The sequence below is a fragment of the Quercus robur genome, chromosome 4, assembly GCF_932294415.1.
Source record: "Quercus robur chromosome 4, dhQueRobu3.1, whole genome shotgun sequence".
Classification (NCBI taxonomy): domain Eukaryota; kingdom Viridiplantae; phylum Streptophyta; class Magnoliopsida; order Fagales; family Fagaceae; genus Quercus; species Quercus robur.
The window spans coordinates 21,479,395-21,551,483 of NC_065537.1; the positions used below are offsets into that span (position 1 = coordinate 21,479,395).

Genomic DNA, 72,089 nt, shown 5'->3' on the forward strand with positions numbered 1-72,089 from the left:
ATATTTTCATCTTTTTTAGCAATAGGTTCAGCAATCAAACACTTGGCATGCATCTTAAGAGATTCATTTTTAGATTTAAGATCATCAACAAGTTTGTTAGACAAAATAAGTTTAGCATCCAAGTCCATATTCAAACATTTAAACTCTTTCAACTTTTCAAGATAATTTTCAGCAAGCTTCTTATATTTTTCAACCAATTTATTAGATTCATTTAGCTTAGCAATCAAATCATCATTTTCACAATGAAACTTGCTCAAATTCTTATGAAACTTCTTAGCCTCTTTCTTCAAGAGTTTGATGTTAGGAATATCAACAACACCCATAGATTCATGTAACACGTCATCACAATCATGTGGATAAACATTCATAGAGGCATTTTCACAAACATATGACATGTTACAATCAACAATATCCCCAATTAAAAATGTGTTAAAAAATAAGAGCCTATTTAGACCCCCAATTAAAAATTACGGCTAGATAGCTTTTACTCTAACTTATATAAGTGCGAAAACAAGAGTAAATGAAGCGCAATCAACCGATACTACTCTAGTGCATAAACATGAACAACAAAAAATAAAAGTAAAGCACAAGTGTAAGGGAAGAGAGATGCAAACACAAGATAACACGGTGATGTGTTATCGAATAGGAAATCGAAGAACTCGGCGAAAAACCTCTCTGTCTCCCTCCAAGTGGTAAATCGATCCACTAGACAATAAGTTGGGATACACAAATAGCAAGAGACCCTCCAAGCCTAATATACCCAATGTACCTAAGCCCTCCAAACTCCTACTCCAACAAGGCTTCTCGAAACCGTGTCTTGTCTAGCTTTTCGGATCCCGCAATATGCCTGATTACATATGCCAAACCTCATCGGTTTCTTTTGGCAAATCCCCAAAGCTTCCCAAGCTCCAAAACACTTTCTACACTTTGAATAGGTGTGGGTTATGTTTGTGTACAAATCTCCTCTCTAGGTATGACAATGGGCGAGGGAATGAGAAGAAGCTAGAATGATTTCTCTCTAAGGATGAGTAACTCTCTCTCTAAAAGATGGGTGTGTGTGTTATTAAAAACATATCTAGGGTTTTTCTCTCTGAATTGCCTCTTTTACATTTGTGGGTAATGAGGATATATATAGTATGGATGAAGGGTAAGAAAGTCACACTTCAAGAACATCACTGCACAAAGAATGGAGATAGAAAATTGATTAAATATAAAAGGATGATGTAAAAACAATGGATATTTAAGTTGATGTGAAATCTCCATGACTTCACTACCTCCCCTTGCTATCAAAGTTAATTCAATTTTCATGTGAGTATCTTTACTTAATTCTAATTCCAATTTTTTTTTTTTTAATGTTAGAAATTAATATTGTTTGTAATTATTGAATTCAGAGTTTCTTTGTGTCTATATATTTATGTGTGTGTTATTGTGAATTTTGCTTTCAATTTTTTTTTTTTAATTTTATAAATTTTGGTAGTTTTAATTTGTAAATTTGGGATGATTGCTTGGGGTTAAAGTAAAAATATTAGGTCCATTTTAATCATAATTCATGCAATAGTAGGGTGTTAGATGTTGATATTAATTTTATGATTATTTACATTAATTAACATAAACATCTTAGCATGTTTAGTGTTGATATTAATTTGACACTTTGAGATGCAAGCACTTCATTATAATCTATATATATATATATATATATATATATATAAAATTGAAACTTTTGAAGCTCCCACAATTTTCCACATCAGAATTAATTAAATTTAAAAAAGGCAAACCTGATACCCACAAACCCTACGTTGAATCCTCTCTCTCTCTCTCTCTCCCCAAAACCCAACTCTGAATTTCAATCCCAAACACCATCTTCTCCTCCTCTCTCTTCTCTAAAACCTTCCCTAAAACCTTCTCTTCTCACTTCCCATGGAAACCAAATTTAATCATCAATCTGTATCTCCTATATTCCTCCCCAATGCAAACCCTATACCTAAGGCAGCCAACATGCTAGGCCTATGTAGGAGTTTCCTTGGTCTCCACTCTCAACCTCTTTTCTCCATGGACGGATTCAGCCACAGAGCCGATTAGGTTAAATAATTCCCCCTCTATCATGCTCTTTCCTATTTGATTGATCTGCTTCTTAAGAAATTCTTTCTCTACGATTTTCTCTAAATCTTATTTTTTGAATTTCGGTTTTAGGTAATGATGATGATGCCAATTACTCAAACCCAACGCCAACTGAATCCTAGCAGAGGTGTGGTTGCCTTTTCGGTTGTCACTGTTGGCATCACCAGGTCTATCTCTATCTCTCTTTTTCTAATTTTAGATTGTTTAATAAATAATGGAAACCCGTAGTTCTAATAGTTCTTCATTTCATGAGAAGAGAAAAGAAGCCAACCCCATCATCCTCAAAGTGTTTGACAAAATGCCTGGCTTGGAGGCATGGCTTATAAAGATAGCTTTTGACCTTAACATAGTCCAAGTTTGTTTTGGATTGTGTTTATCAGTGAATAACTAATGGACTAAGAAAGCTTAGTTATAATCTATAATCAATTCAATTTAGTAGATTCTTTTTTAATTATCAAATATAAAATTGTTTGCTTATTGTCTTCCTTGATTTTGTACTCAACCATATATCATGGTTTAGATTGATTTTATTAGGTATGCATTTATTTGTTTAATTGATTGAAAAAAAAAAAAAAAAAGTCTTTGTTTCTCCATAATTTATAAGATCCTTCTATAGTGGTGGCTATTTCAAGAGATGCTTTAAGTTCAAATCAAAATGTGTCAAATTACCTAGCCAAAGCATCTGACAACTATAATTATGAAAAACAATAACTCAGCCCTAAAAAAATGTTTGAATTTTGGCAGTGTTTAAATTTTCAATGTAGATTTAACAATGTTTCTTTCTCATTGTAATTTGTGATATATGTTAATGATGATTTTAGGGTCCTCCAACTCATGAAAGTATGCAAGATTTATGTTTCTTTCTCATTGTGTTTCTTCCAACCCAAATGGATACAAGAAGAGAGAAGTTTTGATGCTAAGGTTGACAGTCATAAGTGGAGAGATTCCTAATCCAATTAAGTTTCCAATATATATTCTCTTTGGATCTGCTGATTTTTCATACTTTACATTGTTTTTGGGCAGTACTGGTAACTGGTAAGTTCAAAATGCTCATTTTCTTTTTTAGTAGCTTTAATCTTGTGCTTTCTCTGTCATATGTCTCTTCTGTTGTTGACCATTTAGCAAGGCCATTTATAAGTGAAATGAACCTTCTATGTATTCTTGCATTGCCATCACTATGTTAGTTCTATTTTTTTTAGTGTATTACATCAATGTTGGTGTGTATCATATTTCTATGTTTCTTATTTTACTCATTGATTGTTTAGTGAAATATGATACTGAAACATTGAGCATGTGTGTGAATTTAATTAGTAATGTATATATGAAAAGTTAATTGTGTAATTTTCTTTTAGTGTTATTAGTGTGTGGTTGATGCATTGCTGTCTATATAAAAGGTTTTAATTCTGCATTGTTTTGGTTTGTGACTTTTAATATCTCCCCCAAATTCCGATACTTCCTACCCATGGACCTCTACATTTTTCAAGTATGTTGGCAAATACAGAACCCTATATTATAAATAGTGTTTTTTTATAGATTATTTGTTACAATCGCAATTCATGGCTTAAAATTTGTATAGTTTGATAGGTGATTTTACTAATAGGCTTTGGCTTTAGGATTTATTTTATTTTATTTATGTCAAGTTCTATAAAAGGTGCACTGTGATTTGTTCCTATGATTTAATTTGTTGTATTGGTTGGTATGTGATTTTACTAATAGGTTTTGGCTTTGGGATTTTTGTTTCTAACATGCATTCAAATCTAAATAAATTAGGTTTCGTATGTCAAGTGCTATAAAAGGAGTAATGTGGGTTTGAAGGTTTTGTCTTGGTTATCTTTGTGTTTGTTCTCTATGTGTAAAATTTGGTCTATGGATCCAATTTGTTAAAAAATTTTCTTCTTCAAAACATTATTTTTCTGCACTATTTTTCTACATAAAATCTGCACTATTTTACATCTAAAATCTGCATTTTTTTTTACAACCAAAATTTGCACTGCACTGTTTCATAAAAATCTGCACTGCACTGCATTGCACTATTTCATAAAATCTGCATTGTTTTGAATAACTTTCTGCATTGTTTTTAAATAACTTTTTGTATTAAGTACTTTTTAGCACTTATGATATAACCAATTTTCTGTTTCGTATGTCAAGTTCTATAAAAGGAGCAATGTGGGTTTGAGGGTTTTGTCTTGGTTATCTTTGTGTTTGTTCTCTATGTGTTTGTTTAAATTTCTCAGCAAATATGTAGAACATATTGAATGTGTGTGTGTGTGTGTGTGTGTGCCTTGGATGATCTTAATTTGAATTCCTTTGACATTGTTTCCTTCATATTCAGAATCAATAATGATTAGATTACTAGGACTCTCCTCTATGTGTTGGACTAAACTTTTTACTTTAGCTCCCAAATTTAGTAGCAACCCTCAATTGTATTTCGTATGAAGGGAGGTATTACCTATGTGATTGATAGGAAATGTTTAGCCATTCCTAACTGTGACTTGGATGATTTTTATGTTCTAAATGCTTTTGTTGTACTTTTTTCTCTGCATTTGTAGTTCTTTTCCGACTGCAGTTGGTTTATTTAATTTGTTCTATTCTATTAATGTTTCTTCAATGTTGGCTGAAAATTGGATTTTATTGTTTTGTAGATAGGTATTTGGCAATTTTTTATCTGGGTTATTTGGAACTCTGGATCCTTATCTGTGTAAGACTCTTAATACGACAGCAAGATGAGAAAAGCCAGGTATTTACCAGTCTTCTCCATTATTCTGTATTGTTTCTTACATATTTATTGGTAATATGTTTCTAGAAAGAATTTGAAATTGGAATGTGATTTCATATTTTAGTTTCTTTGTTATCTTAAACTTGGTTTTATGTTTGGTTTAATTAGCAAAATTACAAATTTGATATTTCACTTCTATATGCTATAATAGATTTCTCAACCTATTCTATTGACAGGCTTACATCAGTGGTATTTCAAATGAATGTGACAATAAGATGGTGATTCTACAAAGTTTCAAAAAGTTGATGTTGAAAGCAATGTACAACTTACACCAACATCTGTAATCAAGGAAAATAAAAGGAGTTATTCAGTGGCTACTGTGAAGCAATAAAGGAAGAAAATACAAATAATACTTTAAAGTTGGCTTTCAATTTATTTCAAATATTAATTAAGTAGTTCCTTAAATTTGTGTTTCATATATTTATTGGATAATTGAGGATGTTAAGGATTGGAATCTTAATTTTAATTTTAATTTAAGTTTGATTTATATTTTTCATTATGTAATTTAATGTTTTATATCAAGGATAGAAAATTCTGAGGCTGGAATCTTAATAGACAATCAAAGAGGAAGACACAAATAATTGTTAACATCTACATACATAATAGCTTTCCCGTGCATCGCACGGGTTAGCGACTAGTTAAATATAAATGTTATTATGCTGGTATGTTATAATTATTATTTGTTGTTCCTCACCCTCCTTCACCTTAATTGTTTCTCTTCAATTATTAATTAGTGTTTCTTAATAAAATTATTCATGTTATAAGTTTATGACCAAAACTATGCAAAGCCCGGCCTAATTACTACTAAAAGCTTTTAAAAATTTAAAACTTACCATAATCTTCAAAATATTTTTACTATTTTATTTGTTATTAAATTTAATTATATTATCAAAAATTTATATTTTTAAAAATTTATATATAATTCTTTTATTAAACCATGCATCGCATGGGCATAATACTAGTGTGTGTATATATATTTCAGTCATAACAACATTGTTATATATATTAATGAGAAAAAAGCATTACAACAACACTAATATATAATATATACTCAATAAGACAATAATTAACAACGTAATATATTATATAGCATTATAAAAGGTTAATATACCGAAATGTAAAAATATTGACAAGCTAGGTTTTTTTTTTTTTTTTTTTTTTTTTTTTTTTTTTTTTTTTTAAGGATAAACCGCATAACAAAGTAAGCAAAGTTGAAATAGCTTAGCAAAAAATGGATACCCAGGGGCGTTTGGTACGTGATTTTAAGCAACACTTTTCAATTTTTAAATTATATTACACGTATTTTTACACATTTTTTTCACCCACATGTATCTTCAAAAAAATACAAACAACATTACCAAATGGCCCCCCAAATTTTTGAGGTGAAGTACAGCGATATTGATGTATTTACAACGTAAACTAGTAAATAGTAAACGTCTTTAGTTTTTTTTTTTTGGTGTTTCTAAAAGCATTGGTAACAGCTTGTCTGAAAATTTTCCATATTTTAGGATAATGATCTACTTTTTCTGTCTTACGCAATCGTTTTTCTTTTTTAAATTCACATTAGATTTTTTTTTTTAAATTTTAAATCCTATTTTATTCAGATATTATTTATTTTTAATTATTTCTCTTACTTTTCAAAACATTCACTTTACTTTATTATATTTACCAAGACACAAAAAAGAATAAACAAATATTTAGATAGTGAATAGTGCTTCCTAAAGATAATGAGCAACTGTAACTAAAACTCATCTTGAAAGGAAAATGGGTAAGCTGATGTAGGCAGGTTTTTGGATGTTTTTTGGTTTTGGTTACCCATATTCACCCTTACCTTATTTTAGGTAATTACCACCAATACTGTAAACCAAAATACAAGTCTTTACTAGTAACAAGCTAAACAGAGAGATTGGCGGTGCGAAAGGGGTATGTACAGTTACATATACATAAGTTTTGGGTTTTTGTTTTTACACTTTTTTTTTTTTTAAATGTTGATATGCTGTGATTTTGAATTTGTTAAAGGAGAATTTTGTTTTCTTAGTATTTGGAGGGCCAAGGGCTGAGGAACGGGCCATCTAATTAGGGATGGCAATGGGGCGAGGCGAGGCCGAAGGATGGAATCTTCGTCCCCACCCCGCATGGTTGTTGCCCTTCCCTATCTCCGCCCTACCCCGGGGTGCTAGGAAAACTACCTTGCCCCATCCCCAGCCCCTTGGGCCCCCGTAGGGACCCACCCCACCCCGCACCGAATACAACTTTATATATATAAATAAAATTTTTGCTACAATAATATAAATCACAACAAAATAGAATTTTTTAAAATCCAAGCATTTAAATAAACCAAGTACTTAAATAGTCTAATACATAACAACATAATTCAAACTCCAAATAAACATTGTCTTATAACAAATAAAAATTGACTAGTTCTTAAGAATAATTTTCTCTTTCTCCCAATGTAGTGACACCACTTTCTTCTTCATCATTAGAATCATCAAGGATGTTTTGGAATGTATTAGCTTCAATCCCATCTACATTAGATGAAAGGCCTAAAAAAAGTAAAACAAATTCAATCAAACAGTTGAAAAATACAATGAAGAATGCAGCAACATAAATCATTGAATAGATAAACTAGTAAATTTGATTACCTTTAATTTCAGCCCATAACCAATTCTAAGCACACATCAATGCCTCCATGGTATTTACATGAAGTTTACTGTGATGTGGACTTAGCAACCTACCACTTATGCTAAATGCTAACTCTAAAGCAACAGTTGACACTGGAATGGCTAGGATATCTCATACAATACGTTGCAAAGTAGGACACTTAGGCCCATTAGATTTCCACCATGCCAAAATATCAAAAATCTAAAGTTCTTGGCATTAGATCATCCTCAAGGTAACGTTCTAACTCCAATTTAATATTTCCACCCTTTTTTTTTACTAAGATATCTTTCAAAGTCCATAAGGGAGTCATCAACTTGTGGATCCTCACCTACACAAGTGCCACAAGTACCTTCCCTACCCATTCTCCCTAAAGTATAGTCACGAATCATTTCATAACAAGTATCTCTAACCCTTTGAATTTCATTTTTAGCTTCGTCACCATAAATAAGAGGAAAATAATATTTCAACAATTCAATCTTATATCTTGGGTCTAAAATGGTTGCCACAACCATAACACCATGAATCACATTCCAATAATAGTCAAATTTTTCTAACATTTTAAATGCCATACTCTTAATCATATCACTTGGACTTGTGAACCAAGAATTCAAAGTTACTTTTATTTCACACACCTTAGGAAAAAAAAAAGATTAGCTATAGGATATAAGGTACTTGAGAATAGCTCTATAACCTTGTAAAACAATGCCAGTCTCTCACATATACTACTTGCCATCTCCCATTCTTCCTCTTTTGGAATGCACTTATAAGATGACTTCCACTGGCTTAATCAAAAAAAGACATCTCGATACTCTATAGCAATAGAAAGCATAAGATAAGTAGAGTTCCATTGAGTCTTACAATCAAGGGCTAGTTCTTTGATACATTCAACATGTAATTGTCGAGCCGTATCAGTAAACCATTGCCTTCTTTTTGTTGATCCAGTCCAAAATCCCACTCTCAGAAACCTTCTCAATGCATGATCCAATAAAATTCAAATCATCCTGATCAATCAAATTAAGAACATGTGTTGCATAAACCAATGTATTATGTTGAAGCTTGTCTAGTATAATATTTTTAATTACATCATTGGTTCTGCAATTGTCCACTATCACAGTAAATAACTTCCTATCAATGTTCCATTCCAACAAGGTTTGTAGAAGGACATCAGAAAGCACTTCCTTTGTATGTGGAGATGGCACATAAATAAACCTAAAATGATAAATTTAAATTATTATAACTAACGGTGAAATAAGTTCATACAATATTTGAAAAGAATTTAAATAAAAAAATGAATATACTTTAAAAAATGTACCTCATAACTTGGCTTTGTAATCTCCAGAAATCATTAATGAAGTGTGCCGTTACAACCATAAACCCTCGCTTTTTGTTTTGTGAAGTCCACATATCAGTGGTAATAGCAATTCTACTCTGATTCTTTTCAATTTCATGCATTGATTTCTCCCTTTCATGATCATAGATTCTCATAATGTCCTTCTTGATTGTGTTCCTACAAACCATCCTAAACAATGGTTGTAGAGAAGTTGAATATCTTCTAAAGCCAATGTGATTGACTATAGAAAGGGGATACTCATGCAAGATGATCATACAAGCGAGTTCTTTTCTTGATTCATCTTGATCAAAATGATAAGCATTCACACTAGCTACTGAGTCCATGTTATCTTGATCCCTCACCAAAAATTTTTGTTTCATATCACTAATGTCCTTAAAATTTTTCCTAGGACATATTTTTAAGTGGTCATGCAAATGTGTAGTGCCATTTCTAAACCCCCCCTACAAGCAATCTTGTACAATAGTTGCACTCAGCCTTGTCTTTCCCATTAACTTTCCTTTTCTTAAAATAATTCCACACAACTGATTTAAACCTCCCTTGTTCCTCAGTTATCTCATTGTTAGGTTGGGCTTGGGCATCTTCTGTCTTATCCAACGGAGTTGAACAAGGAATTATATTATCTTCATCTACCATCATTGGAGATTGATGGCTGCCAATGGGTGTGACAGTGGATTGGAGCTACCTTTTTTTTTCATTTGAAATCATTCCTAAAAAAATTGTTTATGATGTTAATTTATTAACTTAGCAATCATAAAAAAAGAAAAAAAAGAAAAAAAAAAGTAATTTACATACACCAAAACCTAAGCCAGAAGTCTCCAACACAAACAATGTAGAATGTAAAAGAAAAAAAGTATATCACTTGTGAAAAAATTCAAGTAAATTAACTGTGTGTGATCCTTTCACACATTTCAAGGAAAAATAATGTGAATAGAAAGATATAGATATAAGTATTTACCCACATTAACAAGATAAAATCTTTAAGATTATCAATCAAATAATTTTAAAAAACTGTGACTCTATCACATGGTAAAGAAAAAAATAAGTTGGATATAAAAATACAAATATAACCCAATATACATAATGAAATCCCAGTGTGGGGACAAATATATCAAAAACTTTCGAGAGACAAATATATTATAGTCATTTGATTGAAAAATATGAAACAATGTGCAAAAAAAAAAATTGAAACATTCGAAATATGATAAGAAACAAACCTATTGGAAGCACCAAGAGACCAGTACCTTTTTTCCTTCCAACTGTGCTTCTTCAATACCTATAAACAAAAATTCCAATTTTAGATAGAAAAAATAAAAATAAAAATAAAAACCAAAATTTAAATTGAAAAAAACTAATTTAAGAAACACTAAAACAAAAGGGAAGATAGTGAGTGAGATGAACCTACAAAGAAACGTTGCAGTGGAGTCTGGCTAATTGGCTTATGGCAGTATTTGAAACTTGAAAAACACGTATAGAGAAGGGAGAAGGGTCAAAGAGTGGCAATAGATATTAGAATAAAAAATATTTTATCCCACGTCTTGCGTTCCACTTTAATTATTAGTGATTTAGGGTTTACTAAATTTACAATTATAGTCCTAATTAGTGCAGGGCAGGGCGGGGCGGGGTGGGGATAAAAATACTAAACCCATCCTCGCCCTGCCCTGGGGTGCAGGACAAAATATTGCCCCATCCTCGCCCCACCACCTTTGCGGGGCAGGGAAAACCTGCGCGGAGCGGGGCGGGACAAAATTACCATCCCTGCATCTGATAGCTTTTTTTTTTTTTTTTTAATTTAGTTTTTTGGATTTATTATATAAATATATATATATATATATATATATATATAATGTAAATTTTATTTTGAGAAACATATATTGTAAATTAAACTATTTTAAATATAGAATAAAATGTAATGTTGAAAACCCACACCAATATGAATCAACAAACACCATGAGTAACATTTACAAAATTTGCAAGTCATTGAAGCATAAGATTCAAAAACATAATGACAATTTCAAATTCATGCACATGAGTTTGAACCATACCTTACAAACTTTTTTTTCATGATATTGACAAAAAATTTAAAAAATAATAATAATAATCATCGGAAACATTTGAAAAAACATAAATATTACACCATTTTAAGTAAGAAACTACCCTTAACTAGGGTTTTACAAAGAAGATTTAACTCATTCAACACCCACCCTATAAAACATTTAGCCTTCTTAGATTTATTCTTTATTTCTCTATAATAATTGAAGAGAAGAGAAATAAAATGTAATAGAAAGACAAAATATGTATTGCATGGAATATACTAAAAACCTATAAAATAAAAACAAAACTAAACAAAAAATAGAAGAAGAAGAAGAAAGAGCTCACAATAACAATAACTCTATATAAACAAATTTGAAAGTTTAACTAACCCCTAGAGAACATTTTAAACTACATGAAATCTATCTTTATGCACAAAACCTAATCAACTTGATCCATTAATAGATATGAGATGCATCAACATGAGAATATTTATTTTATAATATATAAAAATTAAATAAATAAATAAATAACTGAACACAAAAACCTGCGAAGTTGATAGATAGAATGGGTAGAAGAAGTGACCAGAGTTGGGATGGTGAATGTAACTACAACATGGAAAATATAGAATATATAAATTTAAGGGAGTTTCAATGGATATAGAATTTCAAATTGCAATGAAATTGGATTTCTAATCAACCTAGAAATTGTAAGAAAAGAAGAATTATTGCTAATAGTGGAGAGAAAATTTTGATGAGAAAAAGAAATAAAAGTTCGTGGTGAATCAACAAATACAATGACTAAAATGTGGGTTGTAGGTTTAAAAAACTTCTCACTTTAATTGTCTGCAAGAGAGAGAGACACACACAGAGGCCATTAAAAATGATGCAAGATCTATTCGAATTAAGCCTGACATTTTGCCCTAATCCAATAGTTAACTAACCCAAAAGGAACAACATAATAGGACATTTAGATAAAAATTTACTTGCCCCCCCCCCCCCCCTCTTTGAATGATAGAATTTGGACTCCTAACCTCTAAAATTTAGACTTTATTGGTCATTTCTAATTGGCTCTTCAAATTTTTGAAGTAGTAAAAAAAATTTGTTAATTTACATTTCATTTTTTATTAAACCGTACACCAAATTATTTTTTATTTAACTGTGTATCGTACGTGCATAATATTAGCATTAAGTAACTTATGCTCACTTCACATTGATAATATTTAGATGACATGATGCATATAAAGTGTTAGGGTCATATATTCTATGTAATTGGCTAATCTTTTGACAAAACGCACTTTACTTGTAATTAGGTAGATCTAAGTTGGGTTTAATGTGTTAAGAAGTACGTTGCTCAAACATATCTAGTGGCATCTTTAAAGTCATGAAGATTGATCCAAGAAACAAGTGAAGAAAAACTGATTCATTAAGTCTTAACAGAAGCTCAACAAATACTGCTATCGAAGTTAAATGAAGAAGCTCAACACAAGCTCAATCTATCGAGAATTACAATTTCAAAATTCTAAATCTGAAACTCGGCCTGGGTTGATGTATTTGTTTAGGGTTTCTTTTTTCACAACCCTAGACATATATAAGGTTTATTTTAGGAGCCATCACACACGGCTACATATTTGTGTTCAATGAGTGAAATAAAAAAAATAGAACTCCCCTAATTCTATAAAATGTGGAAAATTTTAAATATTAATTTTTATGTGAACTAGAACTTAAAAAACTTTAAGCTGCCATTAAAGCTAAATTTACCTCAGACCACTCTATTCAATAAGTATAATTACAAAAGCACACTAATGTAATTATTGAGACAATACAACCCTCATTCTACAGCATAGATAAACTCAATTTGTGAGTTTATTCCTTCCAAAACAAAGTCTATTTTGAAAAAACTCCCTACAAAGCACAACAACGGCACTTTACCTTCTCATCTTTAGGGGTAAATACTGCTTTAACCAACTCAAAACCTCTTCAATAGGCCTTCCAACATCAATCTGGGGATGAAAGCACAACTTTAGTTTAGCCTCTCTCTATTTACTACAACTCCAATGATTGGCCATTCTATCATGACGCCACAAACAATTGATATATACCTTGCATAAACTTCTTTGATTATTAGAAAAAGTCACAAAATTACAATTTGACAAAATTGAAAAGCATTTAAGCAACAACTGATAGTGTTCACTATGAGAATGAGATTAATTTACTCATAAAAAAGAAATCTCCTCTAAACAGAGTAGGTATGTTAAACATTGAAAAATTTTGTGGTTCTCGTGAAAATAGAAAAGAATCCCTTATAGCCTTGTTCGGGTTTTTCTTTTTCCTGGTAGGGGTGAAGCTGTTTGTTTTGTGGACCTATTGGTTTACTTTAGGAAGAAAAAAAAAAAAATTAATCAAATGGCGTATTGAATGGACAAACAAGAGATGAGGCTTAGGATTATAGCTAGTAGCTTCATTGTTCAATTGTCTCCAATTTTGAGTTTTACTCCTACTCCTTACCACAAATCTTGGAAATTAAAATATGCTTCAATGTATGGCTTGCTAACAACCAAGTGTAAGAAGAAAGAAACCAACAACGATTAACAATTCCAAGATGCACATAGAAAAGAGAAACACATTTAGATTTGACTTATCTTATACAAAGTGGAATAGTCAATTCCCATAAAAAAATAAATAAATAAATAAAAGTGGAATAGTCAATTACTGGGTTCCAGCATAGACATTGATGAGTCCATAAAAATTATTAAGATTGTCCATCTTAATGGACGGTCTTTGCGTCATTAGTTGGCCATCAAAGATAGATGAGTAACCACCCCACACATTCAATAACGATCATCAAAGGCCTTAAACCCTCTCATCAAGACAAAGAACGTTACAATTAGGGTAATAATCACCCTCATTTATGTCCAATGGCTACCTAAATCACCTATAAAAGGGACAATTTGTCCATTCGCTAAGGTATGTCAAAAAACTACTACAAAACACTGTCTATATACACAATATATGGGTTGGTACTAACTTAAGCATCGGATGCTCCCCCACCGGGCATAACCCGGTGGTCTCTTCGATCAGTCCCTCCTTTATTTTACAGGTCCTACAAGATTGTCTAATGCTCCGGATTTGATAAGTGACCCAACTGACGATTTTGGCATCATCAGTTTGGCGCCGTCTGTGGGGAAGCGATTTGCCATTGAGCTCTTCCTACGACAAAGGGTCACTCACTTCAAACTCATAAACGATGATGCTAGAACCCGTATCCAAGAGAAACAGAGCATACAATTGGATTTGCAGTGAAGAGGAGATCAAGAGGCTAAGCCTTCTTTATTTCAAGATCCAATAAAGCAAACCCATTTAGCAATTTCGTCTTCAAAGAACAAAACCTCAAAATTTCCATCAAATCACCCAAAGGTGGCTCGCTGTGAGGCTCAGACTGAACATGAGACAGACACGGACTTTGGAAGAACATGACAGGCCTCAACGACATGGCCCAACTCTTGGGTCTTGAGGTAAGATGAGTTGTTTCTCATCCTGTCAAATGGTTTTATCACATGTTGTTAAATGACCTAAAAGCCTAAAAACACAGTAACCTCTTCTAATGCTTTATAAACATAAAAAGGAGTTTATTATGTTAAATATTCTTTTGCTGAAAATAGAGAGATAATTGTAGGTGGTCATGTAATTTTCGGCCACCCAAGTCAAAAGCTATGATGAAATTACCGTCAAAGAGCTTTTCTTTCTTAGTTTCACTCTTCCCTATTGTTTTAATTTGCATGAAAGGTGAAGTCAAATTTCATTAAAACATAATTACCTTACCAAAATTATGATCTTAAATATAGGCATTAAAAAAGAAAGGTAATGAATACCTTGATTGTTATAAGCTGCACACTTCAAAGAAGATTAGTGACTAAGAAGTCAAACCGGTCTCTTTGAGATCCTTGCCATTAAATCCGAATATAATTATATATTAAGGCCTAATTGATATCCTAATTATAGCCAAAAAAAAGGGTTTTACACCTTTACTATATTTCCTATTATAACACGAGGAGATCATTTGTGTCTCTTTATAGCATTAAACAATTGGTATACTGATAGTATCTTGGTTGATATTCATACATTATACCATTAACTATGGCTTTTTATTTCACTACTTTCAAAGATAATAAATCATAGTTTTCAATGTTAGAGAAAGTTGAAGCCAAAATTTTGTCTTACCAAAATTATATTATAATTTTAGAGTTTAGACACTAAAGAGGCTAAAGTCAGATTCTACTATCTTACCAAATTTAAAAACACTAAATTTGGAAATAAGACAAAATCCAATGAGCCCGGCTAGGCCAAACCTAATCAGTATTAGGTAGGTAGAAGCCAACGATAATGAATATTCTATTTTTCTGCTACAACTGCATCTTGTGAAAACTATCATGATTTATGTATGATTTACGTATGTTTGGAAAAAATGTTATATATACATGTCCAAGAAAACTAATCTTGTAGCAGTCATCTATGAGATTGAAAACATTCACAAAAGAGATGGATAAAAAATAAAGTTGACTGCAAAACAACATATGGTGACGATATGCGGTCTAGAGACGATGAACAGTTGTTAAAGAGAACTTGACAAGAAGAACGTACCAAAAAGGAGATCAAAGATGGAAACTTTCTCTTCAAACCGGTATATTGCCTGGTATGTTATCTAATAATTTCAATTTGATTGCTTATGATTAATAAATCTAGGTCTTCCATCTATTAGAAGATAGGGGAACCCTGAAGCTAGCCCATATGCATGACTCATTAGTCATAAGGCTAAATGGGTAATAAGATGAATGGGCAATATGCCCATGCACCATATCCACCAATAGCATGTGTCATCATGTACCTCTCATACATGTTTAATTTAATATTAATTCCTATGTCAATTCAAAGGATTAGTAAACAAGCAATTGACTAAGATATATTGAAACCATAAAAAGAAAAAATACAGGAGATAATATTTCAGTTACGAATTAAAATCCCTGATTATCTTCTTTACATGGTGAATAAATCTACCTAGAAACCCGTCAATTATATTGTCGGCTAAGGTTATGAATTTATGGTGCTTAAGTATTGTAATTAAGGACCACTTAAGGTAAAGGCTCTCAGCCTCCATTATTTTTATCAAATTTAAGTATCTTAATTTTCGTTATTAAAGATGGTAAAAGTCAAATTTAATTAATTGCTTTACCAAATATCAAAATCTCGATCTGGACATTTAATAGCATGGAACCAGATTTTATTAGGATTGAAATCCATCTAACAAGAGATTCTTGCTCCCTTTAAATTTGGAACTTGACATGCCTAGATTATATCTTTTGGCATATGCACGTGCACAGCTAAATTGGTTATATGTGTGAGAAGTTATTTTCTTTTTGATCAACAATATGACATATGTTATACACTAGTGGATGCAAGTAGTGGAACTATGGAAGGAATAATTCTCAACAGAATTGTTTTTAGTAGAAATCCTATAAGCACATAAATGATTACCAAATTCATGCATTATGATCATGAGCATATACATTCTGCTTTGACTTTGAGAATGAACATGCTTCGAATTGTCATCATACAATTTGCTCTCAAAATAGTATTAGATTTTATCCATATGAATTCTTTAAATGAAAAAGATATCAATAGTAGGAGACAGCATTGTTCACATAGCTCATGATATAACATGTTGTACCAAAATCTTTGTCTACATATGCATTTGGGGTTTTGAGTTTTCCTCCTGTATACTTGTCTGCTTATCGAACATGCTTTAACAATTGATGCATAAATCCACTACATGGTTTCATGAAAACTTTTGTGGTCTCTATATATTTGAGCATCATACTTTCACAAATTGAGCCATTATTTTAGTGCTCAGTATGAATTAAATTACATTTTCTTTATGTTATGCACATGCATATTTGTGTTATGCAAACATGCTAAGGTATACTATGCTAAAGACTATGTTATGGACGCATCAATCCCCCATAAGCCACAACAAATTTTATATATTTGTGGTTAATAACATTTGTGATTTCTTGCTTGACAATGTTGCTCCAAGCTTAATGTTTTACGCAGCAAGAATACATGTAGTACAACAACTAGACTAGAGTATCTAGACTATCTTGATTGTACATATACTCTCAAGTCTACAGGATTAAGAATGAGAATTCATCAAGAAGAGCTTGCTAAAAAGGAGATCAGAGGTATGTGACATGATAGCGTCATACCACTCCATCTCTATCTATATATAATTGTTGACACTGCTACAAGGTAATTTTGTATCAAGGCCAAAAATCATGGAAAAGCCTAGAATCTTTCCATAGCATCATGAATATTTCCTTCTTTAAAAAAAAAAATGCTATATCAATATGCTATGTGTTTGATACATAATTGTTATATCAGTATGCTATATGTTTGATACATAATGACTCACACAATGATATATAAGAGACATGGTGTTAAAAATTTAGCTTGAATATTTATTGAATGTGAAAGTATGATGATAGATCATGTATCAAGCATAAGTACTCTTTTTAAATTGTAGTATATGCATAACCAATTAGGCATGTGTTCGGAAGAATCTTATCTTATGCACATGCCAATCTTGACCCTAATGGGATCACCCCTTAAAACAAACTGGAGCAAAGGCAAAACACCCTATAAAATCTTACCAGTGGTCTCTTTACTCATATGACAAGTGTTTAATGAAACACTTTGCAAGTACATGTATAAATTGCAGAATGACAGGACTTTAGACAGTTGATCATAACAGTCAAGTGAATAGCCCGAGAAGAATAAGAAAAGAAATTGGCCAACTAGGCCACTGTCTCAACAAAGAGACAAAAAGCAAGGGTCATTTCACTTGTTGCCATCAAACGATAAAGGAAGTAATAATAGAAGCCCCCAGGGTAGTCTCCATCCCTAAAGGAAGGAAATATAACCGCGAACAGTCAACATGCCCTAGTCCTTGCACCTTCAAAAGAATGAAGCAAAAAAGATCCAAGCCTCAAACATGAAAGTAGCATGTTAAGCTTAACAAAAGAGATCTTAAAGCTTATCAAGAAGGCTACAACAATGAAAAGATCAAGGTATGTACATAATAGTATCATAATTTAAGGTCTCTTGTCGAGGCAACTCAGTTATTTCTTTCTTTTTATTTAGCCATGCCAAATATTATCTTATTAGAATTAAGTGCATATCAAGCTTACATGATTATCTACAAATATGTACATATAAATCATGTTGAAAACATTGCTATAAAATTGTTACAATTATCATAGCTAATATGACTGTATTATTAGTAGCATATGTTCCATCGTCATGAATCTAAGAAATTCTATTAAGTCTCCTAGATTTTAAATGTTAGATTATCGTATGGTCATGAGTTTAAGTCTCAATAAATTCTTGCTATCTCCGTCAACTCACCAAAACTTTTTTAAATTGCTTTCAAAATTATATACGATGCAAGCACCTAACAAAGCCCAGTTTAAAACAAGCCTATAGTCAAATAGCTTCAATTTTTATATATCACAGAATACTTCTCTATGATTCATATGGAATGCATTTCGTTAACTGACATCCATAATTGTATAGCAAGTAATTGCATATTTGTACATTGTCATTCCTAACAAAATGCAACTAGCATTAGTGAAGTGACTTAAGCGTACAATTAAAGAAGAAGGAAGAGGAAATTGCTATTACAAACAGCAATGACCATAGTCGTCAAAGCACGCAAAAAAAAAAGGGTTCCAATCATGATAGACCACTCCTATAGTCGTCAACAAACGAGAACTGCCTTTTCCATGTTTGAACGGGGGCAACAACGTGGCCTAGTTTTTACATCTTCAAAAAATTGAAGCAAAAGAGATCTAGACCTTAGACATGAAGTATCATGTTGAGCATAAAAAATCTTGAAAAGAGAAGAGCTCGTCATCTTAAAAATGGAAGAGCTTGTCGAGAAGATCCCAGCAATAAAAAGATTGAGGTTTGTGACAAAATAATGTCGTCATTTAAGGTAACACATTTATCTGTCTCTTTTATATTCGTCTATAAAAATTTACACCTAGTAAGGTTTCATGCAAAAATGTATGTACTACTAGATAGATCACAAAAGAGGTAAAACTCTAGGATTACAAGAAAATAAGAAAAAAGGCCCACCTAGGCCATTGGTGACTTATTATTCATGTATGAATTGTTCTAAAATTCTTGTTTAACCAAGTCCTGACAAGTGCATGTGCTACTTAATGCAGATATTAACATGACCTCAAGAAGGTCCAAAACGACATAGCATCAAGGAATCTTTCCAGCAAAAAGTGATGAGATTCCGCCAAGACGGATGTAAATCACTAACGAAGCATAAGTGACAAGATTCCTTAAATGGATGTAAGTCACCAAAGAATGGCTAAGTGATAAGATTCCGCCAAGACGGATGTAAATCACTGACAAAGCCAAAGTGACAAGATTCCTTAAATGGATGTAAGTCACCAAAGAATGGCTAACTGATAAGATTTCGCCAAGACGGATGTAAATCACTGACAAAGCCAAAGTGACAAGATTCCTTAAATGGATGTAAGTCACCAAAGAATGGTTAAGTGATAAGATTCCACCAAGATGGATGTAAATCACTGACGAAGCCTAAGTGATAAGATTCCTTAAATGGATGTAAGTCACCAAAGAATGGCTAAGTGATAAGATTCCGCCAAGACGGATGTAAATCACTGACGAAGCCTAAGTGACAAGATTCCTTAAATGGATGTAAGTCAAAAAAAAAAAAAAGGGAGAAGATTCCGCTAGGCCGATGTAAATCGCTGATGAAGTCTAAATGACAAAGCTCTGTAACTGGATGTAAGTCACCTAAAAGTGGCTAAGTGACTAAATACCCTTAGACGAGTGTAAGCAAACAAGGATTCTCACACAAATGCAAGTCACAAGCAAATCAAGAATATCAAACGTGACAACCAAAAAATGAATGAAAGAAAAAGCATTGAAGCGATAAAAAATGGTCGTCCAAAGAAATCACCTCGCTCTTTAGCAGTGATAAAAAATGGTCGTCCAAAGAAATTAGCTCACTTTCAGGATCAAGCTATAATCCCTCGAACGTCCAAGAAGACCTTTAAAAGGTAGATACTAAGAAGTCGTCACAAAAATACTACTACTCTTGAAGGAGAAATTAGTTGAAGATAAAGAAGTCTGAATCTAAACAAGTCGAGAATATTCCCAAAGTCTGACTAGCACAAAGCAAAATCAGACTTGGGAATGGGGGGCAATTAATGAGTCCATAAAAATTATTAAGATTGTCCATCTTAATGGACGGTCTTTGCGTCATTAGTTGGCCATCAAAGATAGATGAGTAACCACCCTACACATTCAATAACGATCATCAAAGGCCTTAAACCCTCTCATCAAGACAAAGAACGTTACAATTAGGGTAATAATCACCCTCATTTATGTCCAATGGCTACCTAAATCACCTATAAAAGGGACAATTTGTCCATTCGCTAAGGTATGTCAAAAAACTACTACAAAACACTGTCTATATACACAATATATGGGTTGGTACTAACTTAAGCATCGGAGGCTCCCCCACCGGGCATAACCCGGTGGTCTCTTCGATCAGTCCCTCCTTTATTTTGCAGGTCCTACAAGATTGTCTAATGCTCCGGATTTGACAAGTGACCCAACTAACGATTTTGGCATCATCAGTTATAATGTGACAAATACCACAACTGACCAGAATCCTAGACCAATGTGTATAGCTAAATGGTCTGATACTTACGCTTCTTTATTTTTCATAAATAATCCAGTCATCTGATCGACTCCAGCTATATTTGTGCTTAGTGTTATATATTTTATTCATATCCAGTCCCATACCTGAAAAAAGTAGGAGGGTTTCTATAGGTTGATGACTAGCGTAAAATTTAGTGACTCTATTAGGAATGGAGTGCAGACAGTTGATCCTTCACTTTTAGAAGGCTCAGCTATCTTTTGCCAAAAGACAAATTATTCGTAGAGCAAGTACAAAACCATATTCTTTAAACACTCTAGTCCCCACTACCCCAGCATTCATTACACTGCTGGTAACTTTTTTATTTAGTAAGTATTTGATACATTGCAGGTAGCTTCAACCTACATCAAAGATATAGTCTCATAAATTATGCAATTTATGATATCTTTAGCTTTCTTTAAATGAGAGTTAAAACTTAACTGACACCATTAAAGCATGCAACACCAACAACAAACAAGTGAACAACATAGTCATGCAACATTTCTCCAAGATCAATAGCCAATTGGTAATCAAATTTTAAAATCAAAGGTTCACCAATTTTAAGGGACATTATATGATGACAAATCCAACAGGATTGCCAAGGGACATTGATATACGAAGAAAATAGATAACCTCAGATTTAATTGTCAACTACTTTCCAAACTCCTGTCTAGTGTCAAGTGGGGATATAGCACCATAAAAAATCAAATGATCCCCATCTAGGATAAGCATTCTTCTAAGACCACATGTCCACAAGCTCCTAAATCTCCTTTAGTTTACTACCATTTCAACCAATAGGATAACATAGAAAGAAAACTAATGATAATGTGATAGCATCTTTAGTCTTCAGCTATGTCATTAAGTCATGTTTTACACTATAAGTCAATCGGCATAGAAATAGAAACTTGTACCTTGGGCAAGGTATCCAAGTAAGCACTAGGGATCTCCATCTCAGCCAGCACACTACTATTAATTTCCAAAGCCGCCTTCAATATCTGATTTGCACAGTCCCTACATTGATGCAACCTCTTCTTGTTATCCTCTGACAACCCATCCTGTGGTACTTTGGGACAGGGCAACTGTTGGGCTTTATGGAGCCTAGTTGTGTTTGATCCGGTTGACGACCCAACCTGACCCGAATAATGTTGCGTAGTTTTTTAATGGGAGATTTTTTGAGGTTTAGTCCATGGAGTCGGCCCAAGCCGGAGCGCTCATGGCCAAACCTTCTGGGGGACCGAGGGCAACGCCCCCGTTAAAAAAAATTGGCCCGTTTTGTAGCCCATTGTGAATCCTGTGTGTAAGATGTAGAAAACGTAGTTTTGGTGATTAGGGTTTGTTTTGCTGTCATGGTTGAGAGTGAGAAAACTATACTGCTGCAACTTTTTGTATTTTTCTCTGATAATAGTGAAATCTCTGCAACTCTATGGACGTAGGCAAATCACCGTACCACATAAATATTGTCTTGTGTGTGTGATTGTTTTTCTTTGGCGTGTATTTTCTCTATTTTTTGTTTCTCACAGGTTGGGAATTTCGGGTTAATTCCCTACAGCAACCACCACTTCTCTTCCAACCTAATCGAAGGCCTCCCACCACACAATCCATATGTGCCTACTAAACCAACCCTTAAAATTTTCATTATTATTATTATTAATTCTTTTTATATCTAACATAAAAATTCAAATCTAAAATTATATAATTGTTGCTTTTTCTAGTAGCTTATACTAAATCAATGGAACAAATCCTTTCTTACCAACCATTTTAATGGAGCTGAATTTACTAAAAAATGGAACTAAGGCAACTAGGCAAGTCCCTTCTCAATAACTTAAAATTTAAAACCCAACAAAACAAAACAAAATCTCAGAGTCAGACCATCTCAAAAAATTGATACAAATTAATTAAATATCACAAATGGTTAAGTAAAAGAAGAATAAGGCAAAAGGATGTACCTAAGCTCTAAGCACTTCTTTTGTGGGATTTGTGTGAGAACTTCCTATGATAAATCCACAAAAATAAGAAAGACAAAATAATTACAACAAGAGCAGAAGAAGCAGCAACGAGGGAGAGCAAAAACCACACCTAATGGCGAGATTGGAGGTCAATGATGGCGGCGGCGGTGGCTAGCATTGGTGGCAGAGGGTGGCTATGCAGTGGGTGGCTGTGCAATGGGTGGTAGTGGTAGATGGGTCCGATGGAGGGGAAAAAGAGAGAAGAGGAGTGAGGGGAGAAAGAGAGATTACCGTGAGAGAGAGTGAGAATGAGAATGAGAGAGCTCATGAAATCCCTAAGTGAAAGACTGAAAGGGAAAAAATTTTGGGGAAATTTTGTGAGAGGGAAAAATTTTGGGGGGGAAAGATGGAGAAAATAGTAAGAGTGAGAGGGAAAAAAAGAATTCACAAGATTAGACAAATTAAATATTATGTAAATCAACTAGACAATAGACACCAATCTTGCTAGACAATGTGAACATCATAGAAACCACGTGCAATATGTGCTTACTATTTTATTTATATTCAAAGCTTAGTTGTTGAAAATGATTAAAAATAAATAAACATAATTATACTGAGCATCAAACAATTAAGATCAGAATGAAAATTTGGGGAAAAAAGTTTATGTGTGTGGGAAATTTGGTGTGGGAAGGATAAAAAAAAATATTGGGAAAATTTAACTTTTAGGATAAAAAAAAATAAAAAAAAAATTTGTCTAATAATATTGCAATAGAATTATAAAAATGTTGCAACAAAAAAATTCCATGTCAACATTTAAATAAATAATAAATCACATGAAAATTAAAAAAAAATTAATTTCTAATTTTTTTTAAAATAAAATAAGATAATTAAATTAATTTTTTTATTCCTTTCATTATTATTAATTTTTTGGAAGAACATGTTTATGTTCTTTGTGTTCTTCGCAAAATATAACTCATATTCTTAAATCAATAACAATTAATCAAAATAACATTTTATTAAGCATTTTCTTACACAATCACACACTCAAAAGAAAACTTTAGCCCTAAAACCTCCTTCTCAAACCGGTTTTCCAACTCTTCTAAGACATTCTCAATCCTTCCTCTCTCTAAATTTTCCAAAAATATTAGATCTCTCTCTAACTCCATGACCAAGCACCGCCACCTTCGCTCATCACATCGCCACCACCAAATCTCTCTTTAAGTCCATGACTGAGCACTTCCATCTTTGCTCTTCGCTCATCAATCATCGATCCGCTCTCTCTATCTCTCAATTTTGCTCAAAATTAGACCCAAATGTCTCAAACTTCTCTCTCAGAGCGATTTCTCTCTCTCTCTCTCTTAAACTAGTGGGTCTTTCTCTCTCACTCAGATCAATGTCTCTCTCTCTCAAAGATTGGTGTTTCACTCTCTCTCTTGCTTAAATAAATTTCTCTCTCTTAATGGGTCTCTCTCTTGATGGATCTCTCTCTTTTTTCCTCATCCCTCCATAGTGGTGGTGGTTGGTGTTTGTGGAAGTGGTGGTTAGTTGGGTTTGGTGGTGAGTTATGGGGTGGGTTTGTTGATTGCTTGGTTTTAGTCTCAATGGGTTTTGGTGTTTTGGATTTGAGATGTTTTGGTGTTTGTTAGGTTTTGTTCTCAATGGGTTTTGGTGCTTGGTTGCTAAGAAAATGCAAGAAAAGAAACCAAAAAAAAAAAAAATCAGACTCAAATGTCTCAAACTTCTCCTTTCTCAGATCAGTTTCTCTTTCTCTCTCAAACCAGTGGGTCTCTCTCTCGCTTAGATCGATGTCTCTCTCTCTCAAAGATTGGTGCTTCACTCTTTCTTTCGCTCAAATAAATGTCTCTCTTTTAGTGGGTCTCTCTCTCTTGATGGATCTCTCTCTTTTTGCCTCGTCCCTCCATGGTGGTTGTGGAAGTGGTGGTCAGTTGGGTCCCGTGGTGAGTCATGGGGTGGGTTTGTTGATTGCTTGGTTTTGGTCTCAATGGGTTTTGGTGTTTTGGATTTGAGATGTTTTGGTGTTTTAGTGTTTGCTGGGTTTTGTTCTCAATGGGTTTTGGTGTTTGGTTGCTAAGAAAATGTAAGAAAAGAAACAAAAAAATTAACTAATCCAAGTTTATATCCGTGGTAGTGAGGATGCGTGGTGGTGGTGGTGGGAAGATCGATCATTGGGTTTTGAGAGTGATGAGAGATTTTGAGAGTAAGAGAGAGTGTGTGTTTATTTATTTATTTATTTTTGAGAGGGAGACAAATGGATGAGAAATGAAAAGGTTGGATGTTAAAGTGATAGGTTTAGGAAAAAAAAAAAAAAGAGGAAAAGAATTGGACCAATGAAAATTTTAAAATATTTATTTTTGGTTATTGCCAGCGGTGGTGATGGCAGCTGATGACGGTCAGGAAATCTTTCTAACAATGTCAGCAAAGGATGTTAGTGGTGACCGGTGGTAAAGGACTGGTGATGAAAATGCTTATACAGAAAGAGAGACAGAGAAAGTGTTTTTTCTTAGAGCTAACAACAGAGGGATACATTGGAAAATGAAAAGAGGAGGGAAATGAAAAGCCAAAATGGCGCTTAGGCCAAAACAACAGAGGGATACATTGGACCAAACGCTGGCAATTAAAAGGTCTATTGGACCGCCGCTATAACTAAGAAAAAACGCCGCAAAAAAGTATCTATTGCGGCAGTCATCCAACCTGCCACTATAAGTAATAGAAATGTTGCTAAAGCTTATATATTGCGGCGGTTTTATATACTGCCGCAAAAGGGTATACTTATTGCGACGGGTTTATGGAGCGCCGCTATAGCTAAGTCTAACACCGCTAAAACATGTATATTGTGACAGTTTATATAGCACCGCTGTAGTACGCCGCAAAAGGCTAGATCTATTGCAGCGGTCCAATAAAACGCCGCAATATATCTCATCTACAGCGACAGGCCAAAAAAGTGCCACAATATGTGACATATAGCGACAGTTTTCACAACAGCTGCAAAAAACCCGTCGCAATAACTCGATTTTCTTGTAGTGGGTCTACAACAGCATTTAAAATGCCACTATAACAGTATTTTAAAATATATATATATAGGGGTCTATAGCAACGTTTAAAACCCCACTATAGTAGCAATTTATAAAAGATAAACAAAAAATAAAAAAAATTAAGAGTCTATTGCAGTGTTTAAAATGCCACTACAGGTATGAACCTATAGTGGCATTTTTGTAAAACACCACTATAGACCTATAGTTACTATACAATAGTGGCATTTTGTACCGCCACTATAGCCCAAAGGGATCTGTAATGGTGTTTTTAGGACTTCTTTTGCACTATAGTGGTGCTTTTAGGACTTCTAGTGGCGTTTCACGAATGTCACTATAGACCCAGTTTTTTTTAATGTTCACTCCAACCAAATAATGGAAAAATAATATTTTTCATCCCCCATTTTCCATCATCTCCCTTTTCGCTCCAACCAAACGTAAATTTTGAATTCAATGAATCTTGTAATATAAAAAAAATTTATACAATTTATTTCACAATTGTTAACATGGCATGTTATGATTAGTATATATTAATAATGGTGTCAATAATGATCTTATGTAATGTAATATTTCTCGAAGAATGACTTTCCACCTTAACAAGTGGTAGAAAGAAGATTGTGGAATAGAAGTTTGTGTATTTGACAAGCTTATGAAAATTACATAAATGAGCAATTAAGGGTATGGTCTGTTTCTAGTTTCTACACTCAAAACAGTGCTTGAATCATTGTTTTATAATAGCTTAAATCTTATTGATTGAACCATACACATGCTTGCATGTGATTATCTTAGGTTATTATGATTGGTCCTAAAAATTAAATCATAAAGGTTGTTAATTTTAATTATGGTGGACATGCAAGCACTGAGTAAATTTCATGCGGATAATGTGATAATGTTAATTATTTTAAATTAATAATTTGTATCTTTTAGATAATGTATATATCTTAGTTATTAATTTATTAAAGTTTTAATAGTAAAATAACATAATCAAGAAAATAGTACATTCTCATTTAAGAGTCAATCATCCAAGACACCAACCCCCTTTGGACTCAATCACTTATATTGACCAAACATAATCATTATTTCCCATAATTTTCATATTTTGTAATTTTTTTGGGGGAAATATTTTTAGACCATCCCCGGGACTAAAACATTTCATTATATCTAAGTAAGAGGTCTTGTGATTTATAGGTAAGTTAGAGGGTCCAAATTTTCACTAACGGTAATCTTAGGAAGTTGTAGAGCACTAGTTTACACACCAACACCCACTAGTTAGGAATTATTTATAAAAACGCAGCTATAGACCGGCTTAGAGCCATGTTTAATAAAAACATGGCTCCACCGAGCCACGTGTAATAAAAACGTGGCTTCAAAGTTGATCTGGAGCTGCATTTAGTGGTGTTCCAGCTGTGTTTATGTGAGAAAGGCCATAGCCGCGTTTTTAAAACGCGGCTATAGACCCATTTAGGAGATTTATTTTTTTTCTTAAATATGTCCTAAACCCGCATTTGGAAAACACAGCTTTAAGGGGTATTTGGAGCTGCGTTTGTGAGTAAAAATGCGGCTTTAGGCCTTGTCCTAAAGCCACGTTTGGCAAACACAGCCATAGAAGCATCTAGAGCTACGTTTTTACGTAAAAACATAGCTTTAGGCCTTGGTATATATAGGTGCGGTTTGGATTCTGTGTTTTTCTCTTTTTTTTTTTTTTTTTTTTTTTTTAGCCGCTTATGTGGACTTTAGAGACAAAATTATTTGTTCTGGACTTGGAGGAGCCTATTTCAAAGATGAAGATTATACACGTAGCTGGCACCAAAGGGAAGGCACTAAATTATATGAAGAATTAGTACTAATTTGTAACAGAAATTTATGTGAAGAATAAATGTACACTCAATAAAATTTTTTGTATATGTAGTAAGACACTAATTAATCTTTTTTATTTGGGGCTTGAAAAGGGATCCACATGCACTTTTGTAGAATCAATGAGGTGTACACCTCATTGATGTCTGAGAAAGGTTTCGTATAGATGGGTGAGATTTTTAATCCATAAACATGTGCTTTTTAGTTTTTACTATAAATAAAACGGACGGTGTTTGGTGTTTTGATTTCTTATTCTCTTAGAAGAACACAACATTGGTTTCTGTTTGCTTAGTGTATTACATGATTTCCTGTTATTTTGGCGAAAAGAAATCCAATGAACTGTTTAAACTTAAATAAAAATAAAAATAAAAATAAAAACAAATGATTCATCCTGTTCTGTTCTTTAGTCATAGGTTCTGCTCTATTGTTACACTTTCATGCCTTTAGCAAATCTTTTGGGTAAGTCCTAGCGCATTTTGTCTTCCGAAGCGCCAAGTGAACTTACTTCTGTTATTTGTTCTTCCTGATTATTGTGATATCTTGGCATTGTGCCTTAAGTCAAAAGTCATTGGGTGCATATGTGACTTACCAATACAAAAATTACTCTCTTTTTTTTTGGTTTTCTTCTCCTAGTGTCTTTTCTCATTTTCAATTTTGTAAAATCATTTGCATCATAACTATATGTGCTATGGTTAATAATCAGTTCCGGTTGGCTGCTTCAGTGTAGACATCTGTGAAGAGAAATTTTCAGCACATTTTTGGTGCTATTATGATATACTAAAGGTATGTTTGTGCCCATATTTTATTTTATTTTTAATTCTTCCCTGAATTCTGATAGCTTTTGGACATGTAATTTGGGTAATACCTACGTAGATGGAGTGGATCTTTGGTAGTGATGTATCTAAAATTAAAGATGTTCATTCTTTCTCCTTTTCTGATTCTTTTGAGTAGAAATATATACAGAATAATAATAGTGGCAGGACTTAATCATCGAAATTCTTAAATATGCAAGGAAGCGTTTGAATAATAGTAGAGGGTTTTTTGCAGCGCAAAATCATGTAGTCATGCAAATAGTCTATCTCAGCAGATGCTGATGCTGCTGAAATTTATAAGAACACTAACTGGCCAGCCATAAATTAAAAATCATTAATTTTTGGTTTGTTAATATGACCTTTTGGTTTAGCCATGAAATTTAAAAATTCTTGCAGCAGTGTTTTTGTGGCAGAGTAATGAGAAAATGCTTTGAGATGATTCAAAGTGGCATATGCATATAAGTTTCTAACATAGACAAAACAAGTTACAGGAATAGAATATCATAACTCTTTTCTTTTTAGTGCACTATGTTCATATACTAATAACACTAGTAAACCAACCATATTCTCCAGAGTGATATACATGACTCTGGGGGTTCTCTTGCTGTTTTCCAATAAATTTCCAGAATTGGGATTGGCTGGTGATGAATAAGTGATTTATAGCCCTTTACCTGCGTGGAAATGTAGTTCTGGGAGTTTGGTGACTTTACTGAAATGCCTCTCCTTCACTCTGTTGTAGAATAAAATTTAAACTATGCAACTTCAAGAAATATAGTTTTATTCAAGAAATATATTACTTTATACAACTAGGATACGTTTTGTGAGAAGGACATATGGAATCCTATTTTGAAAAGTGGAATTGAAATAGAATCCACTCGTACCAACAAAAGATCGTTCAAACAAGCCCTGGTCCATGTTATGAAAGTGGCCATACGCCATGATCAAACACTTTATAGAGAGATGGTTAACAGTTTTGATAGATGATGGTTAGGTCCAATATTATACAGTGACCATATATGAAAGGCCCTTTTTTTAGTGATGGATTGGATGGATCCAAATTATAAAATCGCCGAATGAAAGCCCTTTGGATAATTTTATAGTGAGTTTGCTAGGCACTCAAAATTGAAATGTCATACAATATAATTGGGACACAATTTTTAATATTTCATTCTTGGTTGACCCCAGCACAAAGAAACAACAAAATCCACCGAATCTTTAGCCAAAGAATCATAAAGATAACAACAAAGAGTAATAAAATAGTTTAGTTTATCAAAATAAAATAAAATAAAAAGAGAGAGAAAATAGTTTAGTCCTTAATATAATACTATAGCATGCAACGTCATGCATGGCCATTTATATTATTCTGATCGAAAGTGAAGACTGAAGACAATGTTTGGTATTTGATATTACTTTGATTGGGTCCACCGGTACTAATTAATGATACCATGCCCCCAATAGAACCAGACATCCTCCTCTATGTGCTTTTTACATATTATTATATAGTTATTATTTGTTGTTACTATTCTACTAATATATTGCTTAGCTATATAAATGTTGATTAGCTTAAATACTATTGTCGTATTTATTTATTTATTTTTTTTTTTTTTTTTGAGAAAGTATCATTGTAACTTAATAGAGCTATTTTGGCCTGGATAATAAATAAGTCCTCCTCATATAAATAGTCACTTTTATTGTTTTGTTAAAATGGTCACATTGATGAGATTTGCAAACCTATATATTACTCAGCCAAATTCATAAACTATAGTAAGGTTTATTAAACAAGAATAATGCTAGAGATATAATTTTGGTTTCCAAGGGCTGAGGTGCTCAACTCAAAGTAGCCCAGAAGGGTAATAGTTGTACTGGAGTCGGCTGTATGGAAGTTTTTTGTTTTCTTCGGGGTAAGGCATAAAAAAACTCTGGCTTTTGTTCGGGGTTAGAAAGTTGTAATTTTTTTTATTGGACTTTTGGTATTTCTGGTTGAAGTAGGAGCAGGGCCAGTGGGTTACTCTGTTTCTCTAATATCAATTAATTTGGGAATAGATCAGTGACATTTTGTGGTGGTTCTGCTTTGATTTTTACTTTATTGGATTGCTTGAGTTGGCTGGGATTTATGTGGACAGATAATGGTAGTCAGTTTCTGTTCTGAACTGTACTGAGCTCCAAGTTAAATGATTAAGTGGTATTTGATACTAGAACTTGTCTAAATATGCTAGTTTGAGCTGTTTTTATAGTTCTTGCTTGGCACAATCTACTCTCTAGTTATGTGGGTAGTCATGCTGTACAATGCACTTGTTCATTCAACTGGTTGGCTGTTACTCATTCAATTGCAGATGGGGAGGAAAAAAGTAATTGATCTCAAATCTATTAAAGTTAATGCAATATTTTGGAATTTATTGATGGTTGTGACTATCTAGTACCTTCTCAATCCAACATATTTATGTTTCCTACTTTCTGTGGGTTGAATATTAATCCAAAATTACTTATTAAGAAGAGAAAAAGAATATGAATCCAAAATAATGTTACTTGGCCCTTATGTCTTAGACTCTTAGCCTATAGGCATTGTAATCATGAATGAAGATTCTAGATACATGCATAGAACAGGCTGTAGATGGGCAGTATTAAGTTGGCTTATGAGTATGTTCAGTAAAGGTTCTTTTTTTTATTATTTTGTTCTGAATTCATCAATTTGTACATCCATATATTTAAGCAATCACCTTCATCACATTCAGTTGCTTCTGTTAACCACTGTATTTCAAGGTTGCATTGAACATATTCATAAGCCATGGAACTTGGTTTTCTTTCAGGCTGGGCAAGAATCTTTCCGGTCCATCACTAGATCTTACTACAGAGGAGTAGCTGGAGCACTTCTGGTATATGACATAACCAGGTGTGTGGGGGTGTGAGAGAGGGGGCGTATCATTTTTGGCAAAGAAAGATTTTAGATTCATGTATACTTCTTACATAGAAAATGCATTTTAGCATCTGCATGCTTGCCCATTAGTGTAGTCAAGGTGACATGTTAAAAAGAGTGTGGAACCCTGTATTGGCATCATTAATAATAATTAGTAAATGCTCATGTGGACTCCTAAGTTGACCTTAGCTCCTGATACATAATTACTGATGCCAGTGGTCTGAGGTTAAGCTTATGAGGTCATGCTAGCTTTGGAGCTCTAAAACTTGTATATTTGTGCCTCCAATCCCCTATTCTGGTACAACTAAAACCAGGAATTTATTCTTTTTCCTAGGAGAGAGACATTTAATCATTTGGCAAGCTGGCTAGAGGATGCTCAGCAGCATGCTAATCCCAACATGTCAATCATGCTCATAGGGAACAAGAGTGATCTTGCACATTGGAGGGCTGTCAGCAAAGAGGAAGGGGAACAATTTGCAAAGGAAAATGGGCTTTTATTCTTGGAGGCATCTGCAAGAACAGCTCAAAATGTTGAGGAGGTAATGTAACTTAACCAACGTCAAGAAAGGCCTCTAAAGTGTTAGGCCCTACAAGTTTAAATGTCAACTTTTTATTTCCTTAATATAATATAGTGTCATATCTTACAGGCTTTCATAAAGACTGCTGCAAAGATCCTTCAGAATATTCAGGAGGGTGTATTTGATGTATCTAGTGAGGTAACTGAATAGTCATTTTGTTGTAGAGAAACTTTAGGCTATTGGGACTTGGGATAGTATCTTTAGTTCTGTTTTTTCTTGTTCTGATTTAGCATGCAGTGTTAAAGTGCATGACAAATAATAGAAAATTTGATAAATGCAAAACGAGCAATTTTTCATCTCTCTATTTTGATCTCTTTTGGTTAAACTTGTATAGATGTATTCAAGGAGAAGGATTTGTATGTCCTGGGCCTCCTGGATTTAAATTTTTAGTTTAAATAACTTGAATAAAGTATGAAATGACACTTTTTTCTCTATCAATTTAATTTATGCAGGGATTGGAGTTTTATTGATGTAAATAGGAAATGATTGTGTAAGATGTCATTGTTTTTGTTCGACAAAAATCTCCAAAACTTATGCCATCATGTGTTGTTGTATTTATATCAAGCAATTCATACTAGCAATTGTTCTTCAAATCTCTTGATTTTAAATCCTCAAATGCAAGCACATCCTTGGGGTTTTGTGTTGGTAGAGTTACCAGGAATTTTAGAATGGTCAATTGCACGATTAGATTGTTAGGGCTTTCTGATTGGGTCAGTTTGTCTAAACAAAGTTATGGGTATATATATAAATTCAATCAATGATTAGCATTTTGGTCATGGGTTTAGTGAGATGTTATAATTATTAAAACCAATTGGCCATGTAACATAAAGTAAATTTATATGCACCCATTTCAATACTGATGGCCATTCTGCTTTGGTATCCATTATAAATCTTCTTTTGAGGAATAATAATATCACTACTAAATTTTTTTTTATGTTTTAATAGGGTTGAAAAAAAATATGAAACATAATTGTAATTAAAAAAAAAAAAAAATTTTCCTTATGAGCCTGTGTTTTCTCATTTAGACCACTGTACTAATTTGCTGCAGAAGATAACAATAAAGAGACTGAGCTACAATTCTCATATGATGAGGAGACACTAGTTGGGACTTCAGCACTCGGTGGATGAGGTAATAATTTGCTCTTGAGAATTAGTCTATCCTATAAACCTTTTAAATTTACACTCTCAGGACTTCACACCAGTAGTGTTTTTGTTGGGAACTTGCAAAATTTTGGCAATGAACTTCTGAAATTTTTAATTTCAGAAATTTAAGTATCTGTTTATGAAATTTGTGATTGGCAATGAATGTACTGTGATGCCTACAGCCGCGGTAAAAAAAACGCGGCTATAGACCCGCAGTGGCTAATGCTCGCAGCTATACAAAACGCGACTATATCCTATAGCTTACGTTTTTGGGGTCTATAGCCGTCTCACACACCCCTCTTCACAGCACACAGACAGCCTATATGCATCCATAGTATTCACTCGCAAATTACCGTAGTTTCCATATGATTCATCGACAAACATCCATCCACATGGTCTTTTGCATCAAGCATCATCAATGGAGCGAAGATCTGCTACCAAGCATCAATCTTCCGGAGGATCTATATGAAGAAAAAAAAGATGTAGTAGTATCACAGCCTAGCTTATTAGTCCCAAATTCGAAAACCAAGTGATAGGTGTTCTTCACAATGAGATCATCTGTGTTATTAGAGGTACAATGGTTAGGTTTCATTAGGCAAAGGAGTGTGCCTAATAAGAGACATAATAACCATTGTTACACCCTCCATAACCATTTTTTTTTTCCTGAGAAAGCCTCCATAACCAATTGGGTAAACCTAACGCCATCCCTATAAAAAATAAAAGATGCCCACTCAAATTTATGGAGCGTAAAAAGCACTGCCTTTATAATATGTATTTTATACATGTGCTCAATGAACTAATATGGGATGACCAAATAAAACTAGGGGGAAGGAATCTTCCTTCTTTCTAAACTACGATATATCAAAGGACAGTTTTTTTCTTTTTAATACAAAACAACCCCCCCCACCCCCACCCCCCCCCCCCCCCACAAAAAAAAAAAAATATATATATATATATATATATATGTATATATAATTTTTGTTAAAGTTATTTTGTCCCGGAGGCAAGATTTATAAAGAAAAAAAATAATAAAAGTTGATGATATATTTTCCTTTCCTTTTTCTTTTTCTTTTAACATATAAAATGTTCAAAATTTTTTGATAATTTTATGTTTGACTAAAAGAAAATGGAGACAAGAAATAGATATATAAAGGATATATCAAAGGATTTCTTTTTTCTTTTTCCTAAAATGAGAAAAAAAGTACAATTTCTTTTTTGCTGAATTGTTTTTTCTAATTTATGTAGCAATCTCGCTATGATTGGCTAGCATTTAAAATAGATAATTAATGGAGTGTTTGGCAAATCAAAAAAATTAATTTGAGCCAAAAGTTTTGTAATTCAACTAGTTGACACATTTTAATGTTATAAAAATGAAATATTTATACTTCAAATCCTTTCACCCAACTATCAAATTATAAAAACAAAATCAAACACTAGTTTGCATCTATATTATACCCCCAACGAAGGAAAGCATATTGCCCACGAAATCTAATCCTTAAAAAAATTGATTCAGAATATGTGTTGTGAACTTTGCAATAATGGTCTAGAGACTTCCGGACACATTTTTGGAGTTTTAAAAATGCGTTGCTATATGTTGCTATATATGAGTTTTTGGACCTTTTATGGATTCGTATTTCGTATTGCTCGTGCAAAGGATTGAGTTTGGTCTAAAATTACTCGTTACGATAGCAGGGAGCTTGTGGCAATAAATAATTTTTACTCCAACTTGGAGGCCATATATATCAGCAAGCAAGAAGGTGATTATTTTTCTTAATTACAATGAGAAGAGCAGAAAATGTCATGTGAACGAGGCTAGTAATAAAAAGTCCGTCAATTTGTTGGGTCTCAAAACTCTTAACATGTGAAAGATCACATTGTGTTGTTATAGAGGAAACAGTACCGCCTGTAATAATAGGTGGTCATGCATGCAAATAATAATAAGACACATAATCCCTCCAAATGAATGGAAAAAACACTTAGGATACGGTTTGATAAATTGTAATAAACACTATAATATAATAATTATTCCTATGATTTAACTATTCAGTAGTTTGGTTATATTTTTATTAAAAGAAATAATCATTCCTTATAAATAGCTATTTTTTAAAATGAGAAATAGTTACTCATCTCTAAAAGGATTGTAATAACTATTTCTTAATAGGTGTATTAATTTCTAAAATTAATATATTTCCAAATAAACAAACTATCCATTTGCACATAACAATTATGAAAATAAAAAATCATAAAAAAAATAACTGATTTATCTTTCAAATTTAAAAAATATTCTTTTTTAGAATATATAATTATATTAGTAAGATATTTCCTAAAATATATCTTAAGTTTGATTTAAAATGTTTTTAGAACAAAAATTGGAAGAAAAAAAAATTCTTCTGTGCATACATGTGCAACACATTCATATAATCTAACCAAAGTTACCAAACGCAATTCATACAATTCCGAATATCGTAAGTTATCACCCTGTTTTAGACAAATATATAAAATAAAACGAGTTAAAATCTTAATTTGTTTAATGTTTTGTCCAATGTATAAAAATTGAACTATAATTCTGTAGTTTGCCAAATACCCCATACCTATTCAGAATGACCAAAGGTCACAAACCAACATCATAAAATTTCCCGCTTTTTAAAAACTAAAATCTCAAACAAAGATCAAGGTCAAATTCAAAAATTAACACATTAACTCAATAAATAAAGCATTTTTTTCATATTTAACCAATATCAAAACCATATTAAAAAATTCCCATAAGCAGTGCAATAAATATGGCAATCTCTTTCTTATTAATACAAAAATTAAAAATTAAAAATCATCATTCACACCACTGCACATCTTTGGGAGTTCAAATCATCTATCTCACATTCTCTATTCCACCCCATGCTCCACGAAATCAAAATAAGCCACATGTCTCTTAATTTCTAATTTTAAACTATTTTATTTGACTTTCCTAAAATAAATAAGAAAGAAAAAACCCAACACATATTCGTCCTCAACCCTCCCACCACCAACCTCCGCCCAACGCCACTAACATAAGTTTGCCGACACTGTCAACTCCAATCATAGCCACCGTACTACCACCAAGTTCAGGAAGAATTGGAATCAATTTGAATACCCACCACCATGTCATTGTTGACTTTGTCTTGGTCCCTTATTCTTATATTGATGATTATATTCTTCCCCGATGGTTCAACTCCAAAATTTCGAAATTTTGAATCAGGATTAAGAAGGTTTCCAACTAATATATTTCTTAAGAAGAATAAACGTAGTTAGAAATTTCAAACATTCGAATCAAAATTAAGAAGAATATGGGTCTGGGACCACCACCACTAGCATGTTCTATTTACCTAATCAAAATCTTCTTTGAGTTCAGGTAGTGCTCCTTGGGGGCGTACAAAAAGACAAGAAGTAAGAGGAGGTGGTCTGGGAGTGAATAAGGGACAAGGCAAAGTCAACAATGATGGTGGTGGTTGTGGGCATTCAAATTGAATTTAGATCTGTTTGGACCTAGTGATTGTGACTAGAGTTGACGGTGCCAATTAACTCATGTCAATGACATTGGCATTGGGCGGAGGTTGGTGGTGGGAGGGTTTGGGAAGAATATGCGCTGGATTTTTTCTTTCTCATTTATTTCAAGTAAGTTGAATAAAATAGCTTAAAATTAGGAATTAAGAAACATGTGGCTTATTTTGATTTGTGGAGCATGGGGTGGAATAGAGTGTGTGAGACAGATGATTTTGATCCCATCTTTGGCGCATTGGTCACTCCACAAGTATAAATACTTATGGAGTATAAGGGGTACGAACCAGGGTTCAAGTCTCGAGAAGGGAGTTTCACATACATATACACTTAGATTAGGTTATAGTAAAATTTCTATCTTGTATCAAAAAAGGAAAAAAAAAATCATCATTAAAATTTCATATCTCTTACAACAATTGAGTTGACAAATTTTTACTGATTTTTATTTAAATTACTACTGACAATCTACCACACCAAGCAAACGTAGAATTTTTTGTTAAATTTTTTGTTTTTATAAACTTTGTTGAAGAAAATGATGATTCTTTCCTTGGTCTTCCACTCTATCTATCTATAGTGCCTTGCTTCCTTTCCTTACTTCTCTTCCATCACCACGCATATACAAAAGAAAAGTATCCGTTGGATTAGATAGAGCGCACAGAAGCCGAAAGACAAAGAAACGAACACATATATGATATCCTGATTCTTAAGATACATATATGATATCCATTAATTAATAAATAAATAATTATAAATGGAAACTACTTTGAAATAAATATAAATAAAACCAAACTATAAAACAAAAAAGGAAAGAAAGAAAAGAAAAGAGAAAACTCTTCCTTTTCTCTATCCTTTCTCTTTTTTCTCTCTTTTTATCTATAATTACACCTCAGAATTTTCGGTTCCTATTGTCAAATTTGTATCTTAGAGACTCTCTCTCTTTTTAAGAATTTTTTCGAGGTTAGTTTTCCGAGCTCTAATTTGCAAATCTTGTGCCTTTTTTTTTATCATTGAAGTTTTTGATGTTCAACATTGTAACATGGTTTTCAGGAGTAGTGTTCTCTCCAGCTCCGTGTGTTTCTTCACGTAGGTTATGGAAAATTTTTTTTTTTTTTTTTTTGGGTAAATTTTGTTTTTTCTGTGTAGCATTGTTTTTGGGAACCAAATTGTGGCTCATTTAGAGAGTGTTGTACTGTAGAAATCATAGCGAATTGGAACTGAGAGTGCCCTAATTCGAAAATTAGGGTTTTCGAGTTTCTTTTTTTTTTTTTTTTTTTTTGATACAGGGTTTTCGAGTTTTCAATTTCCTCAATTAACATGATTATAAATATATGATTGTAGGACTTAACCCAACACATTAAGGCAAGTAACATGGCCACATACACATTGTATGATTCCATCCAATTAGGTCATCAATATGATTTTACACTTTTTTTTTTTTGAATGTCAACTCTGCAGATTGAATCCTCCTTTTTCAATAAATCTTGAGTTATAATTATTTTCACAAAATATTTTTTAACTATTTTTTAATTATGTCCCCTATATGTCTAGTTACGTACCTTGGAGTAACATGCACGTAGCTAGGATCAGTTCGTCAATTGCGTGCCTTAATTCAGCTGACATCTTCTTAGTCTATCTTGACTGCTTCCAAGCCAAAAATGAACGGTACACTTGTCTCATCTATCACTCTTAAATGTCAATCCCCACACCATACCCGTAAGTACAAGCAAAAGTGATCATAAAAACTCATACCAAAATGCAAAAAGCACTGCTTCATTATATGTCTTAGATTATTAAAACACCAGGCGTTTTGCAGACTTAATTTTCTTATTCATTTGTAAGATTTTCAACTAATTTTTATTTTATTGTACTTTGCTCATTGCTAGTAATGAATTATTAAAAGAACCCTTTTAACTCGATTAATTTTTCACAAAACTTTAAAAAAAAAAAAAAAAACCTTTTGTTAACAACGAGCATATAAATAAAAAGCTACAAATTAAGATAAAATTTTATTGAAAAAAAATAAAACAAAGAAATGAGTGGACAATAGTTCATCTACACTTTGCTATATATATATATATATATATATATATATATATATTGTGACTTTGATAAGCAATTTCTTTTGAATAAAGTTAGGAACACAACAAAATTTTATAGCAGTTTCACAAAATTCTTAAATTAGCATGGTAAAATTTTTTAATTAAAGATTGTTATGGGTACATGTGTGAGTTGGCATGTTAATTTAAGAACATTGTAAAATTATTGTGACATTTTATTGTATTCATAGCATTAATTTTTTTTATCTTTTATCTATTGACTAATATTTGGGACCTAATTAATTCTCTTATAAGTATAGAATATTCTTATTGGATAATATTTAGAGGTCTTGTTCAACTTTAGGGGTTTCCTTTGTATCCCCAACTGCAGCCACAATAACTAATGTTACGTGCGGGTCGTTTATAGACATCGGGTGAGAGAGTCTATCATTGTCGGGGTAAATTTCACAATAAAAATCCTTTCATTGTTGAAGGAATCAAGCATCGCTCGCGATTTTTTGGTCCAGTTATATATCCGCCACTCCAGCACCATAGGAAAATGCATTTTCATTTTCTCCACAGAAAAGGGACTGGTCATAACTTGTGACAGAAACCATTTTTCGTCTACTAAGAAATCAAACTTATTGCAATGCTCATCATCATCTCTACTTGAATTGTTATCTATATCATCAAAATCAACATTAAACTCTTGTAGCCCTGAAGGGATTGTGGTTTGGCAACAGTTGAGGCCCGAACATTAGTTGTGGCGTTGCTGTTCTTAATTTGTTTATCGAGCTTGTGTTGTTACAATGTGATTTGCATCCAACCACCATAGGATCAGTTTTAGCCACTGTTGCCAAGTTGTTGCAACCAACAGCAACGAATGTTTTCATAAAGTAGGAGAACACAAAAGGACTTCCTTTAATGTTCATACCTCCATTGCTCACAGTCACACAACTCGAATTTGAATCGATTATTGAATTTGTGACACGAACTATGTTGTCTCCGGCTCCATTACCACTTGTAATAGTGATTCCAGCACCTCCATGTTAATTTTCTTCAAGAAGGCTCCAGTTCTATTGCAAACGATTTCGAACCAGTCATCCATGTAACAATGGGAAGAGTCCATTCCAAAGGGGTATGGAACTCTAAGATCTCCACATTGAGCTTTACAATTACCCGGTTGTACGATAGTAGTTCTTCTGCTAATCCATATGTGAACCATGGAATAAGAAATTAATCATAATTACTGATTTCCCAGCCATTTGTGGGTGTTTCACTACTCACCATATCAACAAATTAAGCTGACTACATACTAACCTTTTATAGACCATTGAATGCATGGTATCTCTCTCTCTCTTTCTCACAACCTTTTGAGATCTATTGGTTGTTGCATAGAGAGACTACGCCTTAAAGATTCTAATGACGACTACTCATCATAAATAAATCATAATAGAATCATATTGAAAATTTGTGTGAATCTAATTGGTCTCAGTTCGTCGTTGATACATCACAATTGATAAAACATGCTTAAAAAAATTGTAACATTAGTTAATATATAATACCCTCATATATATCTATATAGTCACCCTTCCAACCACGAATCAAAAAGTGTAGTTATCGTTTTAGTTTCAAACTAAAACTTTACTCTACACAAAGGCTGGGTTTGGATACGCGTTTGCGTTTTTGCTGCTGTGCGTTTCTGCGTTTTCCCTCTTTTTTTTTTTTTTTTTCACGAGATTTTCCCACAAGCGGCTACTGTTCATGCAACAGTAGCCGCAACTTTTGACCGGTTTTATGTGAACAGTGCATTTGTGCACTGTTTACGGACCCACAAATTTCATTTTTTATCAACTTTTTCATTAAAAATGGGTCCCACGGTACTATTCACACATTTAAAAATTATTTTGCTACAGTGTTTTCAGTTTTCAGTTTTCAGTTTCAGCAAAATAAGTTCTATCCAAACACACCCAAAGTCCAAGGGTTGGGTTATCACTTTTCAACCTAAAACATTTACTCCGTGAAATATTCAAGAGTTGGGGCTCTGACTTTTCAACTTAAAACTTCAACCCTATCCAATAGATTCAAGGGTTGAAAGCCAGTTTCCCTGATTGGTGGATTATATCCACTTCCTTACCTAAAAGTTTTTCCACCGTATGAACAATTCAAAAGAGTAAGTTATAGAGTTTATTTGAGTTAAATCTCTTATTGAACTTTCTTATTCTAAAGAAAAAAAACAAAACAAAACAAAACAAACAAGGTTCACCAAACAAATTTGACTCTATTTTATTGGAAGAATGGAGGAGTGGGAGAACAAAAAGTTTTGGGACAATAAAAAAGTGAGGGAATAGAAAATATTTGTGATTCTCACCATTTATGTTTGGTTAGGAGTGGGGCCGGCTTAATACATTTGTTTTAGATGCAAAATTACTATTAATTAACATAAATCATGTAGTTTTATATATATATATATATATATATATACAAAGTTTATAGGTAGAAAATTTTATAAAATTTTTCATATCTATTGATGTGACAGATTGATAGACTTAGATAAGAATTAGTAAAAGTTTATCAACTCAACTTGTGAATAATGTTGTGAATTTTTTTGTGTATTGTTTTTTTTTTTTTTTTTTTTTGAGAAGTACTACATTTACAATATTTTCACAACAAATTCTAAGTGTTAAATTGTTACTGGTTCTAATACCCATCACTGAAATTAATTTTTTGTCATCAATAATAGCTTGTAACAACTTACCACTTAGGATTTATTGTGAAAGTGTTGTGAAAAATATTGTGGATGTAACATTTCTCTCTCTTTTTTCTTGTTTTTCATTTGATAAAAAATTTTATTTTATTTATTGGCTAATATTTAGGCTTAATTAATACTATTATAATGGGAAAAAAAATAACTCTATTGGTTAAAATATGGGGGCATTTTTTTCTACTTGGAGTCTTAGACGACCGCATCATTTACTTCTAGTATAGAGCCAGCTCTAGTTAAGAGATGTGCAATGATAGAGAGATGATTACTATTATGAGTTAGAAGTAGAGTGACGGAAAAGTGGAGTTGATTTTTACTCTTCTTCTTAATACCATTTTCTTTCCTCTTTTCTTTTTAGTTTGAAGAAAAAAAAATTGTGGGCTTTTCTTTCATCTTCCTTTTCATTCCAAACAAACAATGGAAAAATTACATTTTCATCTCCATTTTCCATCTCTCATTTACCATCATCCCCATTTCCACCCCAACCAAACATAAACTTTGAATTCTTTTTTCTAAGTGATATAAAATTTTATATAATTTTTTTCACAACTGTTGACATAACATGTTATAATTAATTAGTACATACTAAAATGGTTTTAGTAACGAGCTCATGTAAAGTAACATTACTCCAATCATAACTTCACACCTTAACAAGTGGTAAAAAGTAAAATGTGGAAAAAAAAATTGTGTGTTTGATGAGTTTATTTATTGTTAGCTTATTTTTTGTTAACTTAAAAAAAGTGAGATACTTAGAAAATAAAGCATAAGTGAAAATTACATAAATGAACTTGACCCTACTCTAAGATAGAATTTTACTCTAACCTAATTTAAGTGTATGTGTGTGAAGTTTTCTCCTGAGACTTGAACTCCGATCATTACTCCCCACATCCCACAAGCACTTATATTTATAGAATGACCATCACACCAAGAGTATACAGTGGTAAATTTCACCCTATAATTCATATCAAAAGTAATCCTAAAGCAATTAAGGGTAAATTTGTTGTTTTTATGCTCAGAATAGGCCAGAATCATTACTTTATAAGAGCTTAAATTTGATTAATTTATTCATGATCTAACCATACACATATGTGCATGGAATAATCTTAGGTTATTATGATTGGTCCTAAAATTTTTATTTTAAATAAATTACATTGAAAGATTGAATCATATCAGTTAGTAATTTTATTTATGGTAGATGAAGAGGGAGAAAATTGGAGGTGACGAATCCATTTAGATGGACTTGACAATGCAAGATGAATGGGCTAAAGTAAACGGATCCGATGTGAACGGACCCAAGGTGGACGGATCAAAAGGCCACATGGCACTCAACTACTCATTATTTGGTCTCCAAAAAACCCTAAACAGAAACGAATTGCGTCTCAAGATTAGCCCTAGTCCATATAGTCCCAATATGAATAAAATTCTAACATGAAGAGGATTCTAAAAGATAAGCACATTAATGGAGATCTTCTCCATAAGGAAAAGACTTATGATGCAAGCAAAGGAGTTTGGCTCTACACTACTATAAAAACCCAAAGACCCTTAGAAAACAAGTACACATAAAGATTATAACTTGACCTTCGGAGGGTATTCGGCCAGCACCACACCGATGTTCTTTGTAAGGTCTTTTCTTTTTGTTATGTAGGTGTTGTTACGAGCGTGCATGGGCTATGTGGATCACTGGTGATTTTTCGACATCATCAATTAGCGCCGTCTGTGGGAACGACAACGACTTGAAGGCCATACAAATGCTTCCCGGAAAAAAGAGTTGCATGGTACTTACTTGCTCTTTGGCAACCACCAACAACGTTCAAGGAGATGAACCACAACCCACTGCCCCAGAGAGGCAGGTCCAAACCCTCACAACAGCAGTGAAACGTCTCACCAAACATAACCAAGACCTAGAGGAACAGCTACGACAGAAGAACGCAGCGATGGGTACCCAAGAGGAAGACCAAGAAGGTACCAGTGCTAAATGAAGAGACCAAGAGGGGCTGGAAGGTAGTAACGCCCTGAGTAAACCGGAATGACAAGACATGACCCATCCATCCATCACTGATACGACTCCACCCTACATTGCTGCAAAGATGCAGATGATGAAAGAACGGATGGACTTTATGATGAATGCTCTCAGGGGGAGAGTGTCCAGCGAACTCAACGATTTGGTCCACCGAACCGATTCACCATTCACCATGTCCGTCAACTCTTTCCCCCTACCACAGAAGTTCTGCATGCTGTAGATAGAAAGCTACGACGGAGCCAAAGACCCTCTAAATCACTTGGAATCCTTCAAAACCCTGATGCACCTTCAAGGGGTGGTAGACGAGATCATATGTAGGGCCTTCCCTACCACACTAAGGGGTCCCGCAAGAATTTGGTTCAGCAAGTTGACACCTAACTCCATCAATACTTTCAAGGATCTAAACGCCCAATTCGCTTCACACTTCATTAGGGGACATAGATATAAGAAGTTAACCGCATGCCTAATGAGCATTAGGCAAAGGGAGGATGAGACATTGAAGTTTTATATAGCCCGTTTCAACAAGGAAGCACTCTCGATTGACAAAGCCGACGACAAGATACTTGTGGCAGCCTTCACGAATGAGCTACGAAAGGGTAAGTTTCTATTCTCCTTATACAAGAATGACCCGAAAACCATGTCGAATGTGCTTTACAGGGCCACCAAGTACATGAATGCTGAAAATGCGCTACTGGCCCGCGAGGAGAAGCCCAAGAAGAGAGAGAGGCAAAAGGAAGCTCGACAAGATAGGGTCCAAAAGAAGGCAAGAATGGGAGATAAAAGAGATGATCGATGATCCAAACCCTCGACAGGGAGGTTCACAAACTTCACCTCCCTAAATACCCCGATTGATCAGGTCCTGGTGCAAATCAAAGACAAAGGAGTCTTGACATTCCCCGGCAAATTGAAGGGTGATTCCAGCAATAGATCTAGGGATAAATATTGTCGTTTCCTCTGAGACCACGATCATGACATGTTTGAATGCTATGACTTGAAGCAACAGATAGAGGCCCTCATTAGGCAGGGGAAACTACAAAAAATCGTCAGCAAAGAAGGAACAAAACAAAACCAAGGAGCACCAACCCAGAGAGAAAACAAGCGACCCAGGCCACCATTAGCAGACATAAGGATGATCATAAAGGGCAGTACTTCTAGTTCCTCTAAGAAAGCACATAAGACATACCTACGGATGGTTTAGAGTATTCAACTAATAGGGTATGCTACAAAGATGGCGCAGGTCGACAATCCCATAATTGGGTTCACGGAGGAAGATACCCGACGTCTCCACCACCCACATGATGATGCACTCATAGTCAGTTTACCGGTAGGGGACTATAACACCTACAGGGTACTGGTAGACAACGGGAACTCCGTTGATATCTTGTATTATCCTTGCCTTTCAACAGATGAGAATAGAGAGAGAACGATTGATCCCAACCAACACCCCACTTGTAGGATTTGGAGGAATAAGGGTGTATCCACTGGGTGCGGTCACCCTACCAGTGACGATCGGAGACTACCTTCAGCAAATCACAAAGGACATGACCTTCCTAGTCATTGACTGCTCTTCCACGTACAACGCCATATTGGGATGTCCTACTTTGAATTCATGGAAGGCTGTGACATCAACCTACCATTTGATGATCAAGTTTCCCACTAAATACGGGGTAGGAGAAGTAAGATGGGATCGAGTGGTAGTGCGTGAATGCTACATTGTCATACTAGAGATGGATGATCACTAGCAGACCATGTGCATAGAAGAACAACAAACAACAGCGGAGCCGATGGAAGAACTAGAGGAAGTGACCCTTGATGACTCAAGGCCCAAGCGGACGACTAGAATGAGTATGTTGGCTAGTCAACCGATACGTCAAGCACTCACGACGTTTCTAAGAGAAAATCAGGACGTATTCACCTATAGTCACAAGGACATGCCAGGGATTGACCTTTGAATCATAGTTCATAGATTGAATGTGTCACCTTCATCCTCTCTCGTCTAATAGAAAATGCTAGTATTCGCTCAAGAACGAGACAAAGCTATAGCTAAGGAGGTTCGTAAGTTACTAGAAGCAGCTTTCATTTGAGAAGTGTACTACCTTGACTAGTTGGCAAACGTGGTTATGGTAAAAAAGGCCAATGGAAAGTGGAAAATGTGCACAAATTTCACAGACCTCAATAGAGCCTGCCCTAAGGATAGTTACCTGCTCCCACGGATAGATACTTTGGTAGACTCGACCACGAGGCATTAGTTTCTGAGTTTCATGGATGCATTTTTAGGATACAACCAGATCAAAATGGAGGAGGCTAATCAAGAGAAGACTTCTTTTGTTACCAGCCAAGGACTCTTCTGCTACAAAGTGATACCATTCAAACTCAAGAATGCAAGGGTAATGTACTAAAGATTAATGAACAAGATGTTTGCACAGCAGATTGGGAGAAATGTACAAGTTTATGTAGTCGACATGCTGGTGAAAAGCTTACGAGAAGACAAACACTTGAGCAACCTCCAAGAGACCTTCGACACCCTCTAGGCGTACAATATGAAATTAAATCCGAATAAGTGTGTGTTCAGGATTACTGCGGGGAAATTCCTGGGATTCATGGTATCCCAAAGGGGTATCAAGGTCAATCTAGAGAAAATACGAGCTATAGTGGAGCTAGCCCACCGAAGACGGTCAAGGAGGTGCAAAGCCTAAATGGCAAGATAGTAGTACTAAACAGATTCGTCTCAAGGGCGACGAATAAATGCCTACCCTTCTTCCGCGTATTGAAGAGATCATTCGAGTGGACAGATGAGTGCTAGCAAGCGTTCAAAAATTTAAAGTTGTATCTTTCGTCTCCTCCATTACTCAGCCCATCTAAGCCAGAGGAAGAGCTCTATCTATACTTAGCCGTCTTGCAAGCCGCTGTCAGCACGACTTTGGTAAGAGAAGAGGATGGGTCGCAGAGACCTGTTTACTTTACAAGCCGAGGGTTTCGAGGAGCAAAAGAAATATACCCCCAAATGGAAAAGCTGGTGTTCGCATTGGTGACCGCGGCACGAAAACTCAAGCCGTATTTCCAAGCACATACTTTTGTTGTTTTGACGGATAAGCCTCTAATAAAAGCCATTAGTAGCCCCGAAGCTACAGGACGGATGGCGCTGTGGGTAGTCGAGCTGAGTGAGTTTAATATACGGTACCGTCCATGTACAGCTATAAAGGGACAAGTGGTGGCTAACTTCATCGCCGAATTCACTCTCATGGAAGGCCAGGGGGCAGAAGTGGTTCCACAGTGGAGCGTCCATACGGACAGATCTTCAAATAAGTAAGCAAAAGGGGCCAATGTGGTACTCCACACCCCGGAGGGAGATAAGATCGAGTGCATGATTCGCCTGGACTTTCCTACGACCAATAATGAAGCAGAATACGAGACTTCGGTGGCAAGGTTGGACCTCGCAAAAGCAGCAGGAGCTGAAAACATGGTCGTATACAACAACTTCCAAATCGTAACTAGTTAGATTAATGGCAACTACGAATGCAAGAACGAAAGGATGAAGAAGTACCTTGAGGAGGTGAAGGGTCGAATTGGTAGTCTCCAAATCAAATTCGTCCAAATTCCAAGGAAAGAGAACGAGTGTGCCGATTGACTAGCTAAGGTCGCCTCAGCAAAATACATGCTCGTCCCCGATCAGGTACTATCCTTCATCCAAATCTCTTCACTCATAGATGAGGTTATGAATGTGTAGGAGATAGGTTCTAAAAGCAACTGGACCACGCCATTAGTCTCCTACCTAAGAAAAGGCATGCTACCAGACGAGAAGGACGCCATCAGAAAATTAAAGGTCCAAGCATCGCAGTTTGGTCTAATAAAAGACGTCTTATACAAAAGAAGTTTCTCCCACCCGTACCTAAGGTGTTTAGGCACCGAGGAGGCAGATTACGTCATGAGAGAGGTCCACGAGGGGATCTACAGAAACCACTCGGGGGCACGATCGTTGGTGAACAAGCTAATTCGAGCAGGATATTACTGGCCTACTATGCAGAAAAACGCGCAAACATATGTTAAAGCTTGCGACAATTGCCATAGATTCAGCAACATCATCAAACAACCGTCCGAGGAACTCACCCCTATGATGGCCTCATGGCCGTTCGCCCAATAGGGATTAGATATCATGGGCCCATTCCTAATAGTAGTCAAGTAGCTAAAGTTCCTAGTAGTTGGCATTGGCATCGACTATTTCACCAAATGGGTGGAAGCAGAAGCCTTAGCCACTATCACGGAAAAGAATATTCGGAGTTTTTTCTAGAAGAACATCATTTGTAGATATGGGATACCCAAGGTGCTTATCTCAGATAACAGAAAGTAGTTTGAAAATAGTGCATTCAAAGACTTCTATTCGGAACTAGGAATCAAGAACCACTACTCGTCACCTGTCCACTCACAAGCCAATGGACAGGTTGAAGTTACGAATCGATCCTTACTCAAAATCATCAAGACTCGGCTCGAAGGGGCAAAGGGAATATAGCCAGACGAACTACCAAGTGTTTTATTAGCATACCAAACAACAGCAAGGACACCTATAGGGGAGACACCATTTCGACTAGCATACGAAAGCGAGACAATCATCCCAGCAGAAGTAGGGCTCACAAGCTACCGAGTGGAGAACTATGACGAGAACAAAAATGATGAAGCTATACGCCTACAGCTTGACCTAGTGGACGAGGTCCGGGCAACAACTGAGCAAAGGTTAACACGATACCAGAACCTCATGGCGAAGCACTACAACTCCAAAGTTAGGCACAAAGACTTCCAGGTTGGAGACCTTGTTTTAAGAAAGGTAATGGGCACCGCAAAAGATCCTACCCAAGGAAAACTCAGGCCCAATTGGGAATGACCTTATAGAGTTACATCATGGCAAAGGAAAGGCACCTACCACCTTGAGACGCTAGACAGGCGGGAATTGCAACATCCATGGCACGCTGAGCACCTACGGAAGTACTACCAGTAGAGATGATGATGTGGAGAGCAACATACACCAGACCTCCAGTTTACTTTTAGTTAATTTTTGCTACATTTTCCAGTTTTTCAGTTCACTATTTAGACAATTTACTTTTGCTACAATTATTTTTAAGTATCTTTTTAAGCTTCTTCCTGAGAATTACTCTCCTATGAATAAATGACTATATAATAAGAGGAGTATTCGAATATGACTAGTGTTTTTTTTCTACGAAATTTTATCAAGTCCATAAAGTGGACGAATTCATCCCAGGAGGGTGAAAATATTAGTCCAACAAATGGACAGGTCTATTACGAAGTCCAATGAAATGGACGGTTCATCCTAGGAGGATAGGATATTCTGAAGTCCATGAAAAGGACAAGTTATTAATCAAGTCCATAAAGTGGACGGATCCATCCGTGAAGGATGGAATAACTATAATCCTTCTTGATGATTCATCCCAGGATTCAACCAAGAAGGATAAAAATCATTAAGCTCCTACAATGGACGAATTCATCCAGGAAAGATGAAATGTTATCAAGTCCATAAAATAGACGGGAGCATATAAGTCAGAATCAAAGGCTTCTAGCCCACACAGTGGACGGGTTCAACAAAACGAACTTGTTATAATCATGAATAAAATATAAAGCTAGCAGATAAGTGTAGAAAGTGGACGGATTTAAATTATAAAATCCACAAAGTGGACGGACTCCATTTAGAAATTCAAAATAAAGCCCATATAGTGGACGGATCCAACTTATGATTGGATTAATGTTGCTAGACTCATCCTAAAAAGATGATAACTAGTCAATATTGAGGACGGATTCAACATAAGGTTGGATTAATGTTACTAGTCCCTGAGTGGACAGACTCATCCTAAAGGACGAACCCAACTTACTGTTGAATGTTCCTCACTAGTCCGCAAGTGAACGGGCCCCTTTGAAGAGGATAATTATAAGATCCTTATAATAGACGGGTTCAACGTAAAATTAAAATTGACACTACACATTCATCAGAGGATGGATCCATCTAAAAGATGGTGGTTGTTTGATCACTAACTACATGTTTAAGGTCATAAAAGTAGTCAGACAATAAAATAAGTAAATATTACTTAAAGCCCTTAAAAGGAAATGTTTTACATGCATGACGGATAAGTTAAAAGGCTATTCCCCAAATAGTTACAATTCCATGAATAAATAAATTATTGATGAAGGGGGGTGTTTTCAACATTCTCTTGAACATTCTCAGGCTAAGCTGGGCTTTGAACAAGAGCTGACTCTCTGTCACCAAGAGCTGCATCATCAACAAACAGATACTCCATACTCTTAGAGGCGACGGGTTGAGCAATGGCTTGGGCTTGGGTATGAATGTTGAGTTGAGAAAATTCAAGGTCAGGATAGGCTTTCTTGGCCTGACGGACAGTGTCATCAAAGCCATCCACATAGGAGGTCCTGAGCTCCTTTAAGAGGGTGTCAGAATCGCGATATTCACAGATCGCAGCCTCCTTTGCTTGAAGGAGTTGGTCCTTGGCATCTTTGATCTCTTTCTCTTTATCCTCTAGGACCTTTCTTAGGGTCTCCATATGTTCCTCAAGTTCTTTCCTAGCCTTCTCCATGCCAACCTTCCAAGCCTTAAGACCGTTCAACTCATCCTCCGTCTCATTGGCCCTAGCCCTTACACAGTCCAACATCGTCTTGTGGTTTAGGCACCGTCCCATCAGTCCCTTCATCATCACTATCGCCTGAAAACAAAGGTGGGTTAGTGACGGAGGTAAATGGACGAGAAGGATAGTGTGTGGACGGACATGACTTACCTGAGCAATACAAAAGAGCCCCGTCTCCCCCATGGCTTCCATAGCATGGTTTCTTAAGTCCTCATTGTCCTCGAACGTTATGATGGACGAAAGTTTCTCCAAAGCATATTTAGAATCCTCACGGAGGAGGACGGGTGGCTTCTCTTGGGTAGTAGACAAACCCTTCAGAAAACCCTTTCCTGCTCCATGCTTGGCAGGGGTAACCGTCTTCTTACTCTCAGCCTCTAGTCCCACGACGAGCTCCAGGATGGTTTTGGGCTTCTTGGGGAGACGACCTTGCTTTTTCGACAACTTTCTTTTTGTGGATGGGTTGGATGAACCCATCTCCTTAGGGAGTTGCCCTTCCACCTCTTTCTTTTTGGCTGCCTGTTGTTTAATGATAGCCCTTCTCTTGGCAGAATCCATTTCTACACAAAAAGAAGACGAATGGTTAGAGTGAAATAAAGTATTAAGAAACCCAAAGATAGGGTGACGGACTTACGTTGATAAACTTGAGCATCATATCGACAGGTGGCTACTGTTGGTTTTAGATTTGCACAGTACCAATGGAGGGTATCTACTGTGACCAACTTTGCTCATGTCCTCTCCTCTAACTTAATTTTGCTAAAAATCCTTTCCAAAAAGCTCCACTCCTCTAGAGAAACTTGTGAACGGTCCCGAACTGTAAAAGAAGACGGTTACTGATATAATAATTAAAAACTATATACTGAATATGGACGGATTCATACCAGACGGGGGCAATATGCCCCATGTTTTGTCGACGGGCATATAATCTGTGTCACTAGGACGACACATCCATTCATCACCTTCCATGAAAAAATACCAACTCTTCCAGTTCCTATTGGAATCGGGGGTCTCACACACAAGCCTCAACAACGAGTTCCTAGGCACAAAGCTATACATGCCTTTTGACTGAGCATTCTCATCTGGACGGTAACAGTGAAAGAATTCTTTCACCATCAGCCTCCGTGCTCCGTCAGACATGACCCTGTACAAAACCTCCATGCTGAGGAAGACCCTCCAGGCATTTGGGGAGATCTAGGTGACGGCCAAGCCTAGGTACTGAAGGATTTGACGATGAAGTGAACTTAGAGGGAATCTGAGCCTTGCCTTCAACATCTGCTCATAGACCCCGACGCTTTGAACGCCCTCATAGTAACACTTTTCTAACATGTATGGTAGACGAAGTGGTACGTTGACGAGTATTTGGTACTTCTTCCTAAGTGTTTTAAATTGAGATTCTTTAATTGTAGAATTAAAGTCATTGATCGTCCATATGGGTAACATGATGAACTCCCTGAGTCCATCAGGACCTATGACAAATTAAATTGGGGGCTTAGCATCATCTACAACGTCATCATCCTCTGGCCTTTCCATCTCCAAACCCTCATCTCTTGAGGAAGGAGAACTGGCTAACGGACTCCTATCTTTACTCGGACTGTTAAGGTCTTTATGACCTGACGAGTACACTTTATCGTAGCTCACCCCGTTGTGGACAAATGACTGGTTACTTAATGCACTAGACATGACCTACATGTGACAGTAAATCCTAAGACTTTGACGGGTCTATAATGGATGACGGTAGTACAAAGTCTAGAGATAAAAAGTGCATAAATTTTTTTAGGGAAAAGAATGCTTACTAGGTTGGACAGTAAAGAAGCATTGATGACGGATGAAACAGCTGAGCGGTAAGTTCGTCTGACAATAATGATTGGTGTGCTCTAATCGTAGATTTTAGTAGAAAGTAAAGGAATGAGAGGAAGGGAGTTTGGATTATATAGAGGGAACAGCACGGAAGACGAAAGGGCGCTTCGATCCAAGTGAGTGACCATTCAGTTAATGCCACGTGTCCTTCATCATTAATGATGTTAAGCCAGCCTGTCAAGGCTTAGGGTGTTCCTCAAGAGGCCAGATTGAACCGTCACCCCACGGGTCCTTCCACTCAGAGATCATGGGCCCATGGGGTGAGGGGGCAACTGAAGAGGGAGAAAATTGGAGGTGACGGATCCATTTAGATGAACTTGACAATGCAAGACGAATGGGCTAAAGTAAACGGATCCGATGTGAACGGACCCAGGGTGGACGGATCAAAAGGCCACGTGGAACTCAATTGCTCATTATGTGATCTCCAAGAAACCCTAAACGGAAATGACTTGCATCTCAAGATTAGCCATAATCCATAGAGTCCCAATATGAAAAGAATTCTAACATGAAGAGGATTTTGGAAGATACGCACATTGATGGAGATCTTCTCCATAAGGAAAAGACTTGTGACGCAAGCAAAGGAGTTTGGCTCTACACTACTATAAAAACCCAAAGACCCTCAGAAAACAAGTACGCATAATTGATCCTAACTCTGGCACTCTAGATTTGCGAAAAGATTTTAACCTGACCTTCGGAGGGTATTCGACCAGCACTACACCGGTGTTCTCTATAAGGTCTTTTTTTGTTGTTGTGTAGGTGTTGTTACAAGCGTGTAAGGGCTGTGTGGCTCACTGGTGATTTTTCGACATCATTAGTAGACATGCAAGCAGTAAGCACTAAATAATTTCATGTGGGTAACGTCATCCTATTAATTATTTTAGGTAATTATTTCTATCTTGTAGATAATGTATTTACCTTAATTAATTAGTTAGAGATTTCTAAGTGCTGGGAAACTTTTAGGGAGGATGTGGCAAGATGGTACCATGGCTGCACATGTTAGGCCTGGCACTTGCTGATCCACTGGCATCCAACGTACTCACTCACAAACAAAAATCACCATAGTTTTCATATGATTCTTTCTCAAACATCTACATCCATCTACATATTGTGTTTTGCATCAATCATCATCAATGGAGCAAAGATCTGCAGACAAGCATCAAATTTTTGGAGGATCTGTTTTCCTTAAATCGTGTTTCAATCATGATATATAGTTTTAGATTTAGATTTGTGATATTCTTTAATGACCTTGCTTCAGCTTACCCAATTTAAGAACTGCCTCCATGCCAGCACTGTCTGTTAGAGATTCTTTCATTCTACGACAGTTCAGGCATTCACTATGGTTGACTATACCTCTTCTCCTAATGTAATTTGTAGAGTGGGGGTAACATTTTTGCACATTCACCAACAAAAAAACCTTGAATTTACATAGTATTACTATTATCGGCTCCCAAAAAAAAAGAAATTAATACCATATTATACACAAAGAAAACTACCAACAACTTGTCTTTACAGCATAGGTCTCACAATGACTGCAAAGAAGCAAGTGAAGGTGTAGAATTTTCCATCGGTGTGAAGTGATGTTTGTACTTAGGGAACACATTGGAAATATATTTTTAAAAATTTTTGGTATTACTAAGAATTAGCCCAACCCTCAAGGATAGTTTTTGTATTTACTCCTTTATGGATGGGTTAAGCTAAACTACGATGGTAGCTTCAAACGCAACTCTGGCCTCATATGTGGTAAGAGTCTACTTTATTAGGACCATTTAAGAAACTAGTTGGGACTTTATTCCCTTTGGTTGGGCCGCACTACCGTACCATTCTTATGAAAAAACAATTTAGTACCCTAAATTATTACACTATTTTTGTCAGAACAATAATTTCGCAGGGTGTTAATGATGAAGAAAAAATGACCGGTTTATGTATAAATGATAAGTAATCAGTCAGTCTACTACATCAGGGTTGTTGTGACAAAAAATTATGAAGTAGTTTGAGCCTTGGTGGTCCTAGAACCACATTCTTTTAACTGATCAAGCTTTGTGCAATAAAAGAAAGACTGACATTCACAGGGTAAGGATTACAGGAATATTATCTTCCAGCTAAATTCTTATTATGTTTTTCATATTATTACATGATAAGCTTAAGCTAACAGCCCCTAGGTATCTGTACTTGTATATTGACCGTAGGAATTGATCGTTAGAGACTCGAAGTTGGTGTTAAGAAGCCTTTTTGTTTTTTTGCTCAGGGCAATAAGCAAAGGAGGAAAAAATTATAGGAATACAAAATTGTTCCCAACTTTTTGTCACAATTGTAATGCATCAGAATATGATTGATAAAGAAAAAATAGTGGGTTTATGTGTAAGTGATGGTTAACTACTCACAGTCTACCACGTAAAAGTTGTGACAAAAAAGTTGTAGAATAATTTGTGATTCTAGAACTACTCCAAAACATAGAGAGAGGACAAAGCAAATCAAAGAGGATCTATGTGATGTCGTTCAATTTTTCCTATACCTTTCGTAGGATGACATACACTATGATGTATTTGAACTAAAATTTGTAAGATAGTAGTACTTGTATCAGTTATATGCAAATATCACAAGCTATTACCTGTTTCTGAGCGGGGAAAAAAAATTCTACTTACTTATACATGGTATTTATGGAGTCAGGGATTGATATATTGATAGTTAAGAATTATGATTCTAACAAGAAATACAAGTTTAGCAACAACCAAAATAAATACAAGTAGATCAAATTTATGAGTGGATTTTTTTTCCCTTTAATATAGTGATTTAGGATTAAAGGTACTAATAATAGACATAAGTTATAAATGTTTTAGCCAATAATCTTTAGGTTAACTAACATTTTCTAACTGTGACATCAAAGATTTGAATTCTCCTAACTTAAGATATGACAAAAAAAAAAAGACTTTTCCAATTAGTGATCTAGGTTTTATTTTCATCATCAAAAACTAATTAGTGTCTTGATCTGATGATAAAATTAAAAAAAAAAAAAAAACAATTATTAGAAATGGATGTTATAAGTTGAAATTATTTATAAAAAAAAACTTAAGGTGTGAAAAAATTATTAATTTTTTTTAATTATAAAATGTCGCTTAATTAGTATTTAGAATGTTATTTGAGGATAAATGATTAAACTAATTCCTTTCAAAAGCACGGCAAATATCTCATTAAAGTGATTGTAACTCTACAAGTACAAATTTTTGTGAAATGGGAGTAAGGGTTTGACTTCAAGTTTCCAAAAAAGAACTTCATACATATATATAATTAAATTATGTCAAAGTAGAATTTCTATCTAAAAAAATCAATCAATCAATCAAAATAATACAACAATATTGCACTCAAATTTTTTTTTAAAAAGATAGCAATCAAAATTCACCATTTCTTCGTCATGCTCACATTGTAGTTACAATTAAATTTCTTATTTATGTAGTCATCTCACCGCCTTATTAGTCCTAAATTTGAAAACTAAGTGACAAATTAATGTTCTTCACAATGAGATCATCTGTGTACAAGTGTTGTTAGGGGCACAATGGTTAGGTTTCATTAGGCAAGGAGTCTGCCTATGAGCATAGGACAGATAATGGCATTGTTACACCTTCCATAACTAATTGGTTAAACCTAACGCTATCCTATTAACATTTGTTTACAGAAACAAACAAAAATAACCCCTTCGTTTTTTTAATCGTCCTCTAAAAGGTATTTCTGGTTATATTAAAATATGCGCATGGACCATAGCATTGGGTTGCATGTTATGGGTAAACTTTTCTTTTTATTTCTTTTTACAATTTTTAATAAATCCATAGTTGGGAGAGAATTAAACTTTTTGATAATTTTGTTGAAGACACCATAATAGCAATTATGCTATGTTTGGATTGGGGGGTGGGAGGGGGGAAGGTGAGAAAACGGAAAAGAAAATGAGATAAAGGAAGTCATTTCCCTTGTTTGGTTAGATGAGAGAATAGAAAAGTGAGTTGATTTGGGGCGATTAAATTTCTGCAGGGCCCAACCATTTTGTTATCATCCCAAAGAGTAAGTTTATTATTACATTCAATTTTCATAACTTTGACCATAACTTGTTATATTGGCGAGTTGTAAACAATAAAAAAAATGATGAGTTTATGCTTTATATAGGTCCATAATTCTGCCGTTCACAAGTCGAATAAGTTGTAAAAAAATTGTAGAAATCGTTGTGGTACCAAACTTACTCTCATCCCAAATGACGTGGAAATATAGGAAAATAAAGATAAATTTTGGGTTATTTTAACCTTTTTTATTATAAAATTACTAATATGCCCTTCTATAGATGTTACAAATCATATAGTCAAGGGTATAAAAGTAAAACAAATATTTTCCTTACCATTCTCTTTGAAAACCAAACAAGGTCAAGAATTTGTTTTATTTTTTTCCTTTCCACTCCCCTTATATTTTCATTTCTCTTTCCTTTTCATAGGTGCAACCAAACATAGCCTAAAGGACAAAGACTAACATGTAGAAACCTTAATTTCTATGCAAATGTACATAGATATTTTATACCTAAACGAAGTCTGAGACATGAGTCTTAGAATATCTAAAGTTTTGGTCAACAAATTTAACGGTCAGCCAAAAAAAAAAAAAAAAAAAAAAAAAAAAAAAAAGAGAGAGAGAGAGAGAGAGAGAGAGAAAGAAATAATAATCCAGTCTAGCCCGGGAAAAATCTCGACAAAGGCGACCATTTCATGGGCCAGACCACATGCTCTATAAAAATATAAAAAATAAAAGATGCCCACTCAAATTCATGGAGCGTAAAAAGCACTGCCCATAACGAGTTTAATATGGGAGTGACCAAAAAAAGCTACGGATAAGGAATCTTCTTCCTTTCTAAACTATGATATAATATATATCAAGTTCAAAGGATAGTTTTTCTTTTTAATAATAATTATAAAAAAAAAGTTTTTCTTCAAGTTATTTTGACTCGGAGGCAAGATAAGTAAATAAAAAAAAGATAAAAGTTTTTTTTTTTTGAGAATGAAAAAAAAAAAAAAAAAAAAAAAGGATAAAAGTTGATGCTATATTCTCCCTTTTTTTAGATATAAAATGTTCAAAATTCTTTAATAATATTATGTTTGACTAAAAGAAAGTGGAGACAAGGAAGAGATATATAAATGTATTATTTTTATTTTTTTCTAATTAATATGAGAAAAAAAAGATATAATTTCTTTTGCTTGAATTATTTCTTTCTACTTTATACAGTAATCTGCAATACAATCAACTAACATTTTAAAATAGGTGATTACTCGGGTGTCTAGCAAACAACAAAAACTAGCTAGAAACAAGAGTGTTGTAGTTTAACAAGTTAATACTTATTTATATTTTCAAAAAAAAAAAAAAATCCAAAGTTCAAATTCCTAGATATTTATGTTATAAAAATAAATAAATAAATAAATAAATTTACACCTATGTCATCTCCGTGCTCACGCACAAAAAATAAAAAAGAAAGAGAAAAAAAAAGAAAAAGAAAGAAGAATAAAGAAGAGAAGGTGGAACAATTGATAGATATGAAATTGCCAATGGAGAAGTGGCCGGATACAAGAGGTCTTCCTTCCCCATGTGGTGGAGCTCATCCAAAGTATTCTAATGAGTATAATAATGCTATAAGAAAAATTAATAAAGATATAGCAAATGAGATGGGATATTTAAATGACGTGACAATATGTAAACATGACATAAGATAATTGGCTAGTTAATTCAACATGTGCTCTATGAATGAGCTACACGTGCTTAATCCCTAACTATCTCATCCTTATCTCAACTAACTAACTAACTAAAGGAAATACAACAACTATTAGGAGATTACAAGACATATGGCATAATTTGGGATTCTATCAACAGACTTCGGAACACATTTTTTGGAGTTTTAAAATGGCACAGGATGTGTGGAACAAATTGAACGGTGGAAGAGGTGTAATCTGAAGCTTAAAGAGCCCTATTATGTGTTCCTATATCTGAATTTTTGGACGGATAAAGTTTAGTTACAAAATTGGTTATAGCATAGGTTTACAACCTTACTCAATAAAATAAATATTATTATATATTTTTAGAATCTAACTATTGAATTACATGTTTGTGGGGATAAAAGAATTGAGTAGGAGTATTGGGCTGTGGGCCATGCACGAGGATGCCAAGGAACCCGAGGATAATCAGACAATAGGATAAGCATGTAGGTTAATGGGCTGAGGACGAGGACAAATAGCGACGAACAGGTGGTGTCTCCCGAGGAGACGAACCTCCTCAGTATGCGTTGTGGAAGGGTGGAGTCTGGCCACCTATAGAATATTGTGCAAGAGGTAGCCATGTTTTTGAGGATAAGCTTCAAAGAAAGGAGTCAATAGTGAACTAAAAAAATATCTGAGAAGAAAGTTACTACCATCACATTAAATGTTCTGCACCTAATTCCCTAGCCGCATTAATGTGGAAATGACGCCAGAACATGGATATTTAGTCTTATAGCTACACCTAAAGCTTCTAGAAGGGTTCTGATGGGACAAGCATCCAAGAGATCATCTACATGATCAACAAGTGGAAGGCTAGGATGAAGGTAGAGGAGAAGACTTTATAAGGGGAGGGCCTCCATGAAAGAGAGGGCATCTGGTCTGTAGAAAAAAAAAAAAAAAAAAAATCTCTTTGTACTTAGAAAAAGTTGAAATAAAGATAAGAACTTATCTTCCTTAAATATGACCGAGGAGTGTTTTTCTCTTTAAATTATACTTCTTAATTATTCTAACACTAAACCAATCTACTGGTTTTTTTGTTTTCTTTTTAATATTCTCAAAAAAAAAAAAAAAAAGTCTTTATCTGTAAACTCCACTTTCTGACAAATTTATTATTGTGGGCTTATTGGGCCATCACTCACTTCTCTTGGGCTGAAGGTCAATTTTTGTCCTTACAATATTCTTTACGCTCTTAATACATGTGTTAAATTTTGTGTCAATCGGATATTATTTACTATATGATCTATAAAATTAAATTTTATGCATAATTTTAAACTACAAAAACTTGCAATTTAAACAATTTATTGATGACATAGTTATTGATCTTTAATTTTCTAAAAATTTTGCAAATATGGATGATATAAAAAGAAGATACAATCCAATGGTGGATTTGTCAAAATTCACCTCCAATAAAAAGATATTGAGTAAGATTGTAGCCTAAGGCTACAACAAATTTTGTAGCTAAATTTTGTCCTTTTTGGACTTGTTATATATGGATATTGCTTGTCTAAAGGATTGAGTTTGATCTAAAATTACTCATTACAATAGCTTGGAGCTTGTGGAAATAATTGAAATACCGCATATAGCAAAACAAATAAACAATTGCATAATTTAGAGGGTATATATATATATATATATATATATATATATAGCAAAACTTAGATGCAGTACCTTATGTCTTGTACCTTAGGTTCCCCTCTTAAAATAATGACATGTGGCAACTTAACCAAATTCTTAAACTGCGTTAACTTAAAAACATTTATCTTTCTTGGTGAGAAAAGAAAACTTGATCTCTCTTTCATTTGCTAGAGAATAGAGATTATTTTAAAAAATTAAAAAAAACAAACAAACAAACTTTAAAAATTCGAATCAGAGTGTCTGTGCATTTTCTTAGTGAAAAAACGTAACAAGGAAAAAAAAAGTTTCTTTCAATTCTACAATGGTAGAAATCTTTGCAAAACCTCCAAATCCAACACCTCTGCAACACACACACACACCAAAAATCCGCATCAGACTTAGACCCCAAACCTAGGCTTTGCAAAACCTCCAAATCCAACACCTCCACAACACGCATTCCCTTTGTCTTCATCTTCTTCATCTTCTCCTTCCCTTTACTTCGGACATCTGTTGAAATCCATTGCTCTCCATCTCCCTTTTGCAAAATTGACTCCCTCTCATCCCAAATCAGATCCAAAGTGCTCCACTTCAGTTTCGGGAAATTGATTATGGTGTTATTTGGTCTTAATCAGCATTGTTGATTTTAGTAATGATGATAGCGTAATGTTGATGAGGTTTTAATAGGTGTATTGGGTGGTGGGAAGGTGCAATACAACTCTAGCAAAGAGTGAAAAGGGGGGCTGAAGAGAAAGGTTCCTCACGCGAAGAAGGGGGCTAAGAGAGATGGGTTTCTCACTTGATGAAAACTATTTTAAATTAACGCCATTTAGGAATTTGGTTAAATAGTCACATGTTAGAATTTTAAGAGGAGAACCTAAAGTAAATGACATAAGGTACTGTATTTAAGTCCCCCTCAACACAAACAACACACACATATATATATCAAAAAATATCAGCAAGCAAGAAGGTGATTGTTTCTCTGATTACAGTGAGAAGAGCAGAACACTAATGTAGTGAGACATTTAATCAATGGCACGAGGAAACTCTTGGTGTGCATGGATATGTCATGTGAACAAGGCTAGTAATAAAAAGTCTGTCAATTTGTTGGCTCTGATAAACATGTGAAAGATCACATTGTGTGGTGTTATTGAGGAAACACCGCCTGTAATAAATAGGTGGTCATGCATGCAATGAGACATAATCCCATCTAAATGAAAAGAAAAAAAAACTCTATATTTAGTAAGCACTTATGTTAAAAAAATATATATAAAATGAAAAAAAAAAAAAAAAAAACTCTAATACTGATTAAAAAAGAGTATTATATTTAGGATTTTTTGTAATTGCTTATATAACTTTACTTAGTAAACACTCAATTTGAGATTTAGTAAATACATGGGCAACACATTCATATAATCTAATCAAACCCAATTCATACAATTCCGGATATCATAAGTTATCACATTGGTTTATACAAATACATAAAATGAAAAGAGTGCAATCTTGAATTTTTTTTTTATTGTTCAATTTATAAAAAGCTGAACTAATTCTCTAGTATACCAAATACCCAAATACTGATTCACAATGACCAAAGGTCACAAACCAACATCATAAAATTTTCTTCTATTTTTTCTAAACCAAAATCTCAAACAAAGATCGCGGTCAAATTCAAAAGTTGACTTTAACTCAATAAATAAAGCTTTTTTTTTTCTTTTTTTTTTTTTTTAGAATCTTAAGTAATTTTTTTATATTTAACAAAGATCAAAACCATATCAAAAAAATCCCATAAGCAGCGCAATAAATATAGCAATCTCTTTGATTATAAAAAAATATAGCAATATATTTCTTATCAACACAAAAAATAAAAATAAAAATATATATTTTTCATCCCTGATTATAATTGAGTAATATTATTGATTATAGTCTAGGCTTATCACTAATATCTTTTTTTTCTTTTGCCCACCAGCAATAATCTGTCCCTTCAAATTTATTGTGAAAAATGTTGTAAGCGTATCATTTCTCTTATAAATTCCCTTAAGCAACTCAAAAATATATGACGATTTCTTTTCCAAAAAAATAAAAGAAATAAAAATTATCAAAATTCTTGAGGGCGTTGGCTTAGGAAATATTTTTAGAAAAAATAATTAATTTGTTTGAAAACTTTTTGTATTTTTTTTAATGAAAATGACATCAAAATTTTCTTAAAATAGTTTATTAACAAATGCCTTAAGGACATCTGTTAACCTATTAACCAAACCCTAAAAAAAAAAATTATTTTGGATTGTTGTATTTTTTATTAAAAAATCAATTTTATTTTATTTTTTAATAATTAAAAAAACGAAGTCTCCGATATAAACTCATCAACTCCACGCCCATGAAAGCAAAAATCAATTTGATTTGATTTGGGAACGAATTATAAAAATTCTTTTGAATTAAAATATTCTAAGATCATTCATTAATCAGGTTTTAAAAAAAACACACACACAACCCAAAAAAGGGATTAAAAAAAAAAAAAACTTCTTTTGAATTTTTTCTAATTTTTTTCAATTAAAAAAAATTCTCAGATGTAAACTCATGGACTCAGACAACGCAAAAATCAATTTGATTTGGGAACAAATTACAAAAGTGAAAAAAAAAAAAGAAAAAAAAAAAGAAAAAAGAAAAAAAAAAGGGTAATGACAGTGTGACACACTCGGTGAGAGCAGCGCGTGGAGGGAGAGGAAGCGGTCGGCTACGGCTACGGCCGCTTTTTTTTTTTTTAATAATATCATCATTATGATATGTTAGAAAAAAGAAAAAAGAAATGGTGATTCTTTTCTTGGTCTAGCGCTCTATCGTCCGTGCCTTGCTTCTCTCTCTCTACTTCTCCATCACCACACATAATAATATTAATATGAATACATTTTCTTTTCTACAAATTAAAAAGTCTCCCTTTGCTTTGATCACAATTACGTATATTAAGAGCGCACACTGAATTAATTAATGTAATTTGTAAATCTACTCCTTCTACTTCTTCTTCTTTGAAATAGATGTAAATCAAAGCCAAAAACCATAAACACGAAAAAAAGGAAAGAAAAGAAAAGAGAAACCTCCTCTCTTTCTCTCTCTCTCTCTTTTTTTCTATAAATTACGCCTGTGAGAAGTTTCTGTTCCTGTTGCCAAATCTGATATCTCAGAGAGACTCTCTCTCTCTCTCTTTCTTTCTCTATTTGGAATTTTCTCGAGGTTCGTTTTTCCGAGCTCTAATTTTGCTTTTGCTTTTTGTTCACGTTTTCTTTTGATTTTCAACATCGAAGCATTGTTTTCAAGCATAGTTTATGGCTTCTTTTATTTTTCTTCCTTTATTTTTGGTCAATTTTGTTGTCTCTGTGTAGCATTGCTCTTTCGGCATGGAATTGTGGCTTGTTTAGAGAGCGTTATAGTGTAGAAATCGTAGAGAATTGGACCTGTGAGGCTGAGAGTGTTTTAATTCGGGAAATTAGGGTTTTTGATGGTGAATTGAAGGTGGTTGTAGTATAGAGAAATGAAAGCCAATTGGACCTCAAAACGCTGTGTTTTGTTTGTTAATGGCAATTTTACCTAATAATAGTTTGCCTTGTTTATTTGCTCTTGTTTTAAACACATGGTATATTATCTGATAATTTGCTTTATTTGGCGGTTCTGATGATTCTATTATTTTCTTTGAATTAAATTTGTGGATCAAATAAAAAGGCTTTAAAGCTCATTTGTTGCTTTTAATTTCTATTTTTTTAGTATGATTTATTTCTGGCGTGATTCTAGCAATGTTTTTTGGCATCGAATTTTAATGAAATTGGATTGAAATGATAGTGAACTTGGATATAAGAGTGTTGTAATTTGTTGTGATTTTGTTGGGAAATCATAGCAAACTAGACCTGTCAATGAGTTCTAAGGGGTTAAAGAAGAGAGCGGTTTCCTCTTTACTAGGGAGGAGTATTTGGCAAACTTAGGCTCGTTTTTGCCATTTTTATGTGGACTGCAGCCGCCATGTGTAAAATTATAACAATCGAAAATCTTAGGAAGCGGAATATACAAATATAGCGCCTGTGGATTATGATCACGTTATCTTTTCTTTCTCTCGAATGACGATGTGGCTTATGTCTAAGAATGTGGTTGAGCTATTGTCTTTTTTTGGATCTCTTGATTCTTTTTTTTTATCTTCTCTCTTGTAATTATTTCCATCTACCAAGGTTGTGCCTCTTGTTTCACTTTTCCTAAAGAATTGTTTCTTTATTTATTTATAAAAGAAAAAATAATTTTGGGTTATATTTGTTTTACTTAAGTATTGTATTTTTTTAGCCGCAATTACTTTATTTTCTGTTATTTTTCCTTTGAAAATTTAGGAATGAATACAGGCTCTCTGCTCAATTTTTGCTACTGATATGATTCTTGCACTGTTTTTGAGAAGTGAATTGAACTTAATCTGGAGTGATTTTTGTTTTTGATATTTTGTTATATTTTGGATAATTTGTTCAAAATTTGAGATCGTTTCTTTGGTTTCATGATTTGTAGAAAGATTGGGGATGGGTAATAAGCTTGGGAGGAGAAGACAAGTGGTAGATGAGAAGTACACTAGACCACAGGGGCTGTACAATCATAAGGATGTAGATCAGAAGAAGCTTCGGAAGCTTATACTTGAATCTAAGCTTGCTCCGTGCTATCCAGGAGATGAAGATGGCACTTGTGATCTTGAAGAGTGTCCGATTTGCTTTTTGGTAAGATAATACAAGGTTTTTTTTTTTTTGAAACCATAAGATAATCGAAGTTTAGTACCTAAAAACGAAAGAAAAAAAAAAAAAAATTCAAGTTTAGCATGGTTTTAAAAATTGGAATGGGTTCAATTGAATCACTGGTTTTGGCCTTTTTACCAGACCGGTTTAGGGTGGGGTTCCTGGTTGAATTGGCTGGTTCGATCCAGTTTTTAAAATCATGGTTTAGTACTTCTATATGGTCTAGGTTTTTACTATGGTTTCTGAGAGCTAGGAAATAGAACTTAAAATTTCAATACTTAATTTTTGCATATATAGGTAATCGCTCCAAAGATCCATGAGAGCTGAATCTATTAATTAGTTTTCTGTTCTTTAGTTCGGTGTTAATTAAGTTTGATATGTACTGGATTTTTATGTGTTACTTTTCTAATTATCAGTGTCTATTTTTTCCCTGTTTAGTATTATCCAAGTCTTAACAGGTCAAGATGTTGCCTGAAAAGCATCTGCACAGGTGATATAATTCAGCAATTGTCACAAATGATATATGTAATTATTAGTATATGCCTGCAATTTGACTAGTCTTCTTTGCACCAGAGTGTTTTCTACAGATGAAAGTTCCCAATTCAACTCGTCCTACACAGTATCCTTCATCATTAATGCTATGCCTTTTCCTTTTTCAATTCCTATTCTATTGTCTTGCTTAACAGTTGTAAGGTGTCCTTTTTGCAAAACTGCAAATTATGCTGTGGAGTATCGTGGTGGGAAAACAAAGGAAGAGAAGTGTTTGGAGCAGATTGTAAGAATTAATTTGCATGTCTTAGCTTCATTTCTTTTTTTTGGGTCTGATTTCTCTGGTAATTTTGCTCACATGATGGGTCATGAATGTAATCGATTTGATCTGAAATCATGCAGGAAGAGCAACGTGTCATAGAAGCGAAGATTAAGATGCGGCAGCAGGAAATTCAGGATGAAGAAGAGAGAGTGCTGAAAAGGCAAGAACTCAGCTTCTCAAGTGGAAATATGGAACCTGTGGGGGTTGAATACAGCTCAGTAGCAGGTATCTTTTTGATTTTGTTCTTGGTGTGTATGTTAGTTCAATATGGTGCAATTACATAATCTGTATGTCTCTTTTCCATTCTGCAGTTACATCTTCTAGGTCTCCTGTCGAAAGTGAGGAAATCATTGCTTCGTTAGACTCATCTCCTTCCCCTATGATTAGACCACCTCCACCACAACTCCCATTACCTAGGACAAATCGGTATGCAGTGTTCCTAATTGTAACAATGTCATATTCTGATTGGCACAGAAAAAGAAAAGAAAAAGTTACAATGTCATTGATGTGTTTGTATGCTAGTTGTGTTTCCTCTGTGTGTGTGTGTGGTTCTTTAAATTAATAGATAAATAATTAAATCATATATCAATGGGAAAAAAAGGATGAAAATGTGACATCACCTAGCTGTCAAAAATATCTGATATAATACTCTTTTCTTCATAAATCAAAATAGTTGACTATTCCTGTAATAATTCTATACTAAGTTTCCATAGTTTCGAATGCATTTACGTTTATGTAGCTTCTAATGAGAATGAGATGTTTTGTGTTTCAAATGGAAGAATGCTGTCTTTCATTAGTATTTACGTCGGTCACCCTTCATATGGATGGATAGATTATGGACATCTCATGCCTGTGTTTCCAGATATTAAATCTCAAATCTTATTTCATTCCATTTAATTTAAACTGGGAAAGCAGTAAGAATTCTGAAGCTGTGATTCCTATGGATGTGTACCATTAGATTTTATGTCATCTTTGTGATAATAATGTGAGAGCAAGTTTGTGTGTTGGGGGAAGAGAAGGGGGGGGGGGGTGTTGAGCTTTTGAGATTCAGTGGGTGTTACCAAAGAGTGTAATTGATCTCTTATTTGGTTGGAGTAATTGGGTTGGAAAACATTCATTGGATACTTGGAATCTAGTTCCCTTATGTGTGATGCAGACATTGTGGAAGAAAGGAAATTGTCGCACTTCTGACAATGCAGAAAGTTTGGTGACTCAATTAAAATACTGTGTTAGATTTTTGTTTGATTGGTCTTGTGCGTGGGGCTTTAACAATAGCAATTCCATTGTCGATTTTAAAGAGTCACTTTACTTCTGTGTATAAGTTAATTTTTGCAAGTCTTTAGGCTACTTTGTGTCCATTATGTGTACATGTAGACTCTTTCCTCAATAAAACACCATTACTTATAAATAAATAAAAAATGTGAGATCAAGAGGGGCTGGTATACATGCTTATGAATTTCAATTGGAGGTCAAAATGAGATGGTATAAGGGTTGTAAAGTAGGTGTCATCTTAGTGGAAACCAATCAAGGACAGGACTAAACCAAAAACAAAAACAAACCAAAAAAAAAAAATCTGGCATAAAAATAAGTTGTGGATAAGTCTTTGCTTTGTGAGCAGGTCTGGCAGCATGCTAGTCTGGCAATTTGCACTTTATTAAGGAAAAAGTAGAATGGAAGTTTAGAGCAGTCACTTATCACTGCTGATACATTTTGTTCTCCCTATTTGCTGTTGTAAGGAGATGTGCCTAACTTGATAAGGACAAGTTGATGTTTAGACTTGGGGTTCCCTAGATCTGATTTCTAAAATTTCTTCTCAGTAGCTACCTTATGCTTGAATTGGGATGGCTGAATTGAATTTGAGTATTAGTTATTAGAATAATATGCCAATGAGTGAAGTCATGCGTTCAAGACCCACTGGATGCTTGTGTAAATTACCAGTTAAAAAAAATATATATTTTCTTAAATGGAAGACTTTAGATAGCATTATTGACGCAAGATAACCAGAACAAAATGAAATAATAGGAAAATAAAGGATATGACCTAGGAGTTAGCGCCTAGGTTTTGGAGTTAGCACTAAGTTGGGAAACCACTAGGAGTCAGCATCTAGGGTGGACCTGGAGTCGGCATTAGACCAAAGAAAGACCAAACGACAATTTTTTTCATTTATCAAAATATCAACTATCTCCTCAAGGAGTACAATAGGTTGCTTATAAAGTATTGCTAAACCCTATTTCTAATTGGCTTAGGAAATCCTAATTGCCTTATTACAAAAATAATCTTGCTTCCAAATTAAGATACTAATAGCCTAATAAACTACAAGAACCTAAAATATAAAAATACAATTGACTCGCAAACATATATAATACTAAATAAAAATCTTCTTGCGTCTCCTACATCATTCTCCTCTGGTTGGAGAAAACTTGACCTCGAGTTTTAAAGTATTGAAGAATTAGGATGCTGATAACTAACACTTGCTTCAAGTTTGGAATCACCTTAGGGAGCACAAAGAAAAGAAAAACCTTGAATTCCACCATGTCAAACTCTTCTGGAATAACAAAATCAATATGTGGAATCAACACAATCTTATCTTGAACCATTGGAAGCACTATATTATCCACTTTCTCCACTTTAGCAAACTATCTGTCTTCATGCACCTTGGAAGGCTGATCAAAAGCAGATTCATTAGCAACACTTGTCATGGCATGTACGTCTTTGTCAACATTAGGCTTTGGTGTTACTTGAGGTTTCTCCTCTACCAAGATATCATCATCACTGTTGTCTTCTATGGGGGCAGCAATAATTTCATTGTGATCAATTATCTTTGGTTTCCCAATTGAATCGGTTTGAATCTTCATTTGCTTCATTTGAGCAATTAAGTCTTGAACACCTTTCATGAGCTTTTCAGATAAATCCTTTAATTCCTTGCCTTGACGAAAGGTACATTGTTCAAAAGTGCATTGAGGACATGAAATGAGATGAGGATTCATCGTATTTGCTTCAACTTGAAAAGTACCACACTAAGATTGGGGTAGATACGTAGCTTGAAAGTATGGTGACAAATACTCATCACAAAGCTTTTCTTTCATATCTTCCCACACACTAATGGCAGGTTCATACTTTATATAGCAGAAATATTCAAGATCCTCCCAAAACATTTTTGCTCTTCCTGTTTTTCAACTTTGCATACCTAACTTTTATGTCATTTGCAAAATTTGCTTGCTCAAAGAATTGCTTCATCCCATTTAACCAGTTGACAAAATCCCATGGATTATTTTTACAACCATCAAAATAAGGTGCTTTTGATATTGCCATAATAACTCAATGAACAAGAATCTTATTGACTGATGTTTATTGGACTGATGATATTGTGAGCATTTTTTTTTTTTTTTTAATGGGGTAGTTGGGTCAGGTAAATGCTGGGTTGAAGTTGAAGTGGGACCTATGGTTTTAATTGGGCTGAATAGACTGGGCTGGATGACAAGTTTGAGCTTCTAGTTTACCTTAATATTGTTCTCAAGGGAAACAAAAACTGTGTTTGGGTCACACTGGATCGGATAGTGTTTTAGAAACAAGTGTGCTGGAGTCTTAAAAGTTAAAATGAAGAGTCTAGGTGATGAATTAACTTTTGAGATTGGGTTGAGGGGTTGCTGGTGGACTTGCTACGGCATGGCGGTGAGCAAGTGACGGTCATGGCAATGTGAGGCAAGGATGGAAGGGATCGAAGCTGCTGGCGGTGAGTCTCTGCAATTGGGGCTTGCGAGTGTGTATAGAGGTAGTCATGGTGGCAAGCGAGAATTGATGGAGGTTGATCTTCGGCGCGAGGAAGCCCAAAAATCGATGAACCAAAGTCAGCGGTGACAGTACTTCTCTATCTTTGTGGTTGCAATGGGTTTGGTGAGTTGAGTATGGACTTAGGATTTGTGGCCATGGGGTTGGGGTCTTGGAGTGGTTGGGATGTTTGTGTCAAATTGTCAATGGTGGTTGGTGCTGGCAGGATTTTTTTGTGGGGTTTTCTTGTGGTGTTAAGAAGACAACGGTGATTGGGATTTCTAATGGGTTGTGACGGCGGTTCAGCAGATTTTTTTTTGGGGCAAAAATGCAAAACTGACCCTCTAACTTTCAAATTTTTTCATTTCAGTCCTCTAACTTTCAATTTTGTCATTTTAGTCATTTAACTTTCAATTTTTGTCAATGCAGGACTCCGTTACAACTCAGTTAGTGGCTGCCGTTAGAACTCCTGAAATGATGCCGTTTTGAACTTTTTTTTTAAAATTCAAAATTAAAAGAAAATAGGAAAAATCTGAAAAAACAAAACATTCATTCCCCTTCCCCTGAAATCAAAACAAAGATCTGAAGAATATAAAACATAGAAACACAAAACCAGAAGGATCTGAGAGAGTTCTCTCTTTAGTCTTTCCCATAACAATAAAGTTTTGGGACGATAAAACTAGAAGCAAGCAAAGCGCAATCAACCACCACTCCCAAAAACATAAAACACAGTAACCCAAAAAAACATAGTCAACTCTCTGAAACACAGACACACTTTATCTCTGTGTGACACCACGTGAACCCAATCACAATGCCACCACAGGAGACCGAGCAATAGCGACAACCACTGTTAACAGTGGAGTCTGACAAGGAGCCAGAAGAGACAGCCTACGAGTCCAACAAGAAGGTCCTGATTATTGGGATCGATGGCAAATCAGAAGGGTCGGACTCCGACTCGGGTCGGGCTCCACCGTTTTTGTGGAAGAAGCTTTGGCTGTTCACGGGTCCTGGGTTCTTGATGAGCATAGCTTTTTTGGACCCTAGGAATTTGGAGGGGGATCTCCAGGCTAGTGCGATTGCTGGGTACTCATTGCTTTGGCTGCTTTTGCGGGCCACCGCCATGGGATTGCTGGTTCAGTTGCTTGCGGCTCGGCTTGGGTGTTCTTCAGATCTTTGTTTTGATTTCAGGGGAAGGGGAAGTCATTCCCCTTAATGTTATTTTTTATTTTATTTTTTTCAGATTTTTCTTATTTTCTTTTAATTCCGAATAAAAAAAAAATGCAAAACGGCGCCGTTTCAGGAGTTCTAACAGCAGCCACTAATTGAGTTGTAACGGAGTCCTGCATTTACAAAAATTTTAAGTTAAGAGGACTAAAATGACAAAACTGAAAGTTAGAAGACTAAAATGAAAAAAGGTTAAAGTTGAAGGGTCAGTATGCCTTTTTTTTTATTTTATTTATTTATTTTTTTTATATATATATATGAGTTTTTTGGTTTTGGATTGACTACAGTGATGCTTCAAACAGATCGGTGTTTTTTCTAATACCAAATATGACGTAGGACAACTAGAACAAAATTAAATAATAGGAAAATAAAGGATATGACCTTGGAGTCGGCACCTAGGTCTTGCTTGGAGTCAGTATGAAGCGGGGAAACTACTAAGAGTTAGCACCTAGGATGGACCTGGAGTCAGCACCAGACTAAAGAAAGACCAAAGGCAATTTTTTTTCATTAATCAAAATATCATCTATCTCCTCAAGGATTACAATAGGTTGCTTATAAAAGATTGCTAAATTCTAGTTCTAATTGGCTTAGGAAACCTTAATTGCCTTATTACAAAAATAACCTTGCTTCCAAATTAAAATACTAATAGCCTAATAAACTACTAGGTCATAAAATATAAAAATACAATTGACTCGCAAACATAAATAATACTAAATAAAAATCTTCTTGCGTCTCCCGCAGATATTAGATTATTGCATGATCTGAAATATTGTGGTAGACCTCAAAGATCAGTGATGCATTAGTTCTCCTCTTTTACCTTTTTACTGGTTTATATTAAGAATAATGAAATGCAACTGAATAGAATATAAGCTTTTTGGCAAAAGGCCAATGGCTGTAACATTAAGATGCCTATGCAAATAAGACTGGTGCAGACAGACATAAGAATAATGTGGATCTTTAAGAACTCAATACTAAATTTAGGACTCTTGATGGGATGTTGAAGGGTTCTTGAATTGGGTTTGATATTAAGGGTTTAGGTAGGGTTAGCTAATGAAAAATGATTGGATCTTGAATGAGTTTGATGGCTGCCTGGGGTTAAACAGCAAATAGAATGAGAAACAAAGAAAGATAAACTCTAGGCAATAAGAATTCTAGTTGTTTGGTGCCACTACATTCATGTGCTTAATATTAAGATTTTTTATTTTATTTTATCCTCAGTCAAGTTTTATGGGTCAGCTATCTATATTAGCAGGTTGGGAATTAAAATTTAATAGATGCGACTCCCTTGGTGTGGTCAGTACTTCATACTGTCAGGCAGCAAAGCTCACACTTGTTCTCTAATTATGACGGTTCACCAGGGCCTCCTTCCTCTCACTCTTAGGGGTCACTAGCTCTCATTTTATTTCCCACTCTCTCTATCCCCCCCCCTTTCCCCCCCCCCCCCAAAAAAAAAAAACGAAACTCTTTTCCTGTTTTCCGTTGATGCTTCTTCATTCAGGCTCAACTTCATATCCTTCATGTTTTGAGTGTTCAACTTATTATTGTTATCTGCATTGTGGAAGGCCTTAATGCAAATAAAAGCATGAATTAGTCAACAATCTCAACCCTTGGATACCAAAGGAAGTTGTGAAGAGGATAATTAATTTGAATTTTTAGCAGTGAACATTTTTTTTCTTTTTCCAGTGTTTTAGTTTGAAGAAGTTTGATAGCATTGATTTTTATCTTGCTTCTTGTTAGTCAATGAATTTCTGATGTGTATATATATATATGGTTGCTAGAGGAAGACAAGCTCACCCCAAAGGGGAAATTGGTGGATCAAACCCGATCTCATCCTTATGTGGGTAGCTAGAAACACTGCTAGGCCAAGGGGCCTTTGGCTTATATGATTTATTTTTAGAACAAGGTGTTGCATGCATTTTTCAGAGTAGGTATATTTTTGGGTCATTTTATTTGGCAACAAATGCTAAATATCAGAAGTGACTTTAATACGCTACCATGAGCAGTAGGCCTTCCTTATCCAGAATCCCTTGTGCTGGTTCAACCTATGTCCTCTCCCTTTCAAGAGGGATAATTACCACTTGGCTACTAACTCTGGTGTTATATTTGTTGAGCGTTTGTAAAAGTTTAGTCATTGAAGCTATGTTGAATGTAGCACTTAAGAGATTAGGTTGTAGGAAGCAAAGTTTGATTAACATATTAAATTTAGATGGAATAAAATGAGAGATTTAGGTTAATTGTTTTTGATTGATTAATAAGTCATCACTTGATAGACAGCCAGCTCCAT

At 34.5% G+C, this 72,089-nt stretch overlaps 2 protein-coding genes and 1 long non-coding RNA gene across 5 annotated transcripts in view; 2 read left to right on the forward strand and 1 right to left on the reverse strand.

The window, feature by feature from the left end:
* Window positions 1–10,313: 10,313 nt before the first annotated feature.
* LOC126724388 (uncharacterized) lies at window positions 10,314–23,064 on the reverse strand. Its single transcript, XR_007654960.1, has 3 exons — window positions 22,806–23,064; window positions 22,676–22,719; window positions 10,314–10,360 (listed from the first exon to the last, which is right to left on the reverse strand). It is a non-coding gene; the product is annotated as an uncharacterized LOC126724388 (long non-coding RNA).
* Window positions 23,065–27,745: 4,681 nt separating this feature from the next.
* On the forward strand, window positions 27,746–32,033 carry LOC126721547 (ras-related protein RABB1b-like). Its single transcript, XM_050424597.1, has 5 exons — window positions 27,746–27,749; window positions 28,283–28,362; window positions 31,199–31,281; window positions 31,640–31,844; window positions 31,953–32,033. Exons 1-5 carry the CDS (start codon window positions 27,746–27,748, stop codon window positions 32,031–32,033), a joined length of 453 nt encoding a protein of 150 aa, XP_050280554.1.
* A 30,106-nt stretch (window positions 32,034–62,139) lies between these two features.
* LOC126720857 (E3 ubiquitin-protein ligase DA2L) overlaps window positions 62,140–72,089 on the forward strand; it is an 18,371-nt gene continuing 8,421 nt past the window's right edge. Inside the window, exons 1-7 of one of the 3 annotated variants that reach the window (XM_050423691.1) lie at window positions 62,140–62,479; window positions 63,785–63,987; window positions 64,441–64,492; window positions 64,576–64,621; window positions 64,696–64,777; window positions 64,894–65,038; window positions 65,125–65,239. In XM_050423691.1, coding sequence (XP_050279648.1) covers window positions 63,796–63,987; window positions 64,441–64,492; window positions 64,576–64,621; window positions 64,696–64,777; window positions 64,894–65,038; window positions 65,125–65,239 — 632 coding nt within the window. In that variant the 5' untranslated portion in view covers window positions 62,140–62,479; window positions 63,785–63,795. The remainder of the gene's footprint in view (window positions 62,480–63,784; window positions 63,988–64,440; window positions 64,493–64,575; window positions 64,622–64,695; window positions 64,778–64,893; window positions 65,039–65,124; window positions 65,240–72,089) is intronic. The other 2 variants (XM_050423690.1, XM_050423689.1) reach the window with 2 other exon arrangements.

Coding starts and splice junctions, on each gene's coding strand:
- LOC126721547 (XM_050424597.1), top strand. Junction 31,282..31,639: donor CTGGTATATGACATAACCAG/GTGTGTGGGGGT, acceptor TCTTTTTCCTAG/GAGAGAGACATTTAATCATT. Junction 31,845..31,952: donor CAGCTCAAAATGTTGAGGAG/GTAATGTAACTT, acceptor CATATCTTACAG/GCTTTCATAAAGACTGCTGC.